Consider the following 72,089-nt stretch of genomic DNA (forward strand, 5'->3'; position numbering starts at 1 on the left):
TCAGCACAGAGCATGTCTTTAAACAGACACTCCAAGTAGTCTGCGTAAGTCAGAATCATCAGAATCAAGAATCCTGCACTCTACAAACATTTGGAACACAGTGTTACTAGAGCAGATGATCACCATCGGGTTGGGTTGTCTCTGCACAGTCAGTCAGGTCCAACCCAAAGGTGGACGCAGCCAGCTGGTGGTCCCAGCCCCAAACACAGGCTATGATGTGGTCCTGAACAACGGAGGCTCCCACTCATTTCTGCATTACATCAGAGATACCCCCACACCAGAGCAACCTTTTCACAGGGTCCGGTGCACTTACGTACTACGGCTCACACAAACTAGCTCCTAATATACCTCTGGAGAGCTGACAGATAATTGAGAGAATTTATAACATTAAAGACATTTTAATGTGTTATTTTCAAGTACCATATTTAAATAGTATCATTTCTCTAAAGTAATACCTCCTACCCTCGAGTCATATTTGTTAATTCTGCATTTCAATGCATCCCTTTCTCACTAAGTGTTTTAATAGTTATGCCCACACATTTTTTAAAACCCTGTTGAAATTATGGTTTTGATTAATATTTATCATCAGTGAAGGTATGAGATTAATCACAGGTGCAGGCAGCTGACATGCAAGTCAAACTATGTTTATTCAACATGAATTTATTTGCACTGGCAAACTACTTTTGAATGTGAGAGACAAGTTAACTAAACTATGAACCAAAAGGAGCCATCCAGCACAGGCAGCCCTGTCTAACTATGCCCAATAGCCACAGGAAGAATTTTCATCATCTTTCTTGCTTTTCACTCTCAGAAATTAATCCTTTCTTAACTTTTCAATGATTTTCTCAAATGGACATGTCAGCTGAGAATGATTCTTTTCTGCTTTATTTTTCAGTATGTGGATTGTTAGAAAATTATCTTCAAATACCTGCAGTTCTCAGCCATTACCTCAGTGGTGAATAGTTCAGACATTTTGCTTTCTCTTCTCTGATTATATTAAGCACAGGCAGAAATGCTGCTGCCACCCACATGCACAGGAGGAATGCGAGTGATTTGTGACGAAATCGGTTTTGGTTTTTGCTACTTAGATTTTATTACCAGCATTAATGCAGCTCGTGATCCCATTTTTAATTTTATTTTCTTTTACGATCAGACTACTTTTTATTTTTAAAATGCTTCTTATTCCCCCATTGCTGAACACCTATGCATACAAACACTCTTATTAAATGCTTTACAAACTAAACAAAGTAGGAAAAGTATTTAATCTCAGCTTTCACTTACACTTGTCTTAGAAATCTATGAATATATTTGGTGCAGTCTTCAATAAAAGAATATTTAGACAACAATATAACTGAATATTGTTCAGATCCTTTACATCTCTACTCTCTCAAATACCTGTGACAAAGCCCTGTGTAGTTCCTGAGAATACTCCTCAGTACAACCCACCTGAGTGAGACTTTCTGGAAAGTACAGATGAAGTTCTGAAATCCCAGCTGCGATAAGGCAAAAGATCATATAATCATAACCCAAAGGATTCTTAGTAAGATTTTCTTTTTTTTAGTTCTTAAGAGGTTGACAAAGTAGTAGTTCTATCCATAAATAAGGTATTTTTATTACAATCTAACAAAATCAAGACTATAACAGTGATTAATTTTTTTTAATAATCTCAGTGCTTAAAGACTTCCAATCTTAATAGGGCAGTCGTGCATCTCCATTGTGTTCCAGCAGAACTATTAGTCTCTGTGCTGTGTTAGTCTAATTGCAGTCTAATGGTTTACACAACCATAATAGCACTAAATATTTTACTAAATGGAGTACAGTGGCTAAAAATTGATTTAAATTGTTCCAGGCTTTAGGACTGTATATTCAAAGTTGAAAAAACTTATCTTTTTCTCTGAATTCAGAGTGAAAAAGCTGTCAAAGTTTGATTCTTGTTTGTCTTATTAATAAATTGGGTAAAAGGTATTCCTAGAAGTACAGATTAAAAACTACACTTTAGGATTCAGTAAAATATGAAAAACACTGTTATGTTTGGATGCTCTGATGCAGCAGGCTCATACAACTCACTATGTCAGGTTATCGAAGAACGTTAATTTATTATTAATTCATTTTTTTAATTAATATATTAAAAATGTAAAGATTAATGTATTATTTTTCAGAACTTCTGATTATTTACTTTAATAGAACAAAATGGCAACAATAACAAAAAAAAATCCTTCTGGGTGTTGCATATCCTGATAAATACCTAAATAGTTCTAGAGCAGCAAGGCCAGGTGGGTAGCAGCAGCAGCCCACCTTTCCCAGGAAGCCACCGCCAGCCCAGCCTGCCTTTGTAATGGCCACAGCAGTGAGCTTACGTGCCACTGACCAGTTGTGCACCAAAGCGTGTAAGATCCTTTACATGTTCTGAATGTTATTTCTCACAAAAATAACTCAATGAACTAAGTCAGACTATATAATTGAGGAAGGACTACTAATCCAAGTAAGGTTTTGCTAAGTCTTGACATTACCATGCAATGGTAACCCTAACTGCACCTCATAACACATGCAGCCTTACTACCGTGGACACAAAGCCAAAGACTTCCGTAACGCCAGAAACAGCCCTGAACTTACCAACAGGATTGTTCAGACATCCTAATTCTGCCTCAGAGTTCCAGAAATTTAATTTAAACGCTTCTGAAGAAATTGTATACTTCCTCCTGTGTCTTGGTTTATTTGCTGTTACAATTCTATTTTTTTCTTTTTAGCTGAAACAATTTCTAGTGTTTTTCAGAGCTTTCTTGGAAAATAAATTACCAGTTTTTGGTTTGGGGGGTTTACTTTTTGCCCTTTTTCTTTTTTTCAATCTAAAAACCAGCTCCTTTTATTCAGAATTGTTTGCATTTGGAATAGAATGCCATTTTTCACTACAATCTTGTGTACTGATGGTATTTTCCTACAACACTGATCCATTTAAAATTGAAAAATACTGAAAAAGTATATTCCTTTACTACTTACAGAACATTTGGAACAGCTCATAATCTCTTGATCTAGGGACTGCCAAGATCTATGGTCACTTCTTGCCAGGAGAAGAAAATCTGTTCTTTTAGAACAGGATAAAACAAAGTTTGTCTTTTAATTCTCACAAGAACAGTTGGGAAAAAAATAAAATCAAAGGCAAAATACCTTACATAATGAATTAAGCAATTTGTATCCTATATAATTTTTGAGCATGTACAAAGGTGCCAATAAGAACGGTTCATTGCTCACGCAGCAAGAGAGAAGCCTCAACGGTGGTGCTTCCTCCCACTGACACTGAACAGGGCCAAACAGAAGCCGTGCCCAGGCACAGGAGCATCTCTCCAGCAGCAAACAATCCCACAGAGGACAATATCTCTGCTAGGATAAATAATAATAAAGAAATAAAATAGAAGAGTTTGATAAAGGAAAATGTTATTTAAACCAAATTGCTTCCATGAAATATCATTTTCATTCAAAAAATCATAAAGATTTAATTCGGTCTTTTGTTCCCATCAGGAAATACTTTTAAAAACCTGGAGATTTCTGAAAGGATTTACTTTTGCAATATACAGACCTAACCTATTACTCTTAGATAATTACCTTGCATAATATTCTAATTTTGTGGAGAAATTTAATTTTAATTTACAGTTTAATTGTCCTACTTTAGGAAAGCTCGTCACCTGTGTCACTTTGTGACTTATAATTGTAATCCTCATTTAATTATTTACTTCAAGGGAGCATTTTAATTATGGATATTACCACGTCTAAAGTAACTTATACTTGAGGTTAGTGAAAATTTACACAGTAGACTGCTCACCTATACTTCTGATAGCTGTAGCTCTCTTTGCACATGTCCTGCTGCAGAAACTACTCCTGAGACTGCAGAGCAACGGTATTTTGTTCCTCTCTGACAGCTACCTGGTTGTACATGTACTTCTGTCCCATTTTCAAGGCAGACTTTCAAATCCACATCCCAAGATAGCAGGTCAGGTGAGGTTTTCCCACCATAGAACAGAAATTAAAATACACACAGATATTTTAGGAGCACTCCCAACAGCCTCCATTCCTCCCACCTTTTCTCTTTACTTCCATGTTTGCAGGTAGTCAAAAGAGAGGCCTTGCAGGGCTTCTCAGCCCTTCCCAAAGCCCTGGCAGCGTTCACATGGCCAAGGTGCTCCTCCTTGTACCCACAGCCCAGCCCATCAGCTTGGCTGGAGAGGTCACAGCCAGGATGCCTGAGATCAACCATTAGTGGTAAGTGCAATGTACCCAATTGAAATATACATGACAAGATAACTTGTAAGCTCTAAGATTGACCCTACAAATAAGCTTTGGATTTAGGGTCAAGCATACAGCACTGGCTCCACGGGGAAGACAACAGAGCAAACAGCCTCTGTGGTGGTCAGTAACAGAGGTCCAGGGACCATGATAGAGCAGAGTAGAGGCTTTCCTCTGGTTTATTTCACCAAATTTGAGCAGCTAGCGATTTATGAGTTTTCTGAGCTGAGGGCTGCATGTCAGCTGTCAGTTTTAATAGCCATCAGTTAACCAATATTTCACAAATTTATCTCTTTGCAATCTCTTAGGGTGAGATCCACCTTTTAATCTATTGCATTAAACACGTATATATAGTTTTTGCTTTGTGTTTGCTTTAAATCTGCCAAACTTGTGAGTTTTTCTACTATCACAGGGTCATCTTTCCAGTAATTTTAAGTTCCAAAGCAGACATTTCATTATCATGTGAGCTGGACTCTGCAGCTTTCCTGCAGTGCACCGTGCAATATTTATTCTTTCCCCTTTTTAAAAGAATGGGCACAGCTGGCTTTAACCGACAGTTTTTGTCTGCTGCCTCATGGAGCATCCCAGGCTTGGCCACACTCCCTAACAAATGAGAGTGCTCAACACCTTTCAGCACTGAGGATATCAAGTTTCTCATCTGAAATTGCTTACCTCATCAGTCGCTAAGGACTCAGTTTGGAAGTCATTAAAAATAACGAGAATGCTGGCACTTGTCCCAGCAATAATGGCATTGGATTTGGTGTTACTTGTCTACTTTAAGACATTTGTATATATCCACAGATCATTTAACTCTTATCTTTATACTAACTTTAAGGAAACTAATGGTTGCTGAAACAATGAGATTTCTATTCTACTTTTTATTTAAATAAGTGTCTGCCCACTCCATTATAAAGCGACATAAACACTTACACAGCATATTGCATCACAATATTGCCCCAAAGTGTTTACCAGGATCACCATATCCATCACTAAAATGCAAGCACTTCTCAGTCAATAAACACTTCAGCTGACAATAAAGTCACAGGAGAGTTTGCAGAGGGAAAACTGAAGAGCAACAAATTCAATTTGCCCAAAACAAATTTAGAACCAGTACTGCTGGTGGATTCTCACAGGGTCTTGTATTTTCCTTTCCATCTGTATCTATTGTAGCATTTTTCCTCCCAGCCCCATGCAAGAGGACTAACTCCTTATCAACTTACTGTGCATCATCATCACTCCTGCAGGGTCCATATTTTACAGGCTTTGACAAGATAACAAACCCTCAACAATGTGCTGGAGGTCATCACAAAAAGCAGTATTAAAGCATTTCATTAATCCCCTCAAAAGAGAAAATACCAGTTGTTGCAAAATGCATATTAAAACTTTAAAAGCCTCCCCCTCATTTTCAGCATCTAGTTTTAGGAACTAATGTAAACTTTCTCACTGCTACATTTTTCCTGATAAGAACAAATTTAAATTGCACACTTTGAAATAAGTAACAGTACTATAAATCTGAAAAAATAACATCTTCCTTGAGGACATACTTTTTATTACTCTAAGCATACATTTAAACTGCACAGGAAAAACAGGTAGACAGATTCCAAAGTCACAGATCCGGTACTTCTACGCTGCAAGAGCAAGAAAGATTTCAGCTCCCAAGAACTGATCCCAGTATATGCAGTAACATACACATTTCAGCATCATCTGCTCACAGATAAGATACCTCTGAGATGCACAGAACTCGAACACCAGGAACTCTGGGGGTCCATCACACTATGAGGAGACCAGGAACCATGGGCTGCTGCTGAAAGCCGTGTCCTCTTCTCAAAATCAGTGGAGCTTAGTATGACTTAACTCACTGCTATACCCAGATGGGAGCAGAAAGCCAGCAGGCAGATATGGGTCAAATAATAATTAAACCAACAACAAAACTACAAGTATTGGATTTATCAGAAAGTTTGCTGAATGCTTTGTAAAGTTAATTTTTAAAGTTCTGATGTTGTGATCAGCATATGGGAAAATCTGAAGAGGAATATTACCATTACTTAGAACAGAATAATTAAAATCTTGCAAAAATTAATCTAAAAGCCTTCTTCATTAAGGAAATGAGCCACTCAGCTAGTTAAGTAACTATTTTTAAGGCTATTAAATGTTTAATACCTTTGCAAGGAATTTTCTTCACATTTATATTTAAGCGGTGGACAAAGTCTGTTTTGGAGATACATTAGTAATGTTCCCATTGGTCTATGCAGTATCTTTTATGTCAAAACATTTTGGGGTCTGTTACAAATGGCTTACAAAGCCAGAAAAAAAAAGAAATCATCAAGCCATTCCTAGCAGTACACGTCGTGTTATGAATTCAACTTCACTCTTATGTATTAGAGCACAGAATAAAATGACAATATACTAGATTCATGATTAACTTTAAAAATACCTACTAACAGCAAACACCCACAGATCCACTGGTGCCAGCCACACCATTTAAGCAACATGTGCAAATGTTCAGGCATCCTGAGTGGTCACACCATTTTAAGGCACGAGAATGTCCTTACAGAGTTCAAATAAAAAGTGAACTATAATGTAACAACTGATTTGAGGACAATAAAGAGCAGCAAGAATGAAAATCATTAACATTTGAATTGATTAAAATAGGCATATACTTTCAGTGTATTTGGGGAAATTCTATTATATTTTCTCTTGCAGTAAATGATGAAATGAGGAAAATAGTTGTGTGATGCCTAAAGATTGCCTGTGGCTCATTATCCAATTAACTGATATCAGTAAGTTGGTTAAGTCAAGCTCAATGACAGCTAGTTGCTCCACAAATGTTAGAAGTATAGCAGAGTAAGAGGGTTTCAGATAATTAAATCTGCACAGAGGTCGTTCCTTTTGAACTTTAGAAACACATTAAAAGACATTTGTATTTGTATCTGAAGAATAGAAGATGACAAAAAAAAGGATGATAAGTAATTCATATTTAGAATCTCATTCAGAAGATTACAGGTGCTGTAGCAGCAGTGGAGTGTTTCGCTGTAAGAGCAAGCCAGCATTGCTTATAGACCCTCTTCTGTGAAGTGAATGAAACTGGAGCTTTCTATTATCTCTCACTTGCCCCTCTCCTATCATGTTGTTTTGGTTTGGGATTGTTTGGTTGATTTTTTTGTTTGTTTGTTTTGGGTTGGGTTTGTTGTTGGTTTTTGTGGGGTTTTTTGTTGTTTTTTTTGTTGTTGTTGTTTTTGTTGGGTTTTTTTTTTTTGCTTTGTGGGGCTTTTTTTGGTTGGTTTTTTTTTGGTTGGTTGGTTTTTATTAGAAATTCAGCACTAAGTAATGCAGGAAAAAAGAACTCCCTTCTGCTTTGATGCAAGCTTTGATGTTGACTGAACTGCAGGTTTACAATTTGCTCTTAGGAACAAAAATAATGTAAATGCTCTAACTACATGCCTAAGCCTGAATCCTGCTGTAATGGAGAAAACCTGCTCATGAGCTGTACAGAAAATTCTCTTACATGAATAGAGCACAGCTCTTCCTGCAGCTGAGGTCTCACCCTTTTTCTTACTAGTGGTGGTTTATTTTCCATCCTCTTCCTGCCAATGCAGACACAGCGGCCCAGGTAGACAATACAAACAGGTGGGACCTTGCTATCCATCCCCTCCATCCCTCCTGTTGGTCTATTTTTCATTGCTTTACAGGCAACAAAATGAGAACTGTGCCCAAGACAGAGTTCTGTGTCAAACAATCTGTGGCACTTAGTAGACCTGTTGATGGCTTTCATCAAGCTGATCCTGAACTGTGGCAGCCCTGAAGGCAGAGCTAACACTGAGTATTGTCACAAGGACAAGGTGCATGGAAAATAACAGTATCTCACCAAAATCCAGTGATGCCAAGGCTGTCCTGGGAACAGAAAAAAAGGATGAAAATGACCTTCAGAACACAAGAGGTATAATTATGATCAAATTCATATTCACATACACATTGGGAAAAGAACAAAAACGAGTATTTAAACTCAAAACAAGTCCTTCCTCTCTGCTGTCAAATCCTTCCAAGCACTTCATGTGCACAAATAAGAATTCTAACTTCCAAACTCTTCTTAAAAATATAGATATTCAACCAGGGCAACAACTTTGTTCTTTCTGTTTCCCAAAGCCACTCATTCACCCAGGTCCAACTACCTACCCAAAATATTCCACTCCAGTAGGAAAAAAACAAGCCTTTGATCCAAATGTTTGCTAGGAAAGTGCTCAGCCCTGAAGACATTTTCTGACAATTAGTTCAGAGGCTTTGCACAATTTAATCAGAAGTTTTAAACTCTGATTGTGCAATTAAACACAGTATACTCCTGCAGTTGTAATTTATCACACTGCTCCAATGTCAAGTAATCTCGCCAACAAAACTGTCTGGTACTGAGGAGTGGAGAAACGAAAAGGATAATGTTCTGCAGGAAAACAGGTCTATCTAACATTTTACAATGCTAAAAATACCCCTGGGACTTGTTCTGATATCTTGTAATTACACACACATATCCTGATTTATGGTGCATGTTTCCCAGCTCAAGGAAGTATGCACTCTCCCTCATATCTTGCCCTATTTATGAGCAAAATACTTGATTCTGTAATGTCATAAAAGAGAGGACAGGCTCACTGCACGTTACTATCGATTTCATATGAACACAGGGCATAATCTAATGATGCTTTTCATCTGAGGATAAATATGCACAATTTAGCCTTAAACAGAGTCAGCATTTGATCACTGCAACTGATGCCTTCGTGAAATGTGGCTGTGACACTGAAGACCCCTTCCTTCATAAGGCTGGTGGAGAGTGTGAGAGAGGAGATGGAGACAGCTGGGAAAGGGACAGGAGATGTTATCACCGGTGTATCAAGAAACACAACTTCTTCAGGTGAAGTCTGAGAATTCATCACACTTCTCCACACCCCTGATCTCTGTGGGAAGTATTTGATGGACAGTGGGCATATTTATTAGAACATGCTCGAGTAATCCCTGGAGTGTCCTTGGATGCCTGAGACGAGGAACAGCTGCTGTGTTGCAAGGTCAAACATCTACGCCTCCAGGTTGTGCTTTACGGGACTGCTAACCACTATCTAACTGCAAGAATGCCTATGTGATGATATCCGCCGTCCAATTAGCAGTGTTGTAGCGCGCAACGCCTACCTGATGCTCTATAAATGTTGTAGTCGAATTGCAATAAATTAAGCACTACGCGATAACCATATTGGTACAGCGGGTGACTTCGGCATGCGCGTTGCGACAGATCTCCACATCCCCTGCTCTCCTGCTGGGCAGCAATGAACAAAGCAAACAGAATCTACATTGTCTGAATGAAGGCTGACAAAGAGTGGGAGTGCCTGATAGCAAAATAGATATATATTTCAGTTGTGAATATTACCAAAGACATCTTAACCAACAATTACACACCATTTCAAAGGAGGGAAGGATGGCCTGGCTTAGGCTGAGAGACCAAATCTGCATTCCCCAAGCCTGCTCTGCAGTCCTCTCATGGCTTACATCTTCTCTATGCAAGGAGATAGAAAGCAAAATTGTGACTAAACTCATAAAACAGTGCTCTGTTATTTGAGGCATTCTGTATTTCCAAACAAACGTAGAGATCTTCTTGTAAGAAATGATTTAAAACTATTAGTCATTTTTTGAATCATTCGTTTTCTGTATGTTGAGGGTTTTTTGTTTGTTTTTAATTTTCAACCAGTTTCCAGAAACATTTTACATTGTAATGCTTTTCTCTTCCTCTTTCATGTCAGCATATAAATTGAGATGTGACTTACGTGATTATTCTTCCTCACACTTGCAGAGCCACAAAAGTTGATGGAAAAGCAGCAACCAACTTGTCATGTTTGTTCAGCAAAGTTCATAAAGGTAGATATGCAAGAAATTTTATTCATAATGTACCCTCCCCCCCAAAAAAAATTAGAAGTGACAATTGTGTTTAATAAAGGTTTAGGTTTTTTTGAGTTCGTGCTTTGTCTGTATTTTATGTTGTTTAGTTGGTTTGGAGTGTAATTTTCTTTTTTGTGGGGTGGGTTTTTTTGGAGATTTTAGTGTGGTTTTTTGGTGGGTGGAACAGTCTAATTTAATTTGTATACTTCTTTCTTTCCACATTTTAAACATTTCTAAGAGAATGAGAATTGGAGTCCTAGCATCCACATCTTTCTTCAAACACAATCCAGCATCTTAATGGCAATCAATACCTTCTTCCCTCTATAAGTGAGCTCCCTGATTAGGAATAATCTTGATGAATGGCAAACTGAACACTGGGCTGGGTGAAGGACATTGCCTCTGCTGCCAGTGTTTTGCTGAACTGGATGCAGAAAAACAGGAGTGGAGATCCTTTTTTCTAATTATCTCACTTTTACTAGACCATAAAGTTTCCATCAGCAGTTTGTTGACACTAAGTTACAACTCAGGAAGAGAATAAATTAAAAATAATAATGAGGTGGAAAGGAGGGGAAGGTGTCAATATTCATAAAAGCAGATAAGACAATTAAATTCTTTGGTTCCTCTGCAATTGTCTTACAAGATTACTATCAGGAGAAATAAAGAAAAATTCCTGAACTACTTGCTTGCATGGAAGCAAGGGGATGCTGCAGCTGCCTACCAAGGCTTTTAATACTCAGTACTCTCTATTCCTAACAGTTATTATTTGGCATCAAACAACAGAAGTAAGGAGGCTGTCACAGTTGCTTGCTTTTCTGTCCTTCACACACCGCAATCCTGCCAGCCCCTCACAGGAAGTAGTGCCAGGAGGGTACAACAGGAACCTGAATACTCAGGTATTTGATACACTCTCTCTGCATAAATGGCACAACCCTCAGAGATGGTGGAATGCTGCTTTCCTAGCCTTCATGGGACATTCACTTTGGGGTTGTGCAGTAGGCATGATTCTGGCCATTGTGCAGGAGCTAATTTTTAAAAACTTGTCTCATTGTAGGTTTTCTGGAAGTATTTCGTATGATGAGAAGCATCACACATTAGTGTAAGCATTATATTAAACTAAAGAGACAGAGTTTCAACAGTAAGAGTTAGCTTGCTGAGCTAACTCAGGCATCCCTTTGTGACATGGCACTGGGCCACAGAGTCAAGCTAATCCTGGAAGCCTTCTAAGAAACAAGCAATAGCATCTGCAGGGTGGCTCACCCTTCCCAAGCAGCAGCATGCACTTAGTCTGACATCCTGCAACCTCACAGTGGCCATGCTGTGCCACAACCATGCATGCTCACAAGCCATTTGCCCTGAGGAAAAAGAGCAGAGAGAAAAATGCCTTTGGTTTGGCACTTAACAGTCTTAACCAATGCAGCTTTTACTTTAAAAGCACCATCCCACCAATGCAGCTTTTACCTTGAAAGCACCATCCCATCAGGAGACCACCCCAAGGGCTCTCCCAAGCCAGAACAAACCTTCTTCCTGCCCAAACCTGTGCTCCAGCTCCTGCAGGCAAGCAGGCGCCGCCAAGAGGAAATGTAACTCTGAAGCTTGGCGGTGGCTTCCACACCTTCACAAGCCCTGCAAAACAAGGGAGGTTTTTTGATCCTTGCCTCTGGGAGAGTGCACCTACACAACACCATAAGGATCCTCTGAATTATCGTCTGTAGACAAGAGCTCTAAGACACACAAGTTTTACCATTTAGATTAGACAAGGTTTGATATTGCTCCTAGTAGATGCCTTCCTGTTTAATCACTTTTATTTATTCTTTCTTAATTCTTAAATTGAAAACATTCGATCTCACTGATGAACACTGCCTGTCACAGAAGTGGTTGTTCGTGTAGATGATTTAGGAACTCCTATTTGCATACCTGAAAACCTACATACAGAAGAAGAAAAGTGGAAGCAATCTTAAGCAACCTGAAGGCCTAGTACAGTTAGTAACTTAAAAATAAGTGAAGAAGGCTTCTTCAGCAAATTGAAGAGACAAAATAAGCCATTTCCATGTTAAATGCTATCATTGCTCCAGAGATATTTTACAGGCAGTCAAAATAACAAAAGCTTGATTCAGAAAACCAGGAATGGGATGGCATTACTGCTTTCCAGCCTACTGGAGCCACAGGGATACTTAACATTGCAAAGAACTGGGGCCTAACATGGAAGCCATACGGACAAAAGAGAGAAGGATGGACATAAGAGAGTCATTTATAGTCTCAACAATCCAAAACTGTCAGGAGTCTGCCATTTTTAGCTTGCGAGATATAGCATGTATTTAGCACCTGAAAAGTCAGGATTTTGCAATAAGCACCAGACTTAAAACTTAATGTGCAGAGCATATAGTCTCTTTGTAACACATTCAATGACATAGTACTTGATTGAATAAGAAGAGCCATTTAGACTTTACATATTGAGAAATGGCTCATCTACAAAATGTCAGAGTATAGAAAAGCAAAAGAACACGTTACAAAAGAATATCCAGTCCTTCAGATAAGGCTTAAAAGCAGTATATAATATACCCAGAATTAATAACATATTAATAGCTGTGCAAACTCATACCATTCCCATTTCAATAGTTTGAGCCAAATAGGGAATGCATCTGACTTTATCTCTTCGTAATTCTACATTTTAACAGTTACATTGAATCAGGTCAAGTAGAACCCAAGACACTTTATTTCAACCTATTTCAATGGTTAGAGCTGCAATTTGAATAGGAAGCGAATAGTACTGTTCTCCATATTTTAAACTATTTTAATAGTTTAAGTAAATGAAAGTTATTGAAACTGGTTTCAAGAAATGAACTTGAATCATGCAGAAATGTGCTGTTTCAATAAGGAATAAGACCAGCAGCACAGAAGTGTATTACAATAAAAAGTAAGAATATGCCAAATAAGAGCAAGATTCAAAACTCCAGTACATTTCAGGCGATTCTCCAGTAATACGTGTTTTCACTCAGAATATACCTGTTGAACACAAATGAGAACATGAAATGTTAATCCACACAATAATTCAGCTTCAAGGGAACAGAGAACTAACACAAGGGTTTCAGTCCAGTACTTCACAGCAAGCACTGGGCCAAAACTAGATAAGGCAGGACACAAATGGAAGAGGCAGGTGTTGGGACAGGTGAGGGCTCCTACCTCCCCTCTCTGCCATAGGGTCAGTGCTCCATGAAGCAACACCACTGCAGGAAAAACATCTTTGAGAAATTTCAGCACCAGAGGTTATGTGTTGGTGTTTCAAAGCACGATGCTTCTGAGAGTGCTCTCTCATTATGTTTCTTTTTATAGACACAGACTCGTGAAGGAAAGACCTTGCTGATTACAGCAGTTTTCTCTGCTGAGATTTGCTATTAGCATAGAGCTGACAAATTTATATTAAATTAAAATATAATGCTTAAGTTATCTTCACTTAGATACAAAACCATACACATACTCTACTCCCAGTGAAAAAAAATAGGCAGAAAATAAAACCATATATAACAACATGTTTTTTTTAGCTGCAATAAAAGCAACGTTGCTATAATCGTTGTCTAGTGCTCCCAGTCCAAAAAGCTACTTCATCCTTACAGGGAAGAAATGGAAAGGGCTAAGTAAACCAAGTGCTGTTCTGCCATGCTAATGTGCCCCCTGCTAAGAGCCAGTGCAAGGACATCCAGCATCCCCGACCAGTGCCCACAACCATCATCTGGCAGCAGAAGCTTGCTACAAAACCACTGAAGATCATGTGCCCATAGTAAGCCACAGTCACACATCCAACAGATTTAGGCACTGGGTACCCATATTTCAAACCATAACCTTAAACCTCAAAACACTCATCAACCAGCTCTGGAGATGCTAAAATTTTCCTCATGAAAGTTGGATAGACCCCAAAATCTTCATATCCAGCAGAATGCCAAGAAACACTTCATCTCCAGAGGTTTCATAAATTCACATCTTTACAAGGCCCAAGCCTCATTAGGATCTTCTCCCTCCTACATCTTGCTTAAGAAGGTTGGCCTCACAGGTGTGCTCAAAATACATTTTTACCTAGACAGGTTCCACATAAAAAGGCAGCAGTAAAGATTCTCTTCAGAATTGATTATTACTATCACTGTGGCAGGGGCAGTATATCCTGTACTCTCCCAAGCAGCTCTTCTCAGCTACTATGCGCAGAAATCAGGTGCCTTTTTCAGGAACATGGAATGAATCTACCAGGTAGATCAAGAACCTGAAGACCAGACATTGCAATTCTTCACATTTTGGCTGCAAAGTCCCCTTACAAATCTGTGTCTAACTTGACTGGCAGCTCATTTAGTGTCTGGAGTAAAGAAAAGGGGAACAATTACACTATCTCAAATCATCATTATTGTTTCAATGATTGCATTAGCATTCTCCAAGCATAAACGTTCCACAAAACATTTGAGGCAGACATCTAATGATGGATTTTCCCAACAGAGAAAGCAATTCCTCTAAGCAATAAAACAGTCTCTGAGAAATCCTGCAGTCATAAATCTAGTATTTCTCATTACAAAATTTACATCAGCCACAAAGTGATTACTTTTAAAATTACAAACCCTTGTGGGCAGCAATATTAGTGGGCTACCAATTGCCATCTCATGACTCATGAGAAAAGCAGTCAAAATTGTAATAGCCTTGTAAAGAACAATATCAAAAGAATTAATTGTCGTCTTTGTATTAGACAAAGTTTAGGGCATCCACAGAACAGACATCTAGCTCTTGAAGCACAAAGACCAGCAGTAAGTCCCCATGGAAACTCATAGAGGTTACAGGATAAGGTTCTGAGCAGCGCAGCCATCACAGTGTCCTAGCACAACCCTACAAAAGCCCGGCACACATCCAGCATTTTCCACCCAGGAGCAAGATGCCTGCAAGATGGAAAGAGAGGGAAGATAAAGAAGAAAGGACACATCCACGGCCTCCTGCTTCTACAGAACTATGAGCTTTAATTCATTGCCCAGGGGAAGGGTGCAGCTAACCCAGTCAGCCATCATCTAGTAAATGTAATCAGAAATTAAATTGTTTAACTCATCTGGATTCACTCTTCACATACATTAAGAAACTTCATTAGTTTAACTGCAGAGAAGAAGGAGGGCACGTGGATACCAATATTTCTGTGATTGGAAAATGATCTGCCAGATACCAAACCCATGAACATAACCCTGCCAGCACAGGGAACAAGCTCTGGTTCCCTTGCTAACTTAAAATTTAAGAAATACAGAAGGTAACCTTCAAAAAGGCAATGGCTGCTTTAAGGGTTTTAATAGGAAGGAAGAGAGAAAGGTTTCATTTCTCCCTGCTGCATCAAATAGATGTGAAATTTGACATAGAAAGATGGAGCAATCAAAAGCAGTCACTACCCCACACAGACACACTGTGACTGTTCTTTCTCTCACCAAGCTGCTGCACCCACAACACCTGGATTTTTTTCGATCTTAGGAGGTGGTAATACATCTGTAGGTTGAAAGCATCATCCTGGATAGCACTGGTTCTTTACCACAAAAACTGTTGCACTATGAGGTGCCAGGCCCACATACACACCTCACAGTCACAGCTGGGGGACCCCTCAAAAACCTGGTGGCAGGTCAAGGAACAAGCACAGAGCCAGAAGATTAATCTTGACTAAATACAGTGGTGGGCAAAACATTGCTGCAGAGCACTGTCACTTTCCTCACTGCTACACACAGCTGTCTGATGGCCAGAGGCAGCCCAGGAAGGAGCAGAGGTTGCACTACTCCTGAGCTGTGACACAGTGGTGGACCAACAAGGCCAAACTTGGGCCTGGATGAGGAGTGGGCTCAGTGCAGGATGCCAAACCGAGGGCACGCCAGCTCCCAGCACAGCAGCAAACCACTCAGAACCAAACCGAGTAAGAGTTTCTTCTTCAGCATCCCCAGTAACCAGAATGTGGAACTGGTTCGTCACCATGTCTGCTCTGACCGGAGTTTTTCTGGGCTTGATCAGAGCCCAAACAGGGATGGGGTAACCTCCTGCTCACCGCAGTCTTATGAAGTTATGAAGTACTAGGAAGTACTTTCCTTTTACTGCAATTCTGATCACTGGTTGTTTTATTGCTTGCTCTGCACAGCATGGTGCAAAAATGTGCTACAAGCAAGGTAACAGAAAAAAAAAGAAAAAACACTGTAAATACATGTTTACTAAAGAAATAAAGTTTTATTACATACAAAAACATACTAAAAATGCATTCTCACAGTTTATTACCTCAACTTTGCCAGACCCTCTGCACTTCATTTTAACTATTCTGGGAGTATCCTGGTCACATATTCTGTGTTTATGAGAAAACTATTTTCCAACTATGTCTCTTCTTTATCATAGAATGAAAAATATTCAATCTGTTTATGCTTTCTGCCCTAATAATACATTTGAAATTTATAGGGCTGTAAAATGATATCCCAGCATGGCATTAGCTATTTCGATCTTTGATCTATTGGTGCCATTTGAGTGGGTGATTATCGTTTACCAGCTCAGAATACTGGCCTAGTAAAAATCACCTCACTGCTCCCATAACAAATATTTACCCTCTAGATGGAAAATGTATTTTCTATGAGAACATTTTCTATTTTAATAGACATTCACATGCTACGTTGCTCTTGTATATCCAGATCTACATTCTCTACAATGCACAGTCTCATCATTTCACAATTTAGTACAAAAAACAGCATTTTGAGGAAGAGAGCTCAAAGGACTTAGAGACAGATAAAAATTGGTATGCATATTATGCACAAGTCAGATAGTCAGACTCTAACCTCAAGAATGAGAACCATCAGCAGGCAGATTCACTCTAAGGTCTGGCTGAGTTCTGCTGATGAGCACCAAGTGAGGCACAAGTCCTCCCCACCCCTCCTGCTGAGAGGGATGTGACCTTTGTGGTCTGTAATTTCCAGGATGGCTTAGTTTGATACTCTTTAACTCTTTATTATTTTTTTCCTGTCATCACTTTGCTATTGTCACTATGGAAAAATACTTCATTACAATCCAAAAAGCAGAAGCCATATTTCTGCATGTAGCATATGTATCCTTGCCAATAGCTGAGCTCCTCTCCCTGCACCAGTAATCCACCAGGACATCAAACCCAGGATTAAGATCAACCATCTCTGCACTAGAGACTGCTTTCAGCCTCTTAAAAATAGCTGCTTCAAGTTGAAAAATGAGTTTTGATATGAAAGTTAAAACATTTCATCTTGAAACTGTCAAGATGAAAACTTTAATTTCCTGGATTCTTTATTAAAATCTCAAAACTTTTCAGTATTTTTCAAAATCTCCCCAGCATCAACAGGGAAAGAACAAATGAGAAACAAACCTGCTTCAGTTCTTGAACATTCCCAGTCTTTCCCCACTGTGACAAAACTGCAGTTTTCTCCTCAACATATTTACTAGCTAGCAAAGAATGTCTTTCCTCTTTACTGGGAACATGCTTGCAAACACTTGGCAAAACTTCCACTCGTCACTCCAAACTTTTCGAAATTTCTTTCTGAATATTTTCACTACAATTTCAAAGAATTTGAATTGATAGTAAACAATTAATTAGGGTGATCAATTATGCTAATTTGAATTTTCCTATCCTATTTTTCCAGAGAACAAAGATCTAGCTTCAGACAATGTATTCGTAGAAATAAAGGCTGAACTCCTGCCAGCAGCATCTGGCCCAGTGCACGACTGGTCACTCTGCAGACTGCTGATCTCATGAGAACAAGTTGTGAAATTAATCTCTAAAACTTGATTAAACCACATCCTTCAGCTGGGAGACTTCATGCCGTATTGCCAGAGTACAAATCCTGTACCTACCATGTCTTCCAGCAGCAGGAACTTATCATGCAGGGTTCTGTCCTCACCTAGCAAGATGTAATTTACACCTAACATGCAGTACAATTTAAACACCTACTTTCCCCACATTCTGCTAATTTTTCAGACAACTTTATTTACACTCAGGTGTTTCAGTATATCTGAGGCAGAAGTGACAAAACAGGTATTGCTGCAATTTTTATCCAAGAATGAAGCATGACAGTTTACAGGAAGGTCTCCAGTGGGGCTTTAGGAACACATGCTCAAGTTTGTGAAACAGAACTTTCGTAGACAGTTTGGAAAAACAAGTATGGAAGTGAATATTCTTGCTGGAAGTGTTCCTTTCCTTTCAACCCTAGGTAACTTAGCAACAAAACACTCCAAAAGAGATTTATGATACAAAGTGACTAGATGCTAGATGCAACAGCAGATTAAATTCAAAACAAGAAAAATGTGAAGTGATACTCATGGAGCAGCAGTGACTGGAGCATGGGAATGACTTTCTGTAGAAAATGGTTGTGTCTAAGCCAACCATCACCAGTCGAGACAGAGAATTTGGGGTTATAATGCATACACTGTCAATATTTCAGGACTATTCCAAAACTTCAGAAGCATTCAAAAAGCAATGATGAAAGTTATTAGCAAAGGACTCAGAGAACAGAATATTGTATAATGTGTCATTATGAAAATATAATGCTGACACTTGAATATTCCTGTGCAAGTTTGCCCTGCACTTCAGCTGGAAGGAGTAAGAAGGCAGGAAAAAAGCTGTGAAATAAATTCTTTCTGAAGATGATGAGATAGATCACGATGCCTCAGCCTGAGTGAAAGCGATGGAGGTTGCAATGGACACACACACAATGACAGGTGACAGAAACACTGATGGAGAAATCACTGCTCACCACCTCTTCCAACAAAAGAATCAGGGTCAAAAGGGAAAGTAGTAATATCAAAAGTGATGTTGCTTCATCCACTGAAAAGTTAAACTGAGGAACAGACTGCTACAGAAACTAAGAGATAAAGATTTATGTAGGCTGGGAAGAGTCAGAAGTAAGAAAATTTATCAAAAATTACTGCATGTAAAAATGTTCTTGCTGGGTGAGGCAGCCCTAACCTCCAAATCTTGAGGGGTAGGGAACAGCATGTACCAGGGAAGTACGACTATAACCCTAAACTGCTCTTTGCTGTTTCTTACATATCATCCATTTCCAGAGAGTTGATACAAGGCCAAATACAATTTTTTTATGACAGTATTTGGGGCGTTATAATGTACAGTTTTATGTCATTAGAAAAAACATGTTTAAAAAAAAGAAACTCCATCCTCAACACTTCTCCTGTCTGCAAAAATAAAGAACAGCCTTCACTGGAAAACCCACAGCTACCAGGCTAATGCTATGGCTTGAAGAAGTTCATCTTATTTGGGAGAAAGGGAAGGCAAAAAGCTTCAGAGGGCAGAGAAGACTCTAAATCAGGAATGGAGCTGGAAATTTGGCAGTTTTCTCTCACATTGCTCAGTGCTCATAAGCTTAGATAAGGATGTCTCAGATCATAACAGCATGGTGCAGCAACACAGCTGGGGAGTGTCTGCACAGAAATATGATGTTTAGAAGTTGTTCTTCACAGGTGCCTTTCAAGCAAAGTTTTACACAGCTAATTTTGACAGTAACATCCACAAGGGGAACTCTAGAAGTTGCCTGGCTATTTTTTTTGTTTTGTTTTGTTTGCTCTGTTTTTTTTCCTGAAAGGGAGAAAGAGAATACAAAATGAATAGTTTGTGAATTGTGTTTATAATATCTACAGCATCACTGGAAAGTGTTGATTTTTTTCTGGGATTGTTTTATATTTACTTTGCGATGCTGTATTTTTAGGTCTGGGGCTTTTATTGTTTGGGGTCTTTTTAATTCAATATTTTTTTCTATTCTTTTTGAGAGTCTTGAACACTAAAAATGAGATACAAACATGGACTTATTTTGTCTGACAACGAATGTTTCAGGATATATAGGCTAAGAGTGTGACAAAAGAGCTACATTAGCTAAAAACAACTTTTGTTGTTCACAAGTAAGACTTCTCTTATGAAATTTTCATAGTTAGAAACATTGAAAACTGACAGTAGGTGTTGAGTAGGTGGTTGGATTTCACTGCTAGTAAAATATACGTTGTTGTGTCATGTCCTGGACAGGAAACTGCAGCATCCTTTTTAAATTCTCAGCATTGCTGGCAATTCTAACAAGTACTTCAGTATTGGTTTTGGTCTTATCTGTTTCTAACAGACAGCCTCATGCCATGAAAATTTGACCTGAAAGAAAAATTCGGCCCCAAGTATCTGCTGTCAATTGTGCAGAAAATAGAAAATGACAGCAAAGTCACTTCTGCATGCTGAATTAGATTTCTTTCCAACATCTTCTAATGTCATTATTAGCACTCAAATACACTGTGTCAAAATGTGTCTGTATAAGAAGATGGACCAGGCAACATCAAATTTATCTCTTAGTCAATATGACAAGCCAGTTTTGATTCAGACTTCTGAATAAGGAGAGACTCTTAAGAAAAAGGATCTGTTCCACCATGAAGGTTTGTTTGTGAGCGTGGATGTTATAAGGGAAGCACATTAAAAAAAATGAATCATGCAACTTCACTGAATTGCCGGAACTGACAGTGCAATATAAGCTGTTAAAACATCAGTTTGAGCCTCGGTGCCTATACTCCAAATAGCTCCAAATAGGGGTGCAATGTGAAGAGTTTCAACAGCAAGGTCATCTGCAGGAAGACTTCTCTTTGCTTTCGAGCCAGCATAAGTAATAAAAACTAATTTAGATCCACAGTTATGTGGTTGTATTAAGTGTATCATATGGGTTTAGAACAATATTCAAATAGCAAAAGAAGGGAACTGCATCTGAAAAGAACACATTTGAATATTTGTTCGTAGTTTTATTCATTTCTGACAAAATGTATCCAAATAAAAAGAGAATAACCAGGCGTACAAGTCATTTAACCACTGTCAGAAAGTAGTTCTCAGAAAGTCAGAAATGTCTATTCCTGTAACAGTGAGAAGGAAGAGTATCTCATCTAAACACTATTTGTGTCTAATAAATAGCAAAAACTACATTAGTCATTACACCTCTACTCCCTATACCTGTGTGGCAAAGTTCAGAAGATTAATAGAAGAAATTAAAAGCTACAATGAAAAAGATTTGAATTCTCATACACATGGGTCTATTAACTAACATAAAGAAAGAAAAAGGCTATTTAACTTCACTAATAAGTGGATATCAAACTCCTAAGCAGTAAGACTCTTTGTTATTTTATCTTTTTATGGCCTCCTAATATTCATTCCATTCAACTAAAGGCAAGGAAATTATTATTGGTTAAAAACAGAGTTTCATCCCATCTCACTGAAATTAGATGACTACCAAGAAAACATTTATGAATGATTAAATATTTGGGGTTTTGTTCTTCATGAGCGCATGAAGCCATTTACATGAATCATGTGAACACATTTACATCTACAGTGGATGTGGTCACACACTATCTTCTATCCTGGGCTCAGAGATTGGTAACTAATGCATTCTTTGTTCTGAAAGTGATTAGGAGGGAAAAAGTCAGTAACTCAACTCTTCCACCTGTTCATACAATTTTATCTTGTATGAAATAAACTTTGCGCAGATCTTAAAACTCTCATTTCCTAATTTCTTATAACACAGAAAGTTAACCATGATCAGATACGCTTTATTCTATGGTATAAGAGTACTCCTTAACATAGAAGTATGGTATATCCTTTCTGAGTATACACTGTATATGTATAACGTACACCAAGTTCTGTCTGCCATAGCTAAATGAAACCTTTTCTCCTCTGTTCATTTTCAAAGTCGGAGTGAAAGAATGAAGGACCAGTGAGAGAGATCAACAGGAGAAGAGACATACAGAGATGTTATCTCATATTCTTTCTATTTCTTTTCTTAATTGCCTACTTATAAACAATATATACTTGAATGTTTTCTTCCAGTGTTTAAGTTTTGTCTGCTTATGCACTTCCACGAAAGGAGTAATTCTGATTTATAGGAAGGTATCTGGAAAGGGAAACAAAGTTCAGATCATTTGCTCCCTCATCCCTATAGAACTGGCACCATTTATAATCTCATCATATAAAAACAAACCCAGCCAAGGCTGCCAAACCTACCAAAGATTAATCATCATCTTGAGTATAATTCAGGTTGGGGAGGACATGCACAGGCAAGACACAAGCATAAGGACAAACAAGGGCTACCGTTACTATTGCTCAGCAGTAGGCTTCTCAGGATAATCAATTAACCCTGTGTTGAGCAGAAAAAAATAAGATTAAAAAATAACACCAAGCTGGATGTAATCTTGATCTGTACCTTCATCTCTTGATACATCTTACATGATGTGAGACTGTAGACTGACATTATTCCAACAAATACACCAAAGAAGATCAAAGATTTTCAAAATAAACTGGAAGAATATGGGAGTGCAATCAAGGTCACTGCTTTAGTGAAAAATGAACACAACAAACAGGTATAGATTTTAAAGTAGCACTTTCCAGAGGCGAGCAGGGACCAGGCACTATTCACAACTACAATGACATGAGATTGTTGATCAAATGGAAGCAATAAATGGCTTCTTGAAGGGCAGTCTGCATTTGGGGAGGAGAAATGGCAGAAACTGCTAAATTGATGTGTAGGTCAGAGCATTTCTTGTAAGTTCTTTTGTGTCTCCTGGGAGGGACAGCTCAAGAACCTGAGTCAGCAACTGCCTTCCTGCAATCACTGCAGAGCAGAGCTGGGGTTTGGATTGAGCAAGTTTGGTCTCTTTTCAGGGGGTGAAAGATTTTTCCACCAAATGTACAAGTGAAAGTACATTTCACTGCAAGTACAGTGAAATTCATGATGGGAAAATATAAGGACAGCATACCAGGAGCTCTCCCAGCCTAAGTCATCGTTCAGTAGAGCCCCTGTTCATCCAAAATTGCAAATAGATACTGGAGAAAGCTTTGTGAGATGCTTCTCCAACGCACTAATAAAGAAGTAGCCCAAAGAATCTGTATTCAAACCTTTCTTTCTCCTGGATATTCCTCAATGTAATACAAGAATTAGGAAAAATTAAGTTTGAGCTACAAGATTTAAAGCATATTAATCATTTCCTGAAAGGGACATATAGTTGTCAGAGGTATAAAATAAACCCAAGAAATTAACAGAATATGTCCTTTGATTCTCATAATGAGTTTTTAAGTGATGAATTAGTTTAAACAGCCACCGTTTTTTGCCTCCCAGTAAATGGCACTAACATTAGAACATGTCCTGCAGCATGGGCAGAAACCAGCAGCTCAACACAGTGACTCGGGCATAAAGTGAAGGGAGAGAAAAGAGCACAAGATGAGTCAGTAAGCTATCACAGACACAGTGACAGGCTCACCATTTACCAAACATGGCTCCACAGAAGCATCTTGACATTTAGGTTTGACTAACAAATATTAATTGTAGCTTTAGTCACAGTTATCCTACAAGCATCATTTCAGTTGTGTGCTCAACTCAACAAACAACCTTAGCAGCGATCTGTGGAGAAGTTTAGGAACTGGGTAAGTTTCAGTCACCAAGGTTGGTGCTTTTTCCTCTCTCTAAACCCACTGACACGAGCACAAGAAGAGGCCACCTCACTGCTTTGTGATCAGATCATCTAACCACATGGGAAAAGGAAGAAAGAAATGGGGGAAAAGAAGTAAACTCAGGAATACAGTCACATTAACTAATTTATTGTTTTTCAAAGCATCTAATAACAGGCATCTAACAGCAATGCAACCATCCTGGGCACCACCCAAGTAGTCCTGTGTTACACATGCATTTGGTCTCTTGCCAACCATGACCAAAGCACAATTTTAGTTACATTTCCCATACACTACCTGGCATACTGGAGATAATAAGTAAAGGTTCTATAAGCATTCAGAACTTACCTAGTCTCATTTACTATTTCTTACACACACTTTAAACAAAAGCATGATTAACATACTTTTGAGGAAAAGCTAATCTCATTATAAACGTTACAAGGGACACCTTTTTTTTTTTAAATCAAACTTAAATTTCATTTTAGGAGAGCCAAGATTTTTACTTTACCTCATGACAGGAAGACCTCATGCAAGAGGAAAAAATTGCAAACAACCACAACCATGAAAGAACTGGCTCAACAGATACCCTCAACATTTTAGAATCAGTTTTATCAGCCAGACCAAGGCTGAAAGAACAGATCTACTCATATTTATCTTTACTGAGGCCCATTTGAACAGCCAGGTAAGATTACAGACTCAGTATTGGTGATTTGCCTCAGGGTTTTTACAGATACTCATATCAATTAAAAAGAGAAAAAAATTGTGTTAAACTTATAATTAGTGAATATAAATTTTCCTTTACCACCATATGGTTTTGGGACCCACACACAATGTTAAAAACAAAACTGCATCACTGCCTAGGGGAGAAAGGGGTAGAAAATTACTTCAACAAAAAAAGAAATTAAAGAAAAACACTCTTTTGGTAATAAATTTATATACTTGTGGTCAATATTTAATGCTATTTTCATAGCAATATTTCTGCAATTAAGTTTATGCACCCTGTGCCCTATAATCCCAATGAAATAACACAAATAGCTACTTTCATTTGCAATAGTTCGATTTCTGAAATGAACATAAAACTAACTACAGCAAAGAGTTTTAAGACATACTGGTTCTTGAGAAATATTTCAAGTAAAAAGCAGCACAAAGTTCACTTCTCTCGATCTTGCAGGCACAGTAGTACAAATTTTGTTTAGTTTTCCCATTTTTTAGCTGATTAATGTACACAGTTGTGGTGAAAAAAAACAAACCAGAGATCTACCTTTATATTCTCATTCCTACAGAGAATGAAAGCAGAGTTTCTGGCCCCATCCCGAACTTCAGAAACCTCAATAGGAGACGATAATAGCATTGCTCTGTTTGCAATTAAAATCCCCTGCAGACCTCCTTAGTAGAGACAGGTTCTGCCCCTGAAGGCAAGGCAACATCCATCTTCAGCAGCAAAGCTCAACACGGAGAATTCAACAAGCTTCTCTACCCCAGCCTTTTCTGTGAACACCCCAGCTACACTGCTGTCATCAAGCAGTCCCATGGATTTCCTAGGTTTGAAATATTACGTACTTTAGAACTTTTTCCTAACAGCTTGAGCATCTCTTGTACGGCATTTCCCTAATACTTTGTGCAAATTTTTCAGTTACTGTTTGGGCTAGATCTGCCATGTTCTCAGGACTTTCCTCTTCTACTTAGGCCAGCTTCCTCCTCTCTGGCTGCCAGCCATTTTGCTACAATATCTTCCCCAGCTTACATACTGAGTAGTGTAGGCTTCTGTGGGTGGTTTCATTTTCCCTTGTTAATTTGGGTCATATTTGGGGGATTATATGAATTGTTGTTTTAAGGTTATTATCTTGGGGCAATATTTTATGGGTTATTTTGCCCAATTCCCTTATGGTTCTGCCGACCATATGCTTGAACCTGGAAGATCACATGCAGCACAGCACTTTTCCATCTCTGAGGTTTGAGCATCAGGTGCACTGGGAAGCGGCCACTTTGCACATCCAGATGCGATCTTTCTGCCTCCCATCCTAAGGAGGCACCAGCCCAGCCTCTACTGAAGCCTCCCACTGCTGCTGCCTGTTCTGAACTTGTAGGTTTTCTCTACTTTCATTTCTCATTTCCTGAGCACTATTACAGCTCTGAGCAGGAGGCTTATAACACAACCCAACAGGGTTTCTGCCCACAGGGTTCTGCAGTCCTCTTTTCCCATAATACTGTTATGCTTTTATACTTTATAAAACACTTAACACGCAGCACCACTCCCCTGAATATATGCCCTCCTCAGCTTCCCTATAAAGCTGATACAGCAGCCCAACACACTGATTTTCCTCCTTCCATTAAGCCTATTCCTTCAAAGTCATCATTTCACACCAAAAAATTCCCTTATCTTGTATCTCAGGCCTTAATGCAGGAGGGGAAGAACTTTTAAGTTTTGCCCATCTTTTCATGCTCTATGTTAAAAGGCATTGCACGTGCCTCTGATAGGACACTCTTAATTCTTACACTGCCTTCTTTCTCCCCCATACAGCCATTTTTAGAAGTACATAGAACATTCCCACTGCAGCTCCTGGCTTTGCTGTCCCTGAGGTTGCTCCTGCTGCAGATGCACCTCACTGCAAGAAGACACTATGACATGAAGCAACCTGGCCTCTCAGCCACACCTGAGAGGCCAGGTTGCTCTTCTCCAATAGATGCTTCCTTCCCTGAGACTTGCATCTTCAGCTGCACATCAGCTGCCAGAGAGGATGTGGGACTCCTCTGCAATATCTGTGCAGGCTTCATCAGGCTTCACTCTGAAGAGTCACACTGCCTTGTTCACAGCAAATTGGAAGACACCCACACAGAAAAGCTCAACAGGGCTATCTCACTGGGGAATATAGGAGACTGAAATTAAGTGGCCCAGAAGAGCAAAGAAGGTAAAACACAGAATGGGCAAGGTCAGGCTATCTGAAACCAGACGTGATCACAGTATTTGGATTAATCACTTCTTCAATGCAACCTTATCTGTATTCTAACACCTTACTAAACAACTACCAACTGTCAAATTAGGCGCTTCTTGCCAAGACCAGAATATTACAGCTGCAAGAAAGCATTTAGCCCATCATGGGTACATCTGCACAGTAATAAATAATACTTAGGCCAAAAAAAGTGCATGATTATTTTTTAATTTCATTTGACTGGGTTGATGGCCTTCACCTCTTAATGCTATGTTATTATTGCTGCCATAGGAAGACATTTAGCGTCTAATTGTGTTTGAGACATCTGTGAGTGATTCATTATTGCTTTCCTTTCTTACAAAGATTGGCTTCTGACTCAGCTGAAGAACAAAAACACACTGAAACACCTAGGCACCAGAACCATGCTGCTTTGCCTGCTGATGCAACTGTAGAACAAGCTGGCTGCCTTCTATTTCCAAGGTAGTTCAACAGGGAGAAAAATCTTCATGCTTCCCTATAGCTATACATCCTTCACCCACAGACAGAGGATAATTTGTATGTTGTCTGCACATCAGGTCTGTTTTTAATCTATCATAACATTCTAAGTATCAGTTAGCTTGTAAGAGATGTCACAGGTGCAAGCCAGGTGGTGCAACATATCAGAAGATTGGGAAAAACAAAGGTTCTAGCAGGTAGCAATTTTTTTTTCAGTGGTAGAATTTGCTTATCAGTTTAGTTTATCATTCATTTCATTATTAATTGAACTTTACTTGCAAGAAAAAAATGTTTTAAAGTTGTTCAGATGTCTAAGTCGTTCTGTATGGCATAATTGATAATCATCATTTTTCTAAGAAAGACAAATTGCCTTTTTCTTGATTGTGTTATAATAATTACAATCTGAATAATCAAATACTTTCAAAATAGCTTTCTCATGTCAGAAAACAAAAATACAGAACATAATCAGATATTACATACAGCTTCTAATATTTCTCTTCTCCCCCTTGTAATTAAAGGTCTTGTTATTCCAATAGCTGCTTCGCTATCGCTGTTACTAAAATGACCAGGAATTACTATAAAGTCTCTCTCATGCGCATACAAGTATTTCCATACTAAATTACTCCAATTAAAAAATAAATAATAATACTTTCACTACATTCAGCAATTCATTTCTTCTACTCATAATGGAGCAAAAATATTTCACACTGGCACTATCTCATTCCTGAGATCAACTAACATCACAAATATTTTTCAGCAAGAAGAATTCATGGAAAGTATTTCCTCTGGATTGAGAAAGATTCTTTGAATGGTTTAAAGCCTCCTGCGTTGGTGCACTAATACTGTATCATACTAAACATTAGATATAACTCATTCCTGGATTTTGAAGAAAAACACATCATGACTTGGGATCATCCTCTCTGAGATACTGGCCTGAAGAACTAAACTCATGAGTTTGATTTACTGAGTTAATGGGGAAATTCCAACTCTTAGTCCCACACACCACAAGTCTGGAAAAATTAAAAAGGGAAAACACACAAATAATTGTTAATAGCCATAACTATTAAAGGATTAGCACAAGTCAACCATACACCTGACTCAAGTTAAATTCAGCACTTTGCAATGATGTGCGTGAAGAGATAATGGGAAGAGAGAAAGGACTGTTATTATGAGCACAAAGTGCTAATCTGCTGTCTAGGTCTTACTGAACCTCTCCCCTAACATTTAATCTAAAATGCTTTCAACTCTTAAATTCACTTTCCAAAGCCAGTAGGAGGTTAAGGAAGGACCCAATGGGAGGTTACATTTATTTAATATTCAGCCCCTTCTCAGATGAAATATTGCAGTCTATCCTCATAGGTATTTGTCAAACCATTAGAGTAATGGTTTATAGCTATTACATGAAATTGTAGTTCTATTTGTAACTACCATTGAGAAAGGATAAGCAAAATGCATTCATTTTCTTTGAAAAATACCCAAACCCTTTGCCACTGAGGGAATGTGTCCTGTTAACTAGTTAAGAGCTGTAAGCTTAGGCGATGCTAGTAAATATTGTTTAGCAAACACAAACTTGCATCTCTGTAACACCTGCTCCAGCACCACCATTTGCATATGATATCTCCGTGGTTTACTACAGGTGCATACTAAGAGCTCTCTGGCACAAAAACAATTTGGGTACATTCATATATCAACAAAAAAATGTTAAGTATAATTTATAACTAGATAAATCAGTTATTTTATAACGATACATTTAGCACAAAGTACTGCATCTGTATTTTTCTAGAATCATTAAAATAAAGATCGGAAAGAGGCAATAATACAACAGTGAAATGCATAGAACCATCAAATTAAACTTGTCACAGAAGTCTCACTATACAGATGATTTAGAAATGTGGGTATGCAGGTTGCATCAACTTTGTGGATCTCAATTTCAAATTTGCTCTTACACACCAAGTTTTATTTTTACAAGTTTTATTTTATCTCACTAGTTTCTAAAACCTATTAAGAGTATTGAAAATGAAGTATAAAACCATCTATTATTCGTCTCCAAAGACCAAAATCTAATTAAACACTGTACTTGCACAGGTAAAATTCCACTAACTCAACAACCCAAAATAAGATAAACTTGAGTTTAGAGTGTCGTGTAAAGTGGCTGCGCAAAAAAGTGTGCGATTGCCATACTTACCAGCTTTAACTGAACAGTAATCACTATGATGGAAATAAATATATTTTCTTCATCTTAAAACAAGGATCAGAACTGTGATTGAGGCAACTAACTTCTTAGTACAGCTGGGCAGTTTTGACTTGCATTAATCATTTGTCATTCGTTCTTATTAACAGTGAATAAAATAGCCGTGGGTAGTACTTGTTGCTACCACTTTGAAAGCTATCCTTTAATTAAAAAGAAATCTGGTGTGAAACACCTCCTTTTATTGACAGCACTCAGTTCATAAGAGAAATTCTTTTTCACTCACATTAAGAAGTTCAAATAAATGTCTACTATTGCGCTACTTAGAAATGGTTATAATTTATTTTCCTTTTTTTTATTATTTTTTCAGTCAAGAAACAACTACTAATAAGAATAATTTAGACACTTGGAAGCACTCTTGCAGAATCAAATAAGGTGACAAAGAAGAAAACTGCTGTAATACTGACTTTTGTTTACAAAGAGTTTAAAATTTGACAATCGCAGCACCCCTTGGCTGTCACCATGAGCACAACCAGGTTCTTACCACAGCCCTTGCCATCCACTGGGCTTATAGCATCTTGGTAGGACAGTATCTCTCAAAACATCCAGAACTACAACCCATGTGTAAAAGACAGATGGAAAATTCTCAAGTTCTTCAGTAAAATGTACCTTCCTCTGCTCCAGACCGCTGTCTGGGTGAAGCTATATTACTGACAGTTACGTTATTTTCTCTCAGATTGGTCCCTCTTAAATAGCCTTTCCTGTTATTCCAGACCTCTACAAAGATCTGCACATCCAGCTCCTACTAATGACACCCACGGCTGAGTTACACCACTGCCCAGAACCCCAGCTAGGCAGACAACCTCAATCTCAACCACCACTCCCCACATAACTTTTAACTCTTTTTTCAAGTCTCCTAAAACTACAAAGTCCAAGGTGCTAAAACGCTACAGGCATACGCACAGTGTCTGTGCCAAATCCAGCCACATTTGCATTCCCTGGGCTCCAGTGTGCCCACAGGCAGCTCCAGTGCTCTGTGAGCACAGCCAGGGCATCCACACCAGGCTGGGGTCGGCCCTCACAGGGTGGAGGGAAGATCCCTGGTACAGGGAGCAAGCAGGACCAAAACCAAAGGTCCTGCGAGGCATGGGGCAAACCAGCAACTGAAGGGTTATAAATAGCAAGCGTTCAATTATTAGTTTGCTTCTTGCCCTTTGATAACCAGAAACCAAATTGCTTTTCTGTTGCATAAAGTATCTTTCAAATTCAATTGCCTCTCTCTTCTTTTATTCAAGAAAGTGAGCACAGCTTTACAGCAATGAGAGCCTGTGATACAAATATACCATATTAAACATACAACAGACATCTGAAAAATAACCAGAGCACAGTCTATTGATTTTAACCTCCGATATTAAAATTTCTCTCAAGCCCTCTCAAACCAGACCAAGGCTATAAGAATTTCCAATTATTTGAATTCCTGTATATGCAATAAGCCTTCAGTTATCAACATCCGACATAAGACATATTGATCATTATGAAGGATGGAGTGTGTTTCTGCTGTGACACAGATGGCCAGTTGCCCAGGAGGAGCACTGCCAGGCAGGGCTGGGCCTCTCCTCAGGAAGGCAGTGGTGAGGAGGCTCCGACCATCCCCCTGCCTGCTGGCTGGGCCAGGCACCAACTGTGCACTGCTCTGCACTCACTGCCTGAGCACTATTGAACACATTACTTGATTACAGTGCACAGGGATGTAGTTATAGTCCTCAGGAACGTTGTAACTACCTAGTGAAAGTTTACTTCAAAGCATAAGCATATTCTGTTTTATTTGGCCACCAAACAATATAGGCATGAGATCTTCTGTTTCTTATCTTTTAATCTCCACATTTCAGTTTTAAAGAAATCACAGTGAGCAACAGGGAACAGCGAGGCGGATGCACAGGGTCAGGGGAGGCCTGGCCTTAGCACCTGCACTTCCCACCACTGCCATGGGACAGGAGAACAGCAGGATAAATGCATGCAGTGCTCTTACTCCTGACAGATTCCCACCTGCCAAAAGGGACTGGAGGGAGGAGGACATTTGTCCACACAAATGCTAGAGTCCAGCCAGAAACGAGTGTCAGCATCTGTGTAAATCCTGCTGGTGCCTCCAAGCCCTTTAACCTTGGCTTAAGCTGGAGCTGTTGGTAAAATCTACTCAGGACAGTCACACTGGCTTCATAAAACCAAAAAGAAAATTTAGCACAAGTTTATGGCTTAAGGGCATTATCCTTGACTTCTATGGCTCATTAAGGGCTGAAGCACCTCTCCTATGAAGAGTCGCTGAGGGAGTTGGGCTTGTTTAGCTTGGGGAAGACCTCACTGCAGCCTTCCAGTACTTAAAGGGAGCCTATACACTGGTGAAGGAGTGACTTGTTACATAGTCTGAAAGCGATATGACAAGGGGGAATGGCTTTATACTAAACTAGGGGAAATTTAGGTTAAATGATAGTGAAAAAAATTCTTTCCTCAGAGAGCAGCAAGGCCCTGGCTCAGTCTGCCCAGAGAAGTTGTGTATACCCCATCCATAGAGGTGTTCAAGGCCAGGTTGGATGGTGCCCTGGGCAGCCTATATGGTGGACAGAGCTCAATGGTCTGCTTTAATGTCTGCTCCAACCTAAGCCTTGCCACGATTTGTGCACCACGCTGCTGCAGTTTTACAGCAGAGTGTGCAGCTATGGATGTCTTCAGCAATTTAAGATTTTTTTTTATCTTAATCCTTTCATGTTTTCCCAACACTTCCACAAACATCAGTCCAGAGTTGTTAGAACATAAGTAAAAGGAAATAAACTGTTCATTGAAATGACACTATCCATTGTATTTAAAAAAAAATAGTTTATCTGAAAGTAAACTGTAAATCTCACTAAAAGCTGCTAATGAAACCACTAAGGGGCTCTGCTCCTGATGAAAGGAGAGTGATCATATATGAAAGCAAAATAAAAGCATCTAATTTGTATACAAGCTCTCACTCTACTGCTGACTAATAAAATGAACTTTGAAGGTAACATGCTGATGCTCAAAATAAGCCCCTGACATTTCATAACCTTACTTTAACATTCCCAGTCTCACCAGCAATCAGAACTGCTTTTAGCTACGTTCCTTCTTTCATGTGGTGAACCCTTAAAATTCTCTCTCTCTAAATGTTTCAGTGTAATACTTTTTCATATGAACTCCAATTACTTCACTAATTACAACTCCTGTGGCCAAATGAAACAAATATCACAAAGGTGTATGGAAAGGACTATCCCACCTTTACAAGCTCAGAGGACAAGGAAGTCTCCTTTCTTCTGCACAGAAAATGATTTGCTCTAGTTTTCTTGCAAGTATTTTTCAGGGTCATTTTTGAAAACAAGATCTCTTATTTCCCACATTGAAGTTAACAGTAAAAAAAAAAATCTTTATTATATAGTAATTTTTCCAAGTAATAAAAGGAGTTTGATTACTTTGTATGCCAACTTTCACCCAAAGAGAGTTTAGAAAACAATGATCTTAATGTACTGGTAAATACAGCAGTTTAAAGAATATACCTCTAACAATAGTAGAAAGAACCATGTTTTATTGCATTCCCATGATGCTGCCAAGCAGTGGCAGCAATAATCCTTCATCACACTGAATAAAGAAAAAAACACAACTTAAAAAAAAAGACTATTTACTGTGGTTTTCCTTTATAGTACTATAAAATGCGACCACATTCACATGACAGCATGTGTGTGTATATGTGTCCCTTAATAAAAGCTCCTCAGAAGGGCAATACAGCATGTACCATGGAAACAGAGGTTGCCATGGAAAGAATGCTTTTTAGTGAACTGCAAAAGAAACAAGGGCTTGATTCTCCTCTCACGCTTCTCTTTAAAAAAAAAAATAATAATAATAATCCAACTACTGAAACTATTGACATCAGCAGAGTTATTCCTGAGAAATGTCAGTATGAACGAACAATCAGACCCAGCATATGCACAGCAGAGCATTTTCAGCAATGGCTGTGCAGCAGTCTGTGCAGCCCTCTATTTCCAGGGCAGCTCACTCTCCCTTCTCACACTCAGATAGGCAGTTAGCCCCAGTTGGGCATGTTTGTGATGCATGTCTATCAACACACATCAGGGCTGGTGCCACAGGAGAGGGTTGACAAAGTCATCGCTCAGTGCCCATGCAGAAAGTGCCAGTCTTCTACCTGCCAGGTCTTGCCTTTGCTTAAGTATGAAATGTTTCCTGTTAAAATGCACGTGGTATTACAAATGAATGAAAAGCATGAATCAAATTAACTTAAAGCATATTGGTTTCCAGGCATGCCTAAAATGAAGTCCAAATTGATGTGTTTCATCTACCTTATTCATTAAAATGGCATTCTTGATGTCTTTGTGTTACTGTAATCTCCAAAGCACTGGACAAACAAGTACATTTGTTTATCTTTATCACTCTCTCTTTACTAAAGAACAGGGTTTTATTAAAGAGATCAATCACCTGCGTACAGTTTAATAGCCTGAGCTGTGAGTGTAAGACAAAACTTGCTTCAATAGCCCACAACTCCCAAAGTATAGAAAGGCATGTAAAACCATTTGTTGCTTTAATAAAACAAAATTTTTCTCAGAGCTAGCCAAGCACCCTATTAGAATTAGTAATTTGAGGCAGAAAAGCAATGCTTAAAAGAAACCAATTCTAATAAAAGGAAAAGTATCAATTCTATTTTCTTACCTCCATGAGAGCCCTATGCTTCTAACCAGAGACAAAAAACACACTTATATGCTTAATGCACTGCCTTTCTCTTATTGAATCACACTTATTGTGGAAACAATCTTTTGAGGCTTCTAGCTGTGTTGTAGTAATTGGAGGATTGCTGCTTCTAATGAATGGCCTCCCTGTAATGGAGGCCAAAGTGTTAAAAACTTAATGTCAGAGGCAAAATATACAAAAGTAAGCCTTTTGGAAACACTGACGAACAATTTGAAATGCACTGTTTTACAGGAAGAGATTGTTTCTTACTAGACTATTGCTATAGAAGTTGTATCAGCACTGGAAATAACATTATGTATTAATGCTGTCGGACGTTGCCACAAACTGCAGCAGCAGATCCCTTTGGTAATGAAAGGCCAAAATAAACCAGCTTTAAAGATCACAGCTTTGAAGGTTCTACTTTTACACAATCAAAAGCATTGATTAAGTGTTCAGCCTGAAAATTATCCTTCTATGTTACAACATGAAGAACAGAAACTTCCTAATTAGATAAAAAAAACCATATTCACTGGATGTCAAGTTTGAGAGTCCTTATAAAGCTAAACTGTTAAATAATTAATAACTAAATAATATCTGCTTAATTCATGAAAAATATTTTTAAATTAACTGCCTCCTTTGATTAACTAGTTGTGTTAGTAAATGGACACGGTATGCAAAACAACTGCTGGTAGTTGTAACATGAAAGATAAAAGACTAAAAATTTGTTAAAATTATATTTGAAAAGAAGATAAACCCACTGCAATTGCAGCAACTAAAAAGCCACTAAGGTGATCAGAACGTACTTCACAGATTTTGAACATAAAGCAGAAAAAGGAGAAGAACTCATCCTTCACCTCCTATCAGCTGCTCCTGTTGCCAGTGATTATGGCAATATTTCATGGAGAACATATGGCAATGTTTATAGCCATCAGGCAGTATTTCACAGAAGCTGTGACACCATGTGTCCACCAACTAGCCTTTCTGATTGCAATTAATTAGAGAAGAAGCAGGAGGCACTTCTTAAATAACATTAAGTCTCAGAGATTCCTGAAGTTCCATGGCCCATGTATAAGACTAAGTGACAGGGAACTCCATTAAATTTGTTACAAGCCTCACACTGTGAATCTGTGCTTAAGGAACAAGACCTAATAAAAGTATACACTCTTTAAGGAAAGTAAGAAAGAGCAGAAGTATTGTAAACAATTCAGGGCGGTGTCTTGGAAGCCTATAACAATAAGGAAATATTTGAAGACCTTTAAAATGCCATTTTTATGGAACAGATTTTGCAAGAAAGCTGCTACAGTGAAAGCTGTAGTTGTTGTTTTACAGTTGCCAAACCCAAGAGGGTGTGTATCAAAATTACATGGGGATCCATTAAGGAGCCAGGACTTACGAGATGTACTGTGGACGTCATTTCATGGTTCTTATTTTTAAAAAAGCAAGAGAGGAAAATTAATAATAATACACTACCTGACAGGTTTCCACACAGCAATGGAAAACTGAACATTCCTGACCAGCTCCTGTGGTTGAATCCAGCCCAGTGGGGATGCAGCACTAGGGGACAGAGCAGTGGCAGGGATGGGCAGTGCAGCCCTGGCACTTCCAGCAGCGCTACAGAGAGCACTGTGAGTTACAGTGCGAAGAGTCCCACAAAAAAGCTTTCCATGACAGGGGAATTTTTTCAGTGCTGCCCAATCTGACCCAATGGACATAAGCGACGGGAACAAAGAATTGTTCCAAAATAGATGCATTACTGATAAAAGTCTAACATCACGTTCCTGAATTTGGGATTGGCTCATAGCATCCTCTCTCCCTTACCAGACATCTTTGTTCCCAGATGAAAGTATTCCACATACTACCTCCTTTCTCCGCTCCTCGTTGTATTGGTTTGGGATATTCCCTGGAGATGATGAATAACAGAGCAAGGTCAGGGAAAATGCCTCCAGCTCTGGTCTTGGCAGATCTCTTCTCTGCCAGCTCTCCAAGGTCTAATCGTTACCCAAGCTCACCTGCAGCTCTTCCCGTAGCAGGGGTATAAATGCATCTCTCTCTCTTCCCTCCACACTCTTATTCTTACAAAATTTGTAGAAACTCAGTACCTTTGAGATCTCTCTCCATCCGTCAAATGTGGCTAAACTGGCCAGACACTTTGGAAATTATTAAGACACAATAACAGCATTGTCATCTCAGACTCATTTCCTTAAAAATGAAAGCTTTTAAACTTATCTACTATTATAACGTTGTTATTTTAGTACTTCCTTCATTTCCCCCAAACCTCTTTTTTTTTTTTTTTAAAAAACAGAATTCTCATCTTGAGGCTTGAGACACAGAAAATGCAAGTGGTGTTGGTAATAATGGAAGCACTTTCTTTTATCAGCCTTAAGAGCAAAAATTCCACATCACACTCATGGAAGATCTTAAAAAGGAAGACCTATTGGCCACAGTACACCTGCCTAATTGCAATACAATAACCTGGAATTTGTTCTCACAGATGTGACATGACAGAAAATACAAGCCATGTTTAAAAGGATGTCAGATTGTTGTGATGGGTAAAATCTTTCCGTCAGCACCGGGAGGACTGCTTTAAAACTCCAGATGCAGCCCTGACACCAATCAGTAGCTAAAATGAGCCACCATTCCACCCACCACTACACTTGCGTGATGACAACAGGGTAACTTAAAAAATAAATAAATAAATGCACGCTGAGAAAAAATGACAGCTGGCAACTTCACTGGCCTTGTCTACACTTTCCTAGGAGCAGAGTTAATATTTTGAGCTATGCACACAGAATGCTTTCAAGGTTTGTTCACCATCAAAAAAGTTCCCGAACTGTGAGGCTGACAGCTGCCACCAACTTTAACAGCTATACTAAAGTTCCCAGCACAACTTATAGTGTCTTCTCTAGATTTTAAGAGGACCTGCAATGCTGAAAGCAAATTGCAATATATTCCTTAATAAAGCACATTTCAATGAAAAGATGAACAATGGTGCTCAGAGGGAAACTCCTGTCCAATATGCTATCCACCAGCCGAGGTGCCATCGCTACTGCACCATCCTATTACTCGTTATTTTTAGGACAGGAGCACAATGGATGCTGATAATCAAGAGCTGTGGCAAGGATCACCCTCCCCAATTAAATCCCTACTCTCTCCCCTTTCAAAAGGCTCCAGCAGGCATGCAGCTTCCACGGCTGGGGCCAGGAGCTGGCTGCAGCAGGGTCTGACCCGCACCCAGAGAAAAGAAGAAAGATGTTTCTAACTGGTTCAGGATTATTTGATTCCAGTCCATCACCCGCTACACTGTCAGCCTACTGAGTGATCAGATAGCTTGATGAGAATGAAATGAAAGAACTGACATGTTTCTGGTAATCCTGCCTCATCCCTCCTGACAGCCAACACTGCACCAAGGAGCTACTGGAGCACCTCCATACACACCGCGTGCTGGAGGGCCACCACCACTGGCTTACACCGCATCAATGGAAATAATTAAGAGCTGTGAAGGATCATTTTAAAGAATAATTGAATTTTGCCATTAATATTAGAGATGTGTAGGATGCTAGTACACGGCAAAGCATTTGCTGCACACTCCAAAATTGATTTGCGCTCATGGTACCGCGACAATCTTCATTCAAGCTAACACAGGAGCTAGAGTTAAAAATAGGTTGAAATAAAGTTTTTTCCTGATTTCACAGTGAAGCCATGAAAAACTCAATTAGATGCACCCTTCCTAGATGCTCCTGAAGAGTCAAGCTGAGAAAGAACAAGTCCACATTTTAAGTTCACATTTAACCAGGCAAGTTATTCCTAAAAATGTCATCACTCTTATAAATCTCTTCCACTAGTTACTTAGCTAAGTAGGTAACTAAAGCATACTTAAGCACAACATGCTATAACCTGGATCACCTCTAACAAGAATAGATGGTTAATATGAGATATATCTTGACAGATATGCCCTTTTCATGCTTCTGGAATATGACAATACTGTAACTTTCTTGCATGTACTGTTTTGAAGGGAGTACCCTTATTGGATGTCACAGACAGTTCTGTCACCTTCACATATATAGGACAGAGGAACAACTGAAGTCAATAAAAACTTAGTTGAAAATATCCATAACATGAAAGTCCTGATATTCTTTTTGTCCAAAATGCTGATATTACAAAAACAAAAAATAAAATAAAATAATAAAAATCTAAGTTAGAACCAAGACAGTTTTTCCTGCAAAAGCAGACTGAAATACTCTGAATTCTTGTTTCATTCTTCGGATGCTTTTTAATGGTTGATTAATCCTAGCAGCCATATAGTGTGCTATTACTAAGGGCAGCAATATATTCTCGGTCAAACTCCTGCCTCGTTAATTTACACCAGGAAAGCTTATGGTTTACGTGACATGATTGGATTAAATAAAAAACAGAAATCCAATCAGTACAATAAATATGAATATAGATTCTTAAACAATTGAATACATATAAGGGAAATGGTAACATGTCTTTCAGATGAGATCTGTGGCTCACTTCTGGAAAGGGACAATTAGACTATTAAAAAAATAAAGCAAAGGCAGAAAGGCCCATGCGTTTTCCCTTTCTACTACATTATAGGTTTATTTTTTCCTCAGTAATCTCCAAAAATCACAGTAACATTGCTGCTTCCTTCAGCACAGCATGTTTTCAAACTCCACTGAACTACCACTCAGATTTTCAGAGTATGTTCTGAGATGGTTCTTCTTATCTTCTCTCACTAATTTATTGCATTAAACAGCCTGTAACTATTATACTTTTTTTAGTTGAAAAAGAAAGCACAGTAACTATTAAGCATTCCATCATTTTCCGTGTCAGGCATTATTTGTTTTCTTTCCCATTAGGTAAAGAAACTTGAACTTTCTTTTTAATTATTTTTCTTGTTTCCTCTATACTCCTAAATATTTATCTTATTCCCTCTTACACTTGTTACCAGCAACATCTTTTTTGTCATTCTTTAGTTGGTGTCCACGTATTCTTCATTAATTTTTCCTCCTTCAAATACTGTACAAGTCCTAAAAATATCTGCTCTTTCACACCATTTCTAGCTAGAGCAAACTGTAGGAAACATTAAGAAATGACAGACAGCTGTGTCACTTGTAATCTAGAGTTAGAAGAGTAAGGATCAGTCCCAATTTTCATAAACAAGCTTTCTTACTAACTATAAGTTACAACCAGAACAAAACCGTCTCACAAAAATTGAAATTTCTAATTAAGTTAGCCACACTAGCATTTAGACATCGTGTATGTGTATGTGCTGATTTACTGAATTCCTTATATAGTTAAAGTCTCATGTTTAATCTTCAGAGACACCAAGTATTTCTTGAATGTTTCTGGGATTAACAACCTCATCTCAATTAACTTTACCTGAAGTTTGTGGCTCGAGTGTACCAGGATCAGGATATATGTTTATTTCAGAATTTAGGAGGGTGCCAGGAGAGAATACAGCCAAACACTTTTACTCCTAGCACTCTCTCCCACCTCCCTCTCACCAACAGATTTGGCTCAGTTGGACCCACAGGGAAGAGCAGAGTATTCAAGAAACGGTTCTTACATATAGTAACGACACGGCTCTAATTTAAAAGAGAAATAGAATTGCTAATACATATTTCTTCTCTGGAAACTACAATCCCATAGCTCTGCAAAAAGAAAATGCAGACTTCTGAGCAAGGCTGATGAGAAGACTACAAAGGATCCTCCAGTCTGCCCTCTCTGCCTCTGCCTTCTAGCTTCCCAGTTTGTACCAAGTTCCACCCAGTCCCCATGGAACCCGCAGGAAATCCTCCTTGCTGTGAACCCGATGACTTCAGATGATCTCCTGGTCTCTCTCTAGGATCCCGAGCTGCCCCTCCTGCCCTGCACTGGTCCCTATCCCATCACTCCAGGAGCTGATCCCAGCTCATCCTATTCAGCTGGCTTTGGGAAAGGGCAGCTTCTCCAGCAATATCCAGAATTTCCCTATTTTCAGGGCTCTATCCAAAACCAAACAGGCTCCGGTTAGATGTGGATCAGAGCCTCAAAAAAGTCACTGACCCCAAGTCATGTGGAATGGTTTAGTTGGATGGAAAAAGCATACAAGTCCCCAAACAGCAGCCGGCTGGAGCTCTCCTCTGTCCAGACTCTCGTTGGAGTCTCCTCTGACATCTCCACCAATTCCTGCCTTGGCAGCAGGTTGGCACATGGAGCTGGGCAGGTCAGAATAAGCCAACAGGTTCTAAAAGCAAATGGATAAGGGCAAACGTATAGAGGATAGCCACTTCTACACTGAATAACAAATACAATAGTGATGGGGAAAATCAACTCAAATGCAGTTAAATTTAAGGACAGAACACGATATAAAAACACATATCCTTGCAGTTGTTTATTTCTTGGTCCTGTCATTGAAAACAGGCTCTTTTCCTCTTTGGCTTCACAGTGTAATGTCAGATTGTCTTTTCGCCTATTTTTCTCTTTGCATGTATTTGATAGTTTTGTTTTTAATAAAAGTGGAGGTGTTCTTGGCATTTCTACTGGAACAGCGGGGCTTGAACTTTAGGTCAAATGAAAGGAACAGTGTGTTCAGTCACCATGGCAACCCCAGCCATCTCATATCAGGTACAGGGATACCAAGAATGAAGTGATAAAAATCACTGCATTAGTTTAATAAACAAGTTCCATTGTCATCATTTTACTATATATATGGTTCTTTGAAAAATGTCAAATTTCAGAACTTGCTCTACTTGGCCCAGTATTCATTATAAAAAAAAAAAAGGGCTTGCTTTCTCAAGAGCTTCAGAAGCACAGGTATACTGAGAACTCATTAGGGTTGCTATACATTTTAAAGCTATATCCTATGCGCACCAAATTTTGCAGATCCTAAAGCCCCAAAACCTTTGTTTGACATTTAATTTCAATTTCCATTTTACATTTTCCTCCTCTGCCTCAACCTTTTAATATACGCATAATTAAATTTTAAATATGAATTTTAATGTGTCAAACCCAAGAGCACACCTTGCAAACATTCCATACCAAAAGGATGAGCTCAAGCTAAAGCCCTTCTTGTTGCGCATCCAAAAGCCAGCACAGAGCCAGCTCCCTAGGCAGAGCTCCCATGTCCCTACCTGCCATCCAGGTCCAGGGCCAGATCCCAAGCCAAGGCTGGGAGCAAGCAGCCTACTCCCAGCAGCAGCAAGATTAAATTCCTGCAGAGTTCGAGGTGGTGAAGGGGACAGAACCTGCCAGGCCTGGACACAAAGCAGTGCATGCCATATGGCTCAAGACAGGCATCCCAGAACCCCCTGGAGCCCAGGTAGGTGCCAGCCAGTGAGAGAACATTGCTGAGCCCAATACAGGGTGAGAACATCCCCACCTGGCAGCCCAGAGTCCAGCTCAATGAAGGTGCCAGTCATCTCACAGCAACATACCAGAGCAGCATTGCTAATAAGGCACAGATTTACAATGCCAGGTTTGGCTAGAGGTGACAGCAGTGGCTAGAGAAACAATTAACACTTATTTCCACCTTATAGATAATTCTGCAAATGAAAATGAATGGGACCAAATGGTTCTGAGAATTCAAGATAACTCCAGAAAGTCAGGAAATCCAACAGTCTGAGCATTTAGTTGTGAAATAATTTGAAATTACTTCTCATAGTAGTAGGATTCTGGAGCTGTGTTGTTAACCATGCAGAACAGCCACATTGACTGAGAGCTGCAGTGGAGGAAAATAAAACTTTCTGCCACATCTAAGCATTGTGATGTTTTTGAGCCATCCTGAACCAGATAAAGAGTAAAACTCACCCCACCTCACCAACCACAAGTCATCAGCACAACTTCACCCAAAAGACTGGTAATTCACCAGGCACAAGCAAAGGGGGCACTGCTCATGCTCATAAGCCACCAGTTCACTGCAGTGAAACCAGTCAAAACGTCTGTAGCACATGCTCGATTTCCTTTCCTTAAACACCTCATACATGTTTATAGCTAGATACATCATAACAGCAAAAACTTGATCTTTCCAATATATAATTAGATATTTAGAAAACATGTTAATAATTTATTTCTGTTGATGAGCATATACTTTTAATGTTTGCTTTCCAAATAAAAATCAGACCAAAAATGAATGGCTGAGTTGCAGCAACATGCTTTTAAGCCAATATCAAAATAATCCTGAAAGCATTCCAACTGATCCATTTATCTGCTTCTCAGAACATGCCGTTTTGTATTGATTCTATGCAATTGTGTCAACCTGACATCGAGGAACCAAACACTGTACAGGAGCAGCGTACGTTCTTCCAGTCGCATATCTATACACAACCTCAAGTACTGTAAGGATTATAGCTGTAGCTGCCAGTTTCTGTTTAAAAAAAAAAAAAAAAAGGCTCTGGGCAGAAGGACAAGCTGACCTAATCGGTGGGTTGTTTGAATAGGTTCTGCAGTCGGGGCACAGCTAATCCTTGGCTGACAGTCCAGTCGAGAGATTTTTTTTTTTAATCCATGATTAATGGACTTGACATCCATGTTCCCACAGCTTCTGCTAAACATGCAGTTCAGACCTTATTGTTAAATACCACCGAGATCACAGAAAACTAAACTCTTATGACAGTGGAAGGACTGTGCCAGAGGGCAGACTTTTCTGAGACAAGTATTGGATTACACCAGAAATATAGCACAGAATAATAGGGCACTACAAAAAGGTTGATCTTGGGTCCCTGAAAACCTCACATTCTTAAAATGAGACTGAGCTTTCCAACTGGAAAATAGGTTGCATGAGCTAATATATCTAAAGAGAAAACACATTATCCAAAATTATACTGGGAGTCCGCATGCCCATACGATGCATTTATCCTATTTAAGTCACAGGCATGTGCAATCAACTTGACCTTTTGTTTTCTATTTACTCACTAATCCAAACCTTAAAGCAGTTCAACTGAAGCACTGATGGAGATCTCTCTCCTCCAGAACTCACAGGTTTGGATCTGAGCCGAGAGACAGGATTTGAAAATAAATTTTAAATCCTTAAAGTCTGAAGATGTTTGGATCCAATTAACATCCACAGAACATGTTCACAGACAGAGAAGTACAAAACCTCCAGACAGATAACCTTTTTTACTACTCTGAGATATAAAATTTAATTTCCTACCTTCTGCACTACCTGCACATGGAATGATCTGGCTACTTTATGTGATTGTTTCCTAGCCTCTGAGCTTCAATTAAAAAATAATAATAATAATCAATTTTGATAATTATTTCCTAATTTCTGTTCTTCCTTTACATTTTGCAGAAAAACCTATGGGAAAAAAAGCAGTAAAGCATGTCAGTCTGAAATGAAGGAGTCATGTCAATTCATAAGGGACATTTGAACAGTCAGCTCCATCTGAAGTACCCTTGTTTTAGACCAGGAAGTATCTCTAAGCTTAATTACTGCAGTCTGTAAGACTGTGACAGATCTATCTTTTTCTTACAGGCAGCTTGCCAAGATGAGGCATGAATTCCTCTTTTAGGATGACCGTGCTTAATTAATGCCTGAGCTAACTTTATGTTCCTTGCTTGATTCAATGTACTACTTCTGGCTCAGGCCAGTACATCTGCCTGTTGAAGTCTGAGGGCGTCTACAGTCAAAGCTATATTGCATACACTTTGCACAATTTCTCGTTATTTTATATGTATCCCCAAAGATTTTGATTCCTAAACATAAAGAACAGGAAACTGAAATTTCCAATATTGCCTTAAGAAAGGGATGTATTTTAATATAATAAGGAAAATTCAAGAGTCATTACCCGATTGCTGCTTCAGTATATTATTATAGCATTCTGACTTGCATTTAAAGCAACAGCTCCATATGGGTTAAAAATAGAGGTGGAAGAGCTGAACTCCATAAGAACAAATCCATCAATAGGTGACCCACCACACCAGCAATTAGTTGATATTTCACCTGGCCTGCCACATACTGTTTCTGCTGAGAGAAACCCTAAAATCTGCATTTCATTGCTACAACAGTATTCCTACCATTAACATAGACATTGCCCTGCTTCCCAAACTCAGAGAGCCCATTTCTTCCTTTTCCAAGCCAGCTCCCTACCAACAGCCTCTCTCACGCCTTTTTGTGGGACACTGGATGAGAGCAGCCCCAGTTGGCTTCTGGGCACCGTGCAGGCCTGTCCTGTGGCCTTTCCCTCTGTTACTGAGCACAGACAGAAATCTAAGACAACTCTGAGTTTTGTTTTGTCAGGACACTTTCTTATCTCCTATTCAAACCAAGTTTTTTCCCACCAAACACGAGATCCCGCTGCCTGTCCCTTTGCTCGCATCCTCTCTGTAACATCTGTTGCTCTTGAGGAATGCCCCTTGTTTCAGTGAAATCTGCTGGATGCATCCATCTATTTTACTTTGTTATAACAAGCAATTCAGCACTACTGCAAGTTCTCCAGTTTCACAGAAAAAGCCCAGTGAAATATCTGGCTCTTATAAGAGGTGGGGCTCTTACAGCTGTTCTTGCAATGGGGTGGGGGTCTTCAGGCTCTGCAGCCCCACATCTTCTTGTCCAGGAGACAGCTCCAAGCACCAGAAAAGCGCAGTCAGCACAAGAATAATGCTCTGTTAAGGCATAGGAGGAGGCACAAACCCCCCCCCCCTTGAGAGTACAGCCCCCACACTCCCATCATTTCCTAGAGTAAGTCAGGGCCAGGCAGCTCCCTGGTGCCAGGGGCAGTAGGGGACCCCAGCCATACACCCCTCATGTCCCCACTGCACCCAGCCGGTGCCTGCAACAGGAGATGACTGATTGAAGTGACAGGCAGTGTTTCAATAGGGACAGGAGCTCGTTCTAGCACAGGCCTGTCTACTTCAGTAAATCTGTGGTTTTATCAGCTCCGTGCAACTGGCTCATTTAGAGCTGGCCGGTGGCAGTCCATCTCCTCACAGCCCCTTGTCAGTGACAGCCTGCAGGTGCCGAAGCGTGCCAGCTCTGATTCTAGTCAAACCCTGCTGCAAACAGAGATTAACCTGCAAAAGCATGCAGGGCCCTTTTTAAGCGCATTCTAGCCAGGCACATGGAAATGACAGACTCTATCAGACTTGGTAAACTTTCTGTAGCTTCCCTGTATCCTGCATCTCATCTGCATTCAGCAGAGGCTACATTAAAATACACAGTGACCCTGGCATCCCAGCTACCAGCCAGGAACCACGTGAGCAATGAGACTTCAGAATAGCCTTCATATAACAGAGCAGTTTGTCAGAAAACACTGGATCAGTTTTCAAAAACGTGTGCAGCCATGTAGAAGATGAAATATTAATAGTTTTAATATTAACATACTTGATTAAATTAATATTAATTCACCATTAAATTTTAAAGAGTTTCATATTTCATAAGGAAATCACAGTGAAACTACCAATAGGGATTTAATGTGGAAAACCAATTATACAAGATCATTAAGCAATGCCTTGAAAAGAAATCTGAAAAGTTTTCAGTGATAAAGATGAATTAAGCAAGTTTTGTTTACAAACAGCACTGCTTGTGCAAGTTCTCACTGGGAAGATTTGCCCTCCCTCAAAACGTTACATATATTTTAATAAAACATTAATATGTTAATCTGTTTCAATTCTTTAATATACACAGTCCTACTTCTTTTGTTTCATAGAATTAGCTAGGTTGGAAAGACCTACAAGATCATCCAAGTCCAACCATCCACCTACCACCAATAACCCCAGTAAACCATGTCTCTCAACGCTATATCTAAACGTTTCTTGAACACCGCCAGGGACGGTGACTCAACCACCTCCCTGGGCAGCCCATTCCAGCACGTGACCACTCTTTCAGAAAAGTAGTATTTCCTAACATCCAGTCTAAATCTCCCCTGGCGCAACTTGAGGCCATTCCCCCGCATCCTGTCACTAGTTACAAGAGAGAAGAGGCTGACCCCCAGCTCACGACAACCTCCGTTCAGGTAGTTATAGAGAGCGATAAGGTCTCCCCTGAGCCTCCTCTTCTCCAGACTGAACAATCCCAGCTCCCTCAGCCACTCCTCATAAGGACTGTGCTCCAGACCCCTCACCAGCTTCATCGCCCTCCTCTGAACATGCTCCAGGGCCTCAATGTCTTTCTTGCAGTGAGGGGCCCAAAACCGGGCGCAGTACTCGAGGTGGGGCCTCACCAGGGCTGAGTACAGAGGGACAATGACTTCCCTACTCCTACTGGCAGCATTATTCCTGATACAAGCTAGGGTGCCGTTGGCTTTCTTGGCCACCTGGGCACACTGCTGGCTCATGCTCAGCCAAGCATCGACCAATATCCCCTGGTCCGTTTCTTCCACACAGTCTTCCAACCACTCTGCCCCAAGCCTGTAGCATTGCCTGGGGTTGTTATGGCCAAAGTGCAGGACCCGGCACTTGGTCTTGTTGAACCTCATCCCATTGGCTTCAGCCCAGAGATCCAGCCTGTCCAGATCTCTCTGCAGGGCCTTGCTAGCCCCAGGCAGATCAACACTTCCTGCCAGCTTAGTGTCATCATTTCTTTATATATACTCCATATATATAACTCATGGTATCAAAACTGTTCATTTATTTGGGGCTAGTTTTCTCTTGCCAAAAAATAAAGTCATGTCAATGCAGAAGAGTGCAAACCCTGAATCCTATCTGAGATTATTGTTTGAAGCCCTCCTAAAGAAGCTGGCTTACCAACAGCTGAAGACAAAAAGCTCTGACTGCACTCAATTATCTTCTGACATAAAGAAATGGCAAGAATGGAAAGGTTTTTTTTAAGTGGGTCTATTCAATTTTTGTTACTAGTTTCTAAGCCAGAAAGTTAACTTCTCAAGGATCCAATTTTGCTTACCATAAGCACACCTGTATTTCTTCTTTCAGTGTTAGTTTTAAGAGTTCATTCTGATGACACAAGATCCATTTAAAGCATAGGCAATGAATTTGTTCAGTTACTCCATCTCCTTCATATTTTCCTATAAAAACAATTCTCTTTTTGTCCTTTTCCAGGTATTCACAGAGCCTAGCAAACCTCGGTCAGAACATTACTGTCAGTTCTCTTCAGATGGAAGCTACAAGTCTATTAAGTCTCAGGGCAGAACTGTCTGGTGTATCCAGACTTAAATTATTTTTTTAATAACATGAAAATCTTGTTTGTATATCCAGCAACAGAGGACTAAAATGATGCATGGGGCTTCATAATTAGATAAGCCGATTGTTTAGAATCAGACAATGCCCATTTACAGTTCAATAAACAGCTTGTCACAGTTGCTTGGTCAGAGCAGACCTGGATGTCAATGGAAGCAGTTAGCACCGAGGTAGCAAAATAAATTGGTCTCTTGAGTAAATAAATTGAGCAGCAATGTGAATATCCTTCATCAGTAAAAACTGGTAATTTATAGAGCCTTTGTAAATAGTGTTTTATATCTAGTGCCATTTAAGGGAATGGCTTACTTTCATGTTTGAAAAAAATATAAAGCTTTACAATGGTTTTTTGGTCCAACAGTTTTACACTCATTAGCGTAGACAATGCAAATAACACTAGCATATGAAGACAATTTTGAATATTTTTCTCAGTAAATAAATACAAGCGATTATATCAGATTATGGTGTTTATGTTTCCTGCATTGGTTTTACCATTTGCAAGTACTCAAGAGAATCAAGCAAAAGCAAACTGAATGCGAACATGCTTTTAGCCAAGATGCAGTATAATTTCTCATCTTCACCAGAGCCATCAATATGCACTCACCAACAAAAACTACTGTATGTCCATAGAGCTCTATGAAAATAGAGAGCAACTTTTAACTTTTTAATGATACTACTTTAACTCTTCAAGTTTTTTTTAGAATTTCAGTTGTGAATAACCTCAAGAAAGCCAGTAGTCTCATACAAGATCATCTACACTTAAACAGTCAGTACTTCTTACTTGCTGAGTGGGACTAGTTACTTGGCTAAAACTGCAAATGATGTTGAGAAGCTTGTAGACTGAAAGTCACCCGCAGAGAGGCTTAGGCTTGATGAACAGCCGCTGTTTCATCAGGAAAACTGAAATGGTAACAAAGTTCTAAACACTAGGACTTTTGTACCTGTATGTACATATATACACATGCATATAAACAGCAGCTGCTTACAGTCATGAAAATCCCAGTGCAAAAATTCCTATTTATGCAACACTCCTTTGCAAAGGTAGTCACTATTTCTGGCCTGTGTCTAAATCGATGAAAATTTGATGGATTGTGTTTTCTAGAGCACTCCCCAAACCAAACGACATCAACAATGTTATTATTTCCATGGAAATAGTTGGCTTAGCGCTGAATTAAATTTCCATTTTAGCACATTAATCCATGTACATCTATAAAAAGAGGGGGCAGGCAAGTGAAGAACAATAACATTAGTAAAATCATACATAATTCTGGAAAGAATTAGAGAAACACTGTCTGTCTTGTTATTTCCCTTATTGTTCATAGTATGGCCCCCTTTGACATTTCTGAAAAGGAAGGAGAAAATATCCATTACGTTTCACATCCAAAGCAATTAATCATGTGAAAACTATTGAACTATTTTACAAGTTATGTCCTCAAAATGCATAACATTTGCTTCTAAGATACCGTCATTTTATTACAAAACTATTTATAAGTGACTTATTGAACCAAAATGACTTTTACTTTTAAATCATACTATACCCTAATGCTTCCAAACTCAGTACACATCACTAACCCATCACCATATTTTTTGTTCTAATAGAAACAAACCACTCTGTTTCATACAAGCTGCAGTGTTTCTATTCATCAGTTCAGAGAAACTTCATGCTATTTTCTCTTGTTTCTTCAGAGTTAAATGAAACATTTGAGATTTTTTTCAAATATATATATAAATACTATTTTTATTCTAGTTAAGCCTCTTCTTCAGTTGAGTATCGGATTCATTTTTCTTGAGAACAGCTAGTTCTATTATTCTTTCCAAAGAATAATCTCAGAAACTGACTCAAGTTCAACTAATTACAAGCAGGTTTATTAGAAAAGAATAGATATAGGTAATTTCAATAGAAATCTCTGCAGGAAGGGAAGAACTGCACATTACTGTGGAATACAAGCGACAAGATCATTACAAGCTCACTGCGCCTCCCTTAGCACCTTAGTACTGCTCTCCCTCAATTTCTATGTGCTTTTTAAATTCAAAGACAAGTGTCACAGTTTCAGTTCCTTTCTCACTTTCTGTCTCTATCTTTGTTAATTCATTACTGTATCTGAAGGTTGCCTTTAATGACCCTGACACTGCGCATGATGATTTTGATTGGCTCATCTGTATTTTTTCCACAGCCCTTGGTCCAACACAATCACTTGAGGGCAACTTGACTTTCAGTTTCAGAGGCATATTTCTTGAAATTGTTGCTTCCACATAAATGCCCAATTAACTACCTTTACAAAAATTTGTTAGATCATTTCTGCAGCTGCCATCTAACCTTGCTGTATCAAAACACAAGTAGAAATTCCTTACACAGAAATTACACAAAGTTTGAAAAATTCAGAATAAAATTACGAGTTACTTTTGCAGACATAGCCATTTCTATCTTTTTAAGAAAAAGTACACACAGAGATATACAAAACTCTCAACCATCACGCTGACTGTATCCAACACAAAAGAAACTATCTACAGGACAGGTAAACCCCACTACAATTCAAATAACAGAGGAAGAAGAAACAACACAAACTCCATAGTTGAAGTTTGTGTGCACCCACTCTCTTCTGAAAACATGGTCTTCTATTTAAATGCATTATCAAGATTTTGATATCCAGTCACAGATACAGTTTTAGGATGACTTTTTTCAGTGAATCGATTAAAAGAAAAAGAAACCAATTACTTTGTTGCCACAACTACAAAATTGTAATTTGACTCTATGAAACTCAGAGATACCGTCAGCCTAGGATCACCAGATACAATTGTCAAATGAACATCTGAAGAGCAACACACACTAGAAGACCTCAGGTAAAGGTCAGCCTTTTTGTTTCTTTATTTCCCAGTTGAACAATACCAAACAGCTGTTGAAATTCTTCTCCAATTTTTAATCACTTTACAATGCTTTTCAGCTGTTATGAAGTGATCTTCTAAATGAAGGAAAACTTTTTTTCCAAATGAATACATCCTTTGTATCTTCCTTCAATCATTCCATCCTCTCTAACTTAGTAGATTGTCACCTGTTTATGGGCAGGTTCAGCCTGGTTCTGTGATGAATGGGGCAGAGGGACCCATGGACCCACGCCCCCGGGAAAGGAAAAGGGAAAAACGGTAGGGAGATGGGCCTAAGAGCAAAACAGCTGCAACAATCTGAGGAGAAACAAACTAATTTAATAAGATACCGGAATGCAAAGTAACACACTATAATACAATAGAATTACAATTTAAGCTAATAAATCCAATACAATGAAAGAAAGTGTCCAAAATCAGGTTAGGCCTTACTCTAATACTGACAGTGAGATGGCTGGGGAGCGAGATGCTGCCAGGACGAGAAAGAGAAAGGGACAGGTCTCATGATGTGCGAGTTTTTAATCTTTCCCTCTGACCAGAAAACAGTAACAGGGTCGCACAGTCCTCTGGGGAATGTACTAGCTCTTCTCTTCTGTGAACCAGGTACATAAACTACATGATGTTATGATGTGGAATACTGATAGCCAAAAATCAGACAACCATGACACAGATACCAAAAAAAAAAAAAAAAAAAAAATCAGACTTCTGTCTTCAGTTTCCCCTGAGAGATCTAACTTTCCTCACACTTGAGTATTTCAAACTGAAATAACATTACTGGCATTATTGTGCTGTGTACTTGAAATAGTATCTAAATTTTAACAAAAGGTCGTATCAGGAGCATGAAACTCCTAAATCATGATTACGTTAATCCTGGAATCTCTTCCTCCTCACCAATGTCCCTCTGCAACCTTCAGATTCCCTTAACAAAGCTATATTTTAACATAACAAATAAAGGAAAACTCTCTCTCTTTCCTTGATTCAAGCTGTTTTCCTTTCAGGTAGATGAACACCGAAATGGGAAGAAATTGTCAATGTCATACACTATCTGAATGAAGTCACTATGCCTCTTATCACAGAACAGAACCAAGAAATACATCAATAAATAAAGATGTATTATTCCAGACTGTCATTTTGGATATTAGGCTAATGTATTCCAGAAGTGAGGAAGGAAGAGGAGAGTGCTCTTACTATAAGTACGTGGTTCGGCAGGTATTAACCGAACTGAAATACTGTAGCAGAGTTCCAATTTGCAGGAGCCTGCAGCAAGGTTGCATTCACAATAAGGTCAGTAAAAAATGGCAAGCACATTTGCAAGTAAGCTACTCCCATAAGTGCAGAACACCTTTTCCATCAATATTTTGTGGGAATTTAAACCACAGTGATTTTATTATTTTATAAATCTCAGTTAGCATGTGTATAATGACATGTCAGTTCATGTGCAGTGTCAATATAAAATGCCTGGTTGAATTCAGAACTGGCATGTTATTAAAATGAAAAGTTCTGACTGACGTTTCCAAGGAACATTAGTTCTTCCATAAGTAAATCAGATCTCAGAGAAATCCATAGATAGAGTGAAGTATATCTATGTCAGTGTCCAGAGGTCCTTCTACAGAGGGTAGGGAGCAGCAAGTCATTTCCCCATAGACCAAGATTTTAGTCTAATACCATTCCCTCATTTCAACAAAGGTAAAAATGACACTAGAGATGTACTAAACATCACCAATGGAGAGGTCCATCTGCACTTTTAGCTGTGAAGCTCAGGGCAGCCAATCACATCTCTAATGTGACAACTTCACCAAACTAGCCTAAGCCACATAAAGTTTTAGCACCATGCAGGATAGTAACCTGTAAACGATCTAATCATTTTACAGCTTTTTTTATCTGATTTGGAAGCTATATGTTGAATCTTGGTCTTACTGAATTCAACCACTTGTATCACTGACTTTAATGGACTGAATATTTCCCACTGCAGAGGCCTTTCTTGAAACAACATTCAACAGAAATGTTTTCAGGTGCAGAAAAAAATGTATTATAACATCCACTAGTCACAGCATACATTATAGTTCACTCAATCTCCTGTAATTAAGAAGAAGGAGACTTCAATGAACAGCTGAATTGCTTAATACAGTGAGGCAGCATTCCCTTTCATACTGCATAGGTGCTGCGTGGCTAAACAAATTGAAAACAAACCATTATCTGCTGCAGCTGCACCAATAGCAAAGTTGAGAATTAGATGCCAATGCAAGAAGTGATTAAAAGGCCATTGAGGCATGGCTGGACTCCACTCAGTTTCTACAAACTGAGTAAAATATTTCTTATTTTTATTAAATATTTTTTGTTTCCTCTTGTCTGAAGCCATCACCATTCAGATGTCTCCAGTTTCTTCTCTGGTCATTTATAAACATAGAAATATTAAGATCTTCTTTCATAATCATGCATGTGCTTTTCTTCCATACATATGCCTTTCCCACACCGAGTAAACAAACTTGAAATCCAGCCATCACCTGAATACTTTCTGCAGAGCTGAAGAGACATTTACATAAAAAGTATTGACATGAGTGCTTGAACCAGTCAACCAAGAACCATCAAAACAAGCCAGTGGTGAAGTAACGCTACCTTCTACTCTATGAACATTAGAGTTCTCCACCAGCTTTCAGGTAGAGCTTAAGGCAATGCTAAGTAGAAGGTAGCACAAAAAATACAGGTTTAAAGTTCACAGGAAATGTGACCATTACCAGCTAATGGCAGATGAAAAGTAGAATTTTTGGTGGGACATCCCTGGTTTTGTCCCCAAAACAAGTTGGCAGCAGAATTGGGAGTGCATCAAAGTGCAGATGTACTTAATCAAGGGAAAAGGCAACCAGCTGCCCACCCCTCAAAGTGCCTTGCACCACTGGCACCATCTTTTAAAGAAAGAGCCAGATATTTTTCTGCCAGCTCACATTTCAGCCAATTGTATCAGTTGTGTCTGCATTTACTGCTTCTCTTCCACCAAGGGCGCAGCTACCCATTAGGGGGTCAGAGTTTCCTTCCCCATAACTGATCTGGTACAGTTATAGACATTATTTCAGAAATCATATTTATATTTTCATTTTCCTACGGAGACTGTTTCCCCTGCTCCACCCCACCCTCAGTTTATCCTGCCCTCAGCCCTATACCAGTCTGGGTCTGCAGCAGGAAGGATGTGGCTGGAGCTACACTAAGAATTGCCTCTAGCAAAGGAATTTAATACTTTCTCCATCCATTGCACTTGTAAGAATTTCTGAAGTTTTACACGGAGCACAGAACAGCATAAATTCCTTCAATGCTTTTGTAACATGGAGCAATGACAGCAGAGTATCAAGTTCCTAGGCTGTGGGAAGTGAAGATTCGCAAAAATGCAACAGCCATGGGCACAAAGCAAAAAAGCTACTTACCTTCAGAAGGCCTCAGGTGGGCAGGGATCTCCAGCAAAATCCCTTTGCCTCCCCTGCCAACCCTTAAAGGAGGTCTGAGAAGGGGTGGATCCTGGCTCCACTCCTAGTCATGCACCTGAGCTCCCCTGGGTTGGCCCTGCCTTCCCACCAGGTGCTCAATCACTGGTTCAGGCTATGACTTAGCATTCCTGCTACAGCCTTCACAGCCCAACTTGAGACACTGCAAAGGTAGACTAATTTTTCCAAGGTTGTAAACACATATTGTAAATAAACAAATTATTAAAGATATTTGTTTGGAGATTTGTAGATTTTTTTTTTTTTAATAATTTTTTGTGGAGAGGACTATTTTCACCAGGAAACAAACTATTATCTCTTTAAGAACTGAAATACAGGTGTAAAAACTTTCACTCTCGCTGCAGTTGGAAATTACTGATCAGTACCATTGATTACCACTGCAGTTTTTCAAAAAGCTCTAAGATTAAGAGATGTTCACTTCTCTTCTTCTGTCAGGTGCCTAAAAAGGAAACCATGAGAAGAGGCACACAATGAAAAACAGCAGGTAATACCAGATGAGACTCCTTATTAAAAACATAAAATGACTTTCACTCTTAAGCCTACTTTTCAAGCCAAATGAAAGTTAGGTGAGACTATTATAACACAAGTCACGTCTAACTATTTCATTATCCACGTCCTGCAGCATGATAGCCCACAGAATACCTTTTGAAAGCTCCAGAGTGACAGCAGCAGGTTGGATATAATGAACAGTGTTACAAATGGGGACACGAGACGACAGGTATGGTGAAGAAGGAGTCTCCTGGAAACTGTACAGCTATAATTACTGAGTGCTGGTGCTGTCTCACTTGGCTTCGAACAAAGGTAACTACCTTCAGTGAGTTACATTTCCTCAGCCAGCTAAAATGCAACCAGAGACACAAATATTTATGATACACAGTACATAACCATAGCCATTGTCTGCTTTTATTACCTTATTTTTCTGTAGCTTTGAAGTCTCCCAGATCAACAGCACAAGAGAATTAAACAGAAAAACACTGAATTATTTTTAAATTGGACTTCCAAAACTATAAATGTTGGAGTCATATTTATAGGAAGATAAAATGCTCTTACTTGGGGGCGCTTTGTTTGCATGTCACAATTGTTTTTCAATAATTCATTTGGTTTGCTGTTCACAAATCTGTCAAGCAGCAGCCAGTGAGAGATGAGACCTCTGCGTTCCTTGCAGAGGAGATCACTGGGCTGCCCTTCACAACTACTGAGCAGAAGTAGTTTTGGAGGTGGAGTTTTGGATGCGGGAGAGCTGTAGGAGGTAGCAAGACTGACAACAGGGCTCAAAGCTAATCCATGTTTTCTTACTCCCATCTCCTAAATCTCAGAAGTGGGTTCACTTAGAATTCATACAGGTGTTGGAATGAGTTATAAACCCTGAAGAAATTACACATACAGCAGCTAAGCATGGTCACAAGAAGTTCTTCTTCACTTGAGTGACCATCTGTGACATAAAATACCACATAGCCAAAGCATTAGACATCACGGTCCCCAGCTACATGTGATAGAGAAATATTAGCTACCACAATATTAGTAAATATCATAGATATTTCACAGATAGTAAATATCATTATATTAGTAATATCAGAGATGGGAAACGACAAATATGTCAGTACTAGATAAAAAGATGGCAAGGTGAGAAAGAATATTGCCTCTATCAAAATTATTCCTCAGTTATTATCTGCTTCCTTTTCTCTTGCCTGTTTCTGGTGGGGAATACACAAATGGTAAAGATACACGTCCTATCACCAGTGACAGCCATTAAGCTGTGTAAGAGAAAAGTAAGACTTAAGCCATTATATCATTATTCCTCATCTTGCTACCATATTCCTTCACAGTCAATTATTTCAGGGGGAAAAAAAAACATGAAGTAGAAATACAGTAGGTTTGGAGAGATGCAACAGGACATACTACCAGTTTGGGAAAAAATCTTTGCAATGAGCAATTAAGAAGTAGGGGAAAAGTTAACCTAGTTAAGAGATGAATAAAAGATGACAAAATATAACAAACTAATAAATGGAATGAGGTAGGTTGGCCAGGTGCACCTATGCAGTTATCTTATCAAAGATGTTGTATTACACAGTGTTCCCACTGGTATGAGAAAGCAATGCATTTAAAAGTGATGAGTGACACATAAGATGATTTTGCAGAAGTTACTACAATAGTATACATGTTGCATCTGTGGCCACTTCAGAATTCACTTTTACTTACTGATTACCATCTGTGGCTACCTCTCACATCGGAGGAGCAGAGTCACCCACTGCACAGTTCTTGATCAGCTCACACAGTTACGGTTTTGCTGGCTGCCATGGCACAAACACAGCAGCACACGGTACACAAAGATTGCCCTGCAGAGCAGCAAAGAGCAAAAGACTTACAGGTTTGTGGAAACGCAACAAAAACCTGGTGTTTTTACCACCTTTTAAGTTCCTCAAGCCTGCAAGTCCCTCATTTGAGTTCTGTGAATGAGATAATCATTTGATGAAGAGTTTTTCTGTGCTTTATGGGTCTGTTCTTTCTGAAGAGGTGTAAACAAAGCTGTAAGGCAAATACGCTTTTGTCAGATCTTGCAGCAAACTAGAATTTGGTCAAGGACTATTTGGGGGATTAAATGATGGAATTGCTGGGTCCTACGTGAAAAGAGCAGCAGCTGCTGCAAAGTGTTTCCTGGAGACCCCATAAGAAGTGACTACTGGAGCCCAAGTACATGCAAGATATGGAAATGGGAGCCGATCTGAATAGCTAGATGATTCAAAAGGAGAGCAGAACCAGAACTGGCAGGTGCTGATTAGGTCATGTCAGAAGCCAAACATGTAGGTGAGGGCCAAGTTCATAGGAAGTGGAATACCATCCAACCACAGAACCAACCACTGTTCTAACACAGACTACTTAAGACACACGTTGGTGGACTGTATTTTGTGGGTTCCTGCTGAATCATAAGCCACCCTTGTATACAGCTCTGCATACAAAATTCTCCTGTTCAACTAGCACATCCTTTCCCACTAAGCACCTCGTCTACCAGTGATTGTTAGAAAACAGTGATTGTTAGTAAAACTTAAGACAAATACATAAAAGCCAAGAAAAGCAAATCTAAGTGTCAGTACCTATTCTCTGCGTCCTCCCCAGAGGCTCACATCTTACCATTACTGTAACTACTGTGCCCTAAAGGCCTGTGCTTTGCAACCACAGTTCTGCCTTTTTTAACAGATGCCTGCCCTCCATCACAACAATTACCACATTACATCCTCCCACTGCTACTTTAAACACTTTCTATTCATAGCATTGAGAACGGGCCATTTCACAAGGAGGGCAAAAGAAAGGTGGTCATGTTCAGTTTGGAACACACAAATTAACTGCAAACAGTTGTGTTCATGCTGTTAGTACCACTAGCACAATGTATTCCACCAAGGAGTTTGACACTGCCAGGGGCCCAGGATGCCATGACAAGCCCGATGGAGATCTGGAATTCCAGTTTCCTTCCCTCCTGTACAAGCTGCCACTGTCCTGCAGGTTCCAGAAGGAAAATACTCCTGAAATATCAAGGAGGAGCTGGGGAGGTAGATGAAGACAAGATAAGGTACAGCCAACTATGAGACTGAAGCCATTGCATCTGCATCTAAGAAATATTTTGGTTCTATGCTACTGGCAGAACATCTGAACTTGCTTTTGGAAAAAAAGGAATGTGTCTGCAGAGGCTGTTCAGCTCAAGCACAGATAAGATGCAAGGTACAGTATAGCTTCATTCTGAACACAATCACCAGCTGATTTCAATCACTGACTCTCAGATAAAATATTTGAATAAGTGAAGTGACAAAGAAGATTTAAAATCTTTTGCATTCCGATAACGGCGTGTGTCACGCATGGTTACTGAGGGCATTATTAACACACAACTCATACACCCAGTGATGAAGATTTGAGGTATTGCTATATGTGATATGTAAGTTCATAATTTTTCATATAGGAAAATCATTAAAGGCATTTGCTATGGATTTTTGCTGACTGTAACATTTTATGTGACTCCTTGTGCTGAGTGTGAAGGGTTTTTGCCAAACTGGTTCCTAAGTGAACCTCATCAAATGCAATAAATCAATCTATCAATGAAGTGATGTCTGCTTCCACGTGATTTCTATTACACAAGCCATTTTATGTCAATCTTATAGAAATTCTGAGTGAAAGCAAAAATCATGTGCCTGGTTTGAGGCTTCTGGATTTGTCTGACATGCAAGCAGGCACTGCTAGAACTATGAAAATAGGAAAATTTCAGCCTGCAATGTTTTCTTGTAGCACTAAAAGCCTTCATGTTTGTGTTAATCACAAGATCATCAGCATCTAGATCCACTTCCTAAACAAGTTGAACGATCCCTGCACTGTGCTGCCAGTGGTAAATATTCACTGGCTACCATTTAAGAGTCCCAGGTGACAAAAAGAGATTGTTCTTAAAATAACATCTCCAAAAAAAAGTTTATATCTCTGTACTTCTGATCAAGAACTTAAGATGCAATTGGGGATATGCAGCATGGTAGACTTGTCCTACAAAAACTTATACCAGGAAAGCAATTGCAATCATATTTTGAGCAGAGATTATGAAGGAGGAAAAAAAAGAGCAAAATATAGACAATAATTGCTAATGTCAGTCCATTCAGACAGTATTATCTTTTATCTGCAGACTGCCTGTAATGTTCACAGTAATGACTCGGTAGGCAAGGCAACAAGCAATATCCTTTCCTACTTAGTTCTTAGTTAAAGAGTAGCCTTTCCTACATACTACATCACTTACATTGTTCATACTCCTGTTGATATCAAGCGTGCTACGCTGCCAAGCACACTAAAGAATTCAGCATCTGTTACATATCTTTTCCCTACATAGGGTAAACAGTATGTATTTATCAAGAACCATGTCTCTACTGATTAACAGCCCTGTTTCTCTCTCACTTCCCCATTTGCAATTCTCCTCCATAAAACTCCTGTCTGGGCTAAGTCTCCTCCTGCACACACACCATATGGCACAATGATACAAATGAGATGAGACTAAGTTAATTGGTCATATTAGACCCCATGAAACAGATTACATCCAATTATGAACATTTTTGCACCTATGCAGAACACAGAGGCATTGCCCAAACAGCAGAGGAACGGTTTCTCGCACACGTAAGCTGTTTACCCACAGGAAAGGGGATCTTTTTTCCTTGATGAGCTCACTCATCCAGCTTGACAGTTCCTTTTCAACTGGAGATGAAGAACTGCAGACTTCACTTCTGTGTTTGCTCTATGAAAACATATTTGTACCACTGGAGTGATCATGGCTGCGATCACACACAGCTGTTTCTGGAGCTCGGAAAGTAAATGAAAATGGTTCCCCAAACAAAGAAACGTAAATCTTGAGTCCAGCAAGCACACTGCATTAACTTTACTTGCAGACATATTAGAACCAGGCTGAGAGATACTGCAAACACAAGTGCTTTTCTCTGCTTCTCCTGCTATTGTTTTCAAACCACTTGAGTACCTTGGGATATAGGAGTACACACAGGCCCCCTGAGCAACACTCATGTAGCTTTACTGTCTGTTAAGTCTAGTTCTCTGTCCAAACTGAGTTGAGCAATTCCAGTAATGAAATCTGAGGAAAAAGAAATCCATCACTTTGATACAGCTTCCAAATCACAGCAGTGCTAACAAGATATTTTAGATGAGAAGATTTTATATCTATTCAAAAAGCAAACGTGAAGTACTTCTCTAGACGAAAAAAATCATAAGAACCCTAACGATACAATAATAAATAAGAGAAAAATAATGCTCTTCTTGAGCATGGACATAAATCATATGCTGGTGTGCTCCCTGCTGCTTGTGTGTGGTGTTGCTCATCATTATCATAATTTGTACTCAAGAAAAAAACCCACTCCGATTTCTGCACAAACTCAAAGCTGAATAATACCATCACTAACAAAACATTTTCCATTAAGGTAACTGAGCAACCTGGAATTTTGAGAGAACAAGGCCAAATTCACACTAGGAGAAACCAAATTTCATTATTTGCTACCTTAACTATTTCTAAATCTTCTTGTATTAAACCTCACAAAGCAATTTCTCCTTCATATGTTTGCCTTTCCCCAACCACTACCTTACTGGAAAAGGGAACACAGGAGAGAGGAGCTGCAGGCCCTCAAAACAGAAGTCAGCCTACACCAGTGCACGCTGCTAGCTGTCCAGAGACACAAGCACACACACAAAGCTTTGTGCCATTGCGTTGGACCAACACACACTAAGGACCTTGGGATGACAGAGAATATGGCTCGTCATTTCTGCAAGGCAGTGAGACTTGATGGCAGGTCCGTCCCTTCCAGCACCACTTGATGCACTGTCCATACACACCCACAAAGAGCACACGGTCCTTAGCAGGTCTCTGTGCTGCAGTCTCCTGAGGACAGTCCTTTCAAGGCCAACGTCCCTCTCCAAAAAGCAACCAAGCCTTTCACTATGGCTTTTCCTGCATGAAATATATCATCATGAAGCAAAAAAATACCATTGCATGCTCTGGAGAAATGCTGTCTGCTGTCAGCTAAGTTTTGTTCTCGGCCACAAGGGCTAAGCCTTACCAAGCCAGAACACCAGAACAAACAACATGAGATGAACGGGCACTCCAGCTCTAAATGGAGAAATCAAAACAAAAGGAGAATAAAAAATAGTTCACCATTTGAAGTCATTACTAAGAGAAGGAGCTGGGGGTAAAATGCTGCCAAGCTTGGTACAGCAAGGCAAGACACTGCCTTCATTCGGGGTGCAGGGACAGAGACTGCGCACCCCCCCCATGCAAACAGAGCACCACATCAAAGGTGCACCTGACTCCGCCATCCATTTTTCCACCTAATGGGAATAACCTGAAGGACCCCAAACACTGCCTAACAGCTTGGATCAAAGGGGATGAAAATGTTCCCTGTACTCCAACTGAATTGGAGTTTGCTCTGCAGGAAGATAAAAGAATATTTGTTTTTCCTCATTATGTGAAGCTTTTTCAACAAAATAATTAACTGTAACATAACAGAAGTCTTCACTGGATAAGAATTTTTGAAGCATATATTGAAATGTAACTATTCCCATGATTGTGAACTTGAAAGGCCACGTAGGAATATGAAAGAGATGAGACTTTAGAACTTTATTTTTTTTAATATTTTCAACCCTCTTAAAAGAATAACCATCAAATCAAATAAAAGTTTAATAGGTAAAAAAACATTTAAAATGAAAAACCATGATTAACTTATTAGGACCCATTAAGTGTATAATTACAAGGATTTTATTACATTAAGATACCAATTTCTTTAAAGCCAGAAATAATACCTGCTGAAACTTTAATTATTTAAATGAGAAGAGAAAGAGCCATGTTATCTTCTCTGACAAAGATTAAAATCAATTTAATTGCTTCTCTGCTGCATTGACATGATTCTTGCTGTGAGTCAAGCAACCAAAAAGGGAAATTAATACTGCAGCTGTTAATCAAGTGATATTTGTGTGCTCCATCTTATTATAGCAGGAGAAAGAATAACTGCTACTTTGGAGAGTTTGTCCACACTATATTTCACAGAAATATTTTGTGCTTCAAAGAGCACCTTTACTTAATTTGAGTCGCAGGCATCTCCAGGTGATGTGCAGTCTGAGAAAATTCTATGTTGCATTGTTTGATCCCCTCACAAAAAAATTGTTCTGCCAAGAGTAAGGTTTGTTTCAAATTAAATTCACCCTTGGGTATCTGCCTCACTACTATGAAATTACTAAGTCACACCAAAAAGGGATAAGAATACAGCTGGAGGAGGGGAGTGCCTATGAATCATAATATATTTTCAAGGAAGAAAGCAAGTCAAAAAAAATCAACAATTTCAGTAAAATTAAAACATGCGTTGGGAAACATGTAACAGCTGAACACACCGCACAACCCATGGCTTCTATCTGCTGATTTAAAATGTTTATCCTTGCAGTGCCTTTGTTAAACCTCTGCACCAAGTGAATATTCAGCAACATCTACAGTCGACAAATTAATGTATCTGATTGTAAGAAAAATGGTATTGTGAAATATTTATGAGTTCTGAAATACAAACCCGTGTGGTGCCTCATCATCTCTTATCAACCCTTGTTAACTTTACAGATGATGAGAAGCACCAGAATAACTGAGGTTGTCAAAACTAATAGATCTCAGAGGCTCAGCATCGGCACAGCTCGGTTCCATCTACAGTCCATTTCTGAGAAGTTTTAACTCCTTCGCTTCTCTTCATTGAACATGAATCAACTCCATTACCTGGGCTGTTATTCACTGTCAATAGCAATGGGTGCCCCAAGCACTGCCCCAGACATTTTGGGAAGTGGCAGTATGGGGAAAAAGCTGTGTTAATGAAGTGATAGACAAATGCCAAGTAGTATGATTTAAATAGGACCCAGAGTTCTGTCCGGATCTTACTGGATCCAAGAAGAACAAGACTCAGGTAAAATTCTTGGAGAAGAGGCTTTCTTGGCACAATATGTATTTGTTAACAAGGCTAGAATTGCTTGTAATTGTTTGTATTCATGCACTTCATGCACTAGCACGTGTTACATAACTAGTTACTGAATGAAATGAGCATTTTTAAACTGAAAAACTGGTTTGAGTTAGGTTTATTTCAAAGAATCCAGGAACATGAAGAGCAAAAAGCCTCTAAGTGATTGAGGGTTTCAATTTTTGCCTAGCACTTTAAACCAGGGCACCTGTTCACCTCCCGGCCCCATTCTACAGCTATCTGGTTGCTATCCAGAACACCAGAGCATTTGCAGCTCTTTGAAAAGCACCCATGGAGGCCAGAATGGGTACAAAAGCTACAATGACCACACAGAAGAAGGAAAATGTGCCATGGAGATGCCATAGGAGTAACAGCTGGGTTTTCACCCATATGCACGCATGCACCTGCAGGATGGGAAAGAGGTACTATTGGACACTGCACAAGCAGGGCTTGGAACAAGCCACAGCATTATCAGAGTAAAGCTTCTCACTAAACTGACATGGCAAACAAATACATCCAATAACAATCACATCCTCTGGGGTGTGCAGAAGAAAGAGGGTTAGAGAAGGAGATTGATAGAATGAGACCAATTTTATTTCCTGCAAAGCGTGACACAGCAAGCTTCACTTGCTTTGATACCTGTCAGAGAGTCTTTGTCACCAAGAGACAGTCTGTCCATTTTCTAGAGGAAAGCAGGATTGACATTAGCGATTGCTTCCCATAAGAGTCCTAAATGCAATCCTACGTATCTCTAGGAATAAACAGAAGTGATCCATCTTGTTCAGCAAGGATAACATTGTGTTCTCTTTCTTCTTTTCTTCACATCTTGTCTACTCTACCTCTAGCTGCCTTCAGTGTCAGCAGGGCTATGCAGGAGTAAAAGAGCTCTTGGCACATTCTGTGACAATCATGTGTTTGGCAGCAACTTCCTTCATATCTGCATGGTAACTCTTTGGTCAGCCAGGCTGCTATTACCATTTGTAGGGATCAGTATGCAAGGAATTTGTGGCCAGCCATTTTGCCAGACCAAAACAAACTGACTAAAAAAAAAACAAACAAAAAGAAACAACATACACATACCAACCAGAGACATAGGAGCTCAGCTCTGAAGGAGCAGAGGATAGGGGAGGAACAGAAGATCATTACGGGGCAGGTAAATTTGTCGGGAGGAGCAGAACAGGAGGGTAAAAACCTCCTATCTCTACGGTAACCAATATGAATCTGCTACGGAACAGCATTCAAGCGTACTGCTCCTTCACCAGTTTGCACAAAACAGGCTTGAAACCATGATCCATTTCACAGCACTGCCTTCCCAAAAAGCTGTCCACATGGATCCTAAAGAGCAATGCATTTGGCATACCCAAACTTCCCTTCACAAACTGTAGCAATCACTCACAGCCAAGAGGCAACCAATATAGAACTGAATGATGCTTCACATGCAAGTCATAGACTTCCTTGCAAAAGGTTAAGCCTCAATGCTTCATGCTGCTTAGGTCCAATACAGACCCAAATGTATTTAAAAGATCTGGAGGAGAGAGGAGAAAAGTGTTTTTGCAGTTTCAAAGGTTGACAAAACTACAGAAAGAAGTATTCTTTCATAGGAACCTTCCCAGTGAAAGCCGTTCTTGTTATTGATTTCAAATAACAAGAACAAAGTTGATGTGGGGCATTCTATTGAACATAAAAATGTTTTCAACATGCATTTTGATACACTATTGTGGAAGTTCTTCCAATAGTTATCCTTCTTTCCTGAGTGCTTCACTTGCTTTTTCAAATGGCAGATGTACATGACTTGCTATTATCAACTGTAAGACTTACAAACACTTCCACTCCTCTAAGTAAGATGAATTCCCATTGGATTTCTGTATTTTCATCCCTCTCTTTGTAGAGGTGGAGAGAAATGTTGTCCAGCTGCTTAGAACAGTGCTCAGCTAAACCTTTAACACTCGCAATACTCTATACCCAGGATTGTGCTTCTGCCACAAGCTGTGATGTTTGTGGTAGAGAGCAGTGAGGGGAATATAAAGAGAAATAAGACTGATTGTATTTTTATTGTGAGCATAGTTTTATAGAAGGAAAACAAGTCAGAAACCAAGGCCAACAATATCTATTTGACTTGAGCTAAGGCAGATTTGGTGAAACATTTTTCATGTTCTTCCCAACAATGTATTACTTCTGATATGGAAAGTGCTATTAAAGAACAAAGTAACATACTGGTAAGGAGAAAAGGTCTGCTCTGTGATGGCATGAGCTACAGCTTGCCATTCTGGTGTGCTGAGAACAGAGCTGGTATCTCTATAATTCTGCCCTAAAGCATCAAGGACCCATGTCAGATAGTCACTTTTTTTCTGAACATTACAGTCAGAATAAAAATAGAGACGAAGCATATTTTATTACTAATATTTAGGTCTCAACAATCTTTTCTTGGCCAACATCAGTTCATAAAATTAAAAACACTCTGTTCAAAACCAGTTTCTGGTCCTGTACAGCTTGTCAGGAAGCAAAAAGACATTAGAAGTTCATCTGCTTTTCAGTATCTTATGTTTTCTTTGGTCATGCATTCTCCCTTCTTTCCTCATGACTTCTTTCAACACAATTTGCAAGTAGGCTGGCAGAATAAGGAAGGAGAGAGGAAAGGAAAGTTGTTCCCATGGCTTTCACCATCAGTAGTTTTTAATATTCTGATAATTTGGAAACACAGCTAGCAGCTTAGCATGCATCACTCGATGAACACCTACCATCAGAATCACAGGAAAAACAAAAAGGAGAAGAGTGAAGATTAGGGGCACATCTTAGAGATCTGGGAAATCCCATGCTTCAGATGCCTAGCAGAATTCTTCACTAAAGGTTCTACAAGGATGCTCGCAATGATTAATTCATGCTTACTTCTATATCACTGACATTTACAGCAAGTTAACCTCTCTGCCTCAATTTTAACTTCTGTATCTAACAGATTATAGCTAGCTATAAATGATGGGCTAGGAATTAGTTAATATTTTTAAATGGACCTAAGGCTTGGAAATACACAGAACACTATCAGCTATTAGAAAAAAACAACTTTATTTTTTAGTGATGCCCATGCATGTATGAAAAGAATGCATCCTGGTTTGTATGTGGTACAGTTTGCATAAGAAAAGGAAGAAAAAAAGAAAGAAACCTTTAAAGGTAGATAGCCTTTGTGGAAAATGTATACAGCATGTTCAGAAACCTACAAATGCTGTGGTTTTATGAAAAGAAAGAATAATAATAGTTATAGCCAAAGTCCTGACAACACTTAGATATAGCTTTGCAAACAGGTTCCACCCGGGAGGTTAAAAGTGGATTTACAGCACATTTACTGCTTTGTAGTGTCTACTCACATGCATGCTTATTTTGTGCGGTAAATACAAGGCAGCTTATATCACATTCATTGTCCAGATCATGTAAATTCAACTATATCTGAATCTCAGAACATTATCATTAAAAACACACACATCTGAGGTAATAACAATAGCAGGTCGCATACGATACCAGCAAACAGACCTAAAATGAAATTCAATCCAACATAATGTAAGCCAATGCAAGATGATGCAAAAATGGCCTTACCACAGGTCTACGCATTGAACAGGCATTTAAATCGTATTATGTCTGGTTATATTGTACTATTTGGGCACATTTCTAGATAGCTATAAAGAAACATTATGCCTAGTAAAGCTAATTCTCCATGCGTAGCAGATGGTTTCACCATAGTGAAAATGTGTGTTTTGAAGTCAGATCCTAAGTAGGGAAGGTAATGATGAAAACATCATCAACCACAGTTTCAAAGAAATACAGCTCAAAGTAACCAAAACAATAGCAAAGAAAGAAAAAAGAAAAGAAAAATTAGATGTAGTACATGCAGAGAATACAGCACTGTTTTACTGGAACTTTTGCAACAAGCAGTGGGGCCAGAAAGGAGACGTTGCAGCTTGCTTTACCTTTGTCATATAGGAGTGAGAAGATGCACAGAATACGGCCAAGATGTGGGGGTCCAAACAGCTAGCAGCTACTTTAGAAGCCTGTGACAACGTGAGAGGTCAGTGGAGGTTTTAGGACTTGCAGAAGTTTAATAAAATTTGGCTGTGATTACACTCACATGGGTTCTATTGGAGACCTTTAAGGTTTCCACATCCCTACAGGGAATGTATCTGAGCCAAACAGATAAGATTCCCCAGGATCAAGTCCCTGCTCTGCCAAATGGGGCATGTCCCAAACCAGTGCCTTCAGCTTCCCACAGACCAGGGTAGCAGTCTCTTCTGCCCTCAAACCAAAAACTGTTCTGAGCTTTTCCACGAGTGTTTCATTGGAAATGCCAGGGTGAGAGAAAGTTTCAGTTTCAACAAATTGCAACTTCGCGACACCTGCCTTTCAGACTAGTTCTAGGAATATAACATTAAATCAGATGCACAAAAATAAACATTTACAGAAACTAGATAATATACACTGCAAAAAGTATTCATTACAGCTAAACACATAAAACACATCTGTTACCAATGTATATTAAAAACAGTTATACATAGCAGCTTGTTTCCATCAACTGTGAGAGCTGCTCCAAAAGTAGTGCCTTCCATGTTATTATGTTGGCCCATGACATCAGAAGTGGTGCTGGTGGTATGGCAGTAGAGGTTGAACCTTCCCACCAATATTCCATTACAGTTTGCTGCCACGTGACAGATGGCAGCAGAGAAGAACTCTGACAAATTAGCATCTGACATGGAAGTGTGAATGAAGAAAAGGTGTCATTGAATTCCTCCAAGCAGAAAAAAATGGCACCCACTGACATTCATCACCACTTGCTGAATATTTACAGAAAACACACAGTGGATGTGAGCACACAGAGGCAGCGAGTGATGCATTTCAGCACTGGCAATAGTGGGCCATCTCCACTGCCGCAGCTATTTACAAGCGCAGCATGCAGGCTCTTGTTCATTGCTGAGGAAAATGCACAGCTATTGGTGGTGACTATGCTGAAGAGTGGTCTTTTGTAGCTGAGAATTTGCTCTATCAAATACTGTAACTGTGCTCTTTGTATCTGTTGTCATTTCCAAGGAAACAAACAGGAGGCACTTATTTTGGAGCAATCTACATATGTAATGGCTCATGCAAAATGAGATGGAAGAGGGCAACATCTTGAGATAGTACAACACTATCTACTTTGGTCCCTTTGGTGGTTTGCTATGGACATCATGTGTACTAAAGGCAGAACAGCACTACTTTTCATATGCTCTTGACATGTAAAATGCAAGTGTCAACTCCAACTCCTTTATTTTGATCCAAGGCAGGGAGTCCTGGATCAGAAGCACTTCCTATTGGAGCTACCGTGGTGCAACAGTAAACGAGCATGAAAAATCTTGGGTAGCAGCTTATGGTAGGAGGTGTAAAAGGTGGTGAACTGTCTGATCTCTAACCTGCGCCCAAAAGCAATCTGGTCCACAGCACCAGTGGCCTTACCTCAAGCAGGGAGCAGGGCTGTCACTGAAGCCAGCCACCACAACCGAGCACAAGCACATACATGGATATTTCACTGGAGACTCGCCTCAGCCAGGTGGGATACAGACATTTTTACTCTGGTGAATAAACACACTGGATCCACTCACAAGAGTACAGCTGCCAGAAGAAATAAAGCTCAGAATTCCCCATTACAGCAGCACAAAAAGGAAATGAAGAAGAAATAAAAAATGGCAATAGAAACTCACAAACAAAGTAACTTTTCAAGTCTGATCTAGTTCCCAGTAAAGTGGAAATCACTACACCGGAAAAAAAACCTTGGATGGATAGCAGCAGAATAAAAACCTTGAAACTGCACACATTCTGATCATATTTGCACAAAGTCAAAAATCTCATTGGTGTCCTCCAAGGCAGAATTTGCTCTTTCCCCATCCAACGCTTCGTTAAAATTTAGAACCTATCAATAAGCCTTCCAGAGCAGATACCATTTTCTGCATGTGTCAAGAGTTTTCTCAATGATTGGTGTCCTACACTGGGGTTTTCTCCACCCACTACCCAGACAACAAGCTCTTATTACACTAAAGAGAATTAAGAAAAGCTGAAAGCATCCAGAACACAGAGTGGGCTATTTCTATTAGTGACTTTCACACATTTAGCATTTATAAGGCTGGCTGTGTACACACACACACTGTATACATAGCCAGAATAGATATACACATAGGGCAGTCAAATACAATAAAATGCATTTGATATTCCTGAGTAGCAGCTAATGAAATTCTTTGAAAATACTACAGAAAGGTTTGAAAATGGCTATGGAAAATATTTGTCCCTGTACAAAAAAATTAAACCTTAATATTGCATAAGAAAACCTCGCTGAAGTTTTATCACATTTTGCCCTTGCTGAATAGTCTTGGCTTCAGCAGCTGCTACATGAAATGCAACTGTCACCACAGTGAATAAATAAGTAAGTAGTGCTATAATACAGCTGCCCCCAATAACAGCATTAGTATAAAGCCTTTAGTGGCAACCACCCACCAAACCAGAAATGCATTCTGACTTTATAAAGATGTGCTTTCATGTCATCAAACATCTCAGTTCACAGCCTATAAAGCGTATGTACCAGAGCTTATCACTGATTTTTCTCCTTCTTCAGAGAACACAGAAAAGAGCAAGTACCTTGCCCACTAGCGTTACTGTTTTCCACCCCGCAAGACACTTCTAACACAAAACATGAACCATTCAGATGCACTGTACTCCAGCACGCTTCTCCAGTACAACAGAAAGTGTTCTTCTCGTGTCACCCCCTAACCAGCACCATCACAAAACCTCTTTCACCGTTACATGTGCTGTGGCACAAACTTGGGATCTGAAACAACACAGGTGGGTAAAGAGACAAGGCACAAAAATTATAGCATTGTAACAGACATTTGGGCAATATGAATGAAAACAGTTGCAGGCAAACCATTTTATTACGGTTTTAAGTTGACTTGCTTGTACTTATTCTGGTTTAAATATTTCTTTTTTTCTTCTGTGGAGTTTCATTTAAATACAATTACAGTTCTTCAAGCCAAGTTATTGCCTTGGTAGACAAGCTCTTTTCATAGAAATGAAAAACTGAGTCTTTTTATAAGGTCACCCTCAGTGAACTTGCCCAGATAGAGATGAAAACATTAAAAATGATCTGCTCTGCATTCTAGAGAAAAATAACATACATATAAAACAACAACAACATCATCAGGCAAAAAACAGGTGGGAAGTCTTGCTATCTACCCATTCAGCACTTCTGAAAACAAATCAATTTAGTCACCTGCAAGCTTGGCCATAAGCACCCTGCAGGAATTACAGCTCATGCATACACAAGCCCCGAAGAGTTTTTTTTCCACAAAGCTTAATCACATGGCAGAAAATATCATCAGTTTTATTATATATGCTAGCTCAAGTTGTGAGATAACATCACATTTCTGAAAAGGTAAAGGAACTGGGTAGCATTTTGAATTTACTGGCAAGGTGACAAATAATTCAAAATGTTCAATTCAGCAGTTATTCTTGCTGTTATCCAAGATATTCTCATAAAGCATGAAAACCTAAGGCAGGTTCTCTTTCTTTTTTCCTCTTTCTCTTCCCTTTGGCACTGCTGGGTTACATTTCTCCCTCTCACAAATTATAGCTTGAGTTTTATGCACAAATGCGGCAAGCACACCTGGTGCATTTTTCTGAAGTACTTGATTTGCCTGTGACCTCATACTACTTCTGTTTCAATATTTCCTCTCTCTTACTTCACGTCCTACTAAAACAATGAAAACAAATGCAACCACCTCAAGTACTGCAGGATGTATGGGAAAAGTTCGTTTGTCTCAAACATAGCATCTTTTTCCTCCATAGTGGTATTCCACCTTCATCACCCTTACACTTATGCAACGCAATTTACATATGATACAGTTTTACGATATTTTTGCAATAGTGCTCAAGTGCCACAGACAGATCTTGGACTGTAATGCTCATACCTGCACAAAACATATCTCCTCCCCTCTGTTTGTTTAAGGATTTGAATATATTAACTGGAAGCACAGAGAAAAGCCAGCACCTCCCAGCACCCTCTCACTAGCCATTGCTCAGGACAGCCTGGACCAAATGAGGATGAGGAGCATTACAGTTCCACCTCTTTCCTCTCAACCATGTTTCCCTCCTCAGCCTCTTCACTACTGTTTGAAAAGCAACAATAACCTAACTAATGTTTAATTTACATTTTAAACCCTTGATGTTTTCAATTCACCCTCTCCAAAATGGGACTAAAATCAGAAACAAGAAAGCACAAACAAATTACTCCCCTGTGTGTTAAGTACCAAAAAGTGCACATGGTACCCAGCCTGCTCTGCCATTAGGAGGCCAAGGGAGGGATTCAGAGCTCCAAGCACCAGGGTGAAGTCAATCTCCTCCAACTCATTTTTAAGCAAACAGCCTGATTTTTCAGAACATCTGAGCTTGCAGCTGTCATGGCTGCGGAGGCAGTATCATACACACAAGACACGAGCTTAGCAGTCCAGGTCCATGCTACTATTTTTGAAAACTGTATTATAGGTTAGCTTATTTTGATTCTTTAGTTGGCTTTTACTGCTGTCCTCATTGTTAGTTTTCAAGAACTTCCAGATGTACACATTAACAGCCCTGGCAGCTTTCCTAGAAAAAAAACAAATCTCATCTTTGAATTGTGCACATCAACATCCAACTTTCACAAGTGAACATCTACACTGTCTGTCACAAGCACAGAGAGCCACATTGGGCTCAAACTCACCATTCCCCTGAAGACAATTATAGATATGAAAAAAGAAAATCAAAAGGCTTTGCAATTCCTCTGTGGCACACTGAGCTTGTAAAACTAAACCTATTTTTATTTCATCCTATTCAAATCCCTATAGTTCCAGTGAAATTTAATTATACCTTCACTTTGCATAATTAAACAGCCATTGCATAGCATTCTAAAGCATATAAAATGACTGATGAGCATAGCAGAAAAACTTTCAGAAGTAGTAGGTGGTTGCAGAGACTACAGGTGTGTCTAGACATAGCTAACACACACACACAGAAGAACCATTCTTTTGTTTGCCCAGCAAGATGAAGTAGATCTCCATAAATGCTGTGTTTTATGCAGTTAACCTATTACTGGTATTTTATCTACACAGTTAACAGCTAGCTTAAGTAATTGTATAATGTAGAACGGATATATCCAAAGTCACGCCAGTTATCAGATGGGACTCACTATCTCAGCCACAAAGGAGCTCCTGAAAGGCTGGCATTTGGTGAAGTGGTAGCAGTGGTACCGTCGGCTAAATCTTTAGCACCAGTTCATTCCAGTACACGGAGTGAGAACCAATATTTTTCCCCACACACATTGAACATAGTCAGTTTATATGAAGCTTTCTACTTCATGTTCTATGAAGAACAATATAAATCAAATTCACCATGTTTTGGTAGGTTTCTTCTTCCTTGCTTCTTCTATGTCATGTCCATCATAGTGATATCCAAGTCAGCCTTCATTAGTACATTCCTCTGAGAAGAGGTGCTAATGGGCTGTGATATCTCTAAGACTAGAGCATGAAAGCTTTTTCTGAATTTTTTCTTTATTAGAAACCTAATATATTGTAAGCAGCTAGAATACAATTCCAACATATCATTTGAAGGAGTATCTCTCTTTGTTTTCTCTCTCATTCCCTTCTCTTTTCAAAGAGGTTTCCTTTGCTGATAGAACTATTTCTGAAACTAAAGAATACACCTTCCAAAATCCTTTCTTTAAGCAGCAACATAGGTGATAGGGGCCTTTTCAGTCACTGTGTTGAACACTGAATGCAATTAACAATGGCCCGCTTTGAGGATGTATTTTATGTTTCACGTACTAGGTAGAGTTACAAGTTTTTTTACCTTTCTTCTCAATTATTCTACAGGAACTTGCGTGCATACAGAACACTACCATTTTATAGGTAAAGTTACTCAGATAAAATGACCATGGATAACATAAGCCAATTTAATTATAGCAACCACTATCCTTTTCTTTTTTAATTCACTTTTTTTTTTTTTAATCAAATCACAGTAGGTCATAACTGAAGAAAGTGTTCCTGTGTACAATATGTAACA

The sequence above is a fragment of the Numida meleagris genome, chromosome 7 (assembly GCF_002078875.1).
Source record: "Numida meleagris isolate 19003 breed g44 Domestic line chromosome 7, NumMel1.0, whole genome shotgun sequence".
In the NCBI taxonomy this organism is placed as follows: domain Eukaryota; kingdom Metazoa; phylum Chordata; class Aves; order Galliformes; family Numididae; genus Numida; species Numida meleagris.